General features: G+C 37.9%; 1 long non-coding RNA gene across 1 annotated transcript; it reads left to right on the top strand.

The window, feature by feature from the left end:
- The first annotated feature begins 10,466 nt into the window (after positions 1-10,466).
- Positions 10,467-30,531, top strand: LOC149782516 (uncharacterized). Its single transcript, XR_016414606.1, has 3 exons — positions 10,467-10,549; positions 27,725-27,868; positions 28,833-30,531. It is a non-coding gene; the product is annotated as an uncharacterized LOC149782516 (long non-coding RNA).
- Positions 30,532-72,089: the final 41,558 nt, after the last annotated feature.

Genomic DNA, 72,089 nt, shown 5'->3' on the forward strand with positions numbered 1-72,089 from the left:
AAGTAGTTCATGGGGTCATATTATATGAAACTTTGTGCACCAGTGTAGCCTTTCTCAAAACTATTAGTTCATTTTTGAATTTTAATATCATTCATTGTATTTGGATGTTTTTAGCATTATCTAAGATGAGTCTGCAATCTCTTTTTTGCAAGCAGAATAATTTGTAAATATTTTTGTCAGATGTGTTTCCCCAGCTAACATTACGGTAGTACAGGTAGTGTTGTATATAGCATTTGTAACATATGTTTAGTATCTTGCTAAATAACCGCAGACATGAATTGACTTTATGATGTGAGAATTAAATATGTTCATTCCATTGCAAATTGTCGACAATCACCTCGGGGATATTGTCATGGGTATCCATTTGTAGGCACATCTCATTTGAGATTCAAATTATTTCTCAAATTTCCATCTTTTGTTGGGTATTGATCATTAATACTTTAGTCTTGTATGTGTTTACTTTCATGCCATTTTCCCAGGAGTCTAAGTAAGGCTGTCAGAAGGAGAGTTTTAGGTCTGATTTTAGCTGTTTGAAATCTATAGTATGACATCATCTATACGTAAGTTAGGTAGATGAAATATAATTGCCTATTTTCAGTGGCAGATCACTTATGAAATAAGATAAGTGTGCCTCAGTGGCAGATCACTTATGAAATAAGATAAGTGTGCCTCTGATCAATCCTTGTGGTACTTCACATGTAATTGGTCCTTGTTTATAAAAGAAAACTACCATTTATTTTGACATTATGTTTTCTTATTGGTAGATATGACTGATGTAAACCAATCAATCGTTGAATTGTCACATTGATTAATGCTCATTTTGTTGATAAGAACATTATGATCAACAAGGTAAAAAGCTTTTCTAAAATACTTGTATGGATCCAACTAATTTTCTTTGATCTAAGGCAGTAATCCATCTGTCTATCATGGACACCAAGGCTGTTCTCTGAATCCTGATTGGTTTTTATGAATTAAGTTATAGTTTGATAAGTATATCAAAGGATTGTCATGAACATATTTTTAAAGTAGTTGGACAGAGTTGGTAAGATAGGTACGGGTCTGTAGTTAATGAGGTCTTTGATGCCAGAACTGTCAATGGGGGTAAATTTGGTCGATTTCCATGATAGGTACGGGTCTGTAGTTAATGAGGTCTTTGATGCCAGAACTGTCAATGGGGGTAAATGTGGTCGATTTCCATGATAGGCACGGGTCTGTACTTAATGAGGTCTTTGATGCCAGAACTGTCAATGGGGGTAAATTTGGTCGATTTCCATGATAGGTACGGATCTGTAGTTAATGAGGTCTTTGATGCCAGAACTGTCAATGGGGGTAAATTTGGTCGATTTCCATGATAGGTACGGGTCTGTAGTTAATGAGGTCTTTGATACCAGAACTGTCAATGGGGGTAAATTTGGTCGATTTCCATGATAGGTACGGGTCTGTAGTTAATGAGGTCTTTGATGCCAGAACTGTCAATGGGGGTAAATGTGGTCGATTTCCATGATAGGTACGGGTCTGTAGTTAATGAGGTCTTTGATACCAGAACTGTCAATGGGGGTAAATTTGGTCGATTTCCATGATAGGTACGGGTCTGTAGTTAATGAGGTCTTCGATGCCAGAACTGTCAATGGGGGTAAATTTGGTCGATTTCCATGATAGGTACGGGTCTGTAGTTAATGAGGTCTTTGATGCCAGAACTGTCAATGGGGGTAAATTTGGTCGATTTCCATGATAGGTACGGGTCTGTAGTTAATGAGGTCTTTGATGCCAGAACTGTCAATGGGGGTAAATTTGGTCGATTTCCATGTCTGGGGAAACAATGAGGTGAATATGCATAGAACACATTATATGCAAGCTGTGCTGTCAGATATTATATCTGCAGCAGCCCTCAATAGACTTTGTCCACTGTTATCTAGACCTGTTGATTTCCTTGTAATAGTTTGCACACAAAAAAATTGACTTCTTAATTTGATATTGCAGAGATTTTACATTTTTTTATCAGATGTTATTTTTCTAAACAGAAAATATCTTAGTTGATTGTGATCAGAGTCCACAGTGTGTTCCATTATTATGGAGGTTATGCTGAGAAAAAAGTTTAGACTTTTCAACATCCTTATCAACAATCTGGGCTTCCTGGCTTAGTTGTTGGATTTTGGATGACTTTGTGGAATGCTTACCTAGTTTGTTAAAAATGTTCTGCATATAATTCTTATTGCAATTATTTTCAAAAGCAGACTGGAAGTAATTTTTGCCCTATTGATTATTTTGGTTATTTTATTTCTCCATGTTGATTGATCATTTGGTTACTTTATTTCTCCATGTTTTGTAAGGTGCTTGTTTGACAAACAAATCTGAAGTAATCGCTGGTTTTCATGGCCGCTAGAATGCCCAGAGTCAACCAATCGGGATGGAAGTAAAGTTTTACTCTTTGTTTTCAAAGGTCAATGTCCATCAATTACCTGTATAAAAAGCTGGGTCCATATATCAGGAACATCACCCACATTATCAAACAGATACTATACTCCAAGAAAATCACAGAGACCTTCCAGAAATTGTCCTTCATCATAATGTTTACGTGACCTATGTTTTGGTTTATGAGACTTGGTGAAATGTTCTTATCTGTGTAACATCTCTACAAGAGTTTCTTGATTTTACAATATGCATAAATTCATACTAATTAAGGGTTGTTAAATACAGGTAAACCACAGATTTTCCGGCAACGGATGGTCCGACACCTCGTTTAATCCGGACAAAATTATGAGAGGGCACTTGAAATTCCCGACACCGCCAAATTAGTTGTTGGTGGTGATACTTATATTTTTGCGATTCTTAGCTTATTTTACTTAACATTTAACCCTAGCTATGGCTTCTAAGAAAGATGCAAGTGGCATTGTTGGTATCAAGCGTAAACACCAGTCAATATCAATACAAGATAAAGTAGAACTGTTGAAAAAACTGGACCGTGGTGTTTCCGTGCAAAAGCTGTCTGACACATATGGTATTGGTTCATCAACTGTTTACGATATAAAGAAGCAGAGGGACAAAATATTGACATTCTATTCAGACAGTGATTCCAAGAAGCGAATGAACATTAGAAAAAACTATGAAAGATGGTAAGAGTACTGAGCATGACCGAGTGATGATGGAATGGTTTCAACAACGTTGGATTGACAGAGTGAACTTGTAGGGCAGGATGGTAATGAACCAGGCTAAGTTGTTTCATAAAGAACTTAAAGTAGAACATGAGTGTGACTATAGTGAAGGATGGCTTCAAAGGTTCAAGAAGCGTCATGGAATTTCCATGTATAAAGTGTGTGGAGAAAAACGATCTGCAGACCACGAAGGAGCTGCCGAGTATGTGGACAAATTTCAGAAGCTTGTAGTTGATGAGCACCTCATTCCTGAGCAAGTGTACAATGCAGATAACTGTATTATTTTGACGATGCGTGACCTCAGTTGATCCAGCAAAACTGTTAATCCGGCAAGGCGTTGGAACCAAGGGTGTCGGAAAATTTGTGGTTTATTTGTATTATTTAAGGTTGTCATTATTTTAAACATCTCTATGTGGAAAACAGAAGATGTAACTTTTTTATATTGAGCTTTATTTTGGCACGTGTTGATATGCAAGTACCAGTTGGAACTACTGCATTATAATAAACCCAGCCAGCCATACTTATTTTTTTTTACAAAGGGATTGGCTTATCTCCAAACTAAGCTTTCTTAGATAAACACTTTTGTTTATACAGTGCGACCCATCTATAACGCGAATTTGGGTATAATGCGGACGTGGCGTGGCTCCCGAAATTTCATATATTCATTCGCACATGAAAAAATAATTTTTGTTCAAAACGCATGAAATAGTGTATAAAAATGTATTATCATTTTCAGGAAGAGATCGCATATGAATTCGAATAAAATATGAACGTGGCGTGGCTCCTGAAATTTTAAATACATGTACATGTATTTTTCTCGTACCTGGATTTTTTTTTTTTAAAGTACGAGAAATAGTGTGAAAAACATTTATTATCATTTTGGGGAAGTGTTCACATATGATTTTGAATATAATATGATTGTGGCGTGGCTTCTGAAATTTAACAATTTCACCAGGTTATTGAAGTAGTATGCCAAAATAAACATTATCGGAAATGTTACTTATTACTGATCCATGAGTAAAGCCAGTAAGTCATCTTTGTGATTGTCTTCAATTGATTATGTATACAATCGTTGCTCATATAATAGCAGACACGTGTTTCTTCTTTAACATAAAGGATTTGTTAAAGAAGCATTCTACAGTCATTCTGTTCAAGTTATTCATAAAGGTTACTTTGAGCCACTGTCATTTTCAAGGGATGAAACGTAAAGCAAAAGGTCAAAAAGGACAGTAGAAAAGAAGTTTTGGTTTTGTTGGGCTTAGCACAGTTTTGCAGTGCATGATAGTTTATGCAAGGTTGCCTGTATATTTAGTGGAGGAACAACCACTGACCCATGGGAAGCTATGGCAAGCTTTCTCACATACCCACATTGGTTGAGTCAAGACTCAAACTTGTGCAGATAGGTGATATGTGTGCGGATCTGTAAAGGTGAACGCCTTAGACCACTAAACCACCTTGGCCTGCTTAGAAAAGAAACAATCCATGGTTTTGTTGACAAGGATTCTCATGATTGCTTATATTATTTACCTGTGTCATATAATTAAGCCCGTTATGTGCTTACATGTACTGATGATCCTCAAATGGTTACATCACTTTAGTAATTTCATCTTCGTATATTTCACTAAAATTACAGTGCATGTTGTTTTTTGTTGTATATTTTGTATAGAACTTGTCAGCAACAGTCTGAGAATTTAGAAAATGTTTGTTTCAGACAATATATATTTTTCATCTGAGTTAATTCATTCACTTAAGATCAATTCAAACCTGATAAGTCTGAGTCAGGAAGCAGCTCAGTTTTTCTGATTTGACATCAGTAAAATCACTTTCCTAATACAATCCACATCAAAGGTAACTACACGTGATTAGTCTTGATTAGGGGTGAAACAACACCTCTGCCTCATATTGATATGATACATCATACAAAACATTATTATTACACACCAGCTTAATGATATTTTCAGTTTTCGTACGTCTGTCATTGTTAGGATCGTGCTTTTTTATTTGTGGACATATTGGTTTATTTCCAGTATGCAGATTACAGACAGACATAGACTTGTATCTGTTCATATCTTATTTTCATCCACTACAAGGGGAAAACTACAGAATGTCTGTTTTCTGTGTTTTTATTTCAATCTTTGTGTTCTTCCTCAACCAAATATTGTTTGTGTTTGTGATCTGGATTTTTAACATTAGCTTTAACAATTTTTCAGTCATATCGCAGACATGTAGCATGATGTCCCACTCAGTCACATTATCCTGACACCAGGCCGACCAGTCCTAACACTAACCTCTTAATGCTGATCGCTAAGCGAGGCAGTTGTTAGTACCATTTTTGTAAGTCTTTGGTATGACTCGACCAGGAATCGAACCCACGACGTCCCGCATCCGAGGCGGACGCTCTAACCACTAGGCCACCGGAGCTGTCCTTCAACCAGATATCCTTGTTGCCATGTGTAGCATATCTTGTGCTGAAAAAAATGGCATTGAACCCATCTATAGCAAGAACATTTCTCTATTAAGAAACAACGGTCTGACCTTTTTTGATCTGCTTTTAAAGCACTCATCAACCAACTATTATGGGCACTTTGCACCTGCTACTTCATTTCTTAATATAACCCCTTAATATTCTTTAGAAATTTAGGTGGTCATCTTCTATATCAACAATTTATCTGAGATGGCCCACACATTCCTTTGTTAATGTCAGTTGCAATTTGATTAAAATCAGATCTCTGCTGTCCTACATGAAGATCTGATGACGTCCGCTTAAGGGTCATGTTCTGGTGACCTTTAAATTAGCCAATGGAAATGCACCTTTCAGAAATCTGAAAGTGAATCAGATCGTTCAGTACACATTCATGCTTTCCATCCACACTGCTCCGTTTCCAAATCCGAAGATACAAGACTTCATCTGACTTGCTGATGAAATTAGCGATTATGGTAATAACATAGGTTGCCGGAACACGACCCTTAAGCAATCGCTGTCTGATCTTCATGTATAACAGTGGATATGTGATTTTAATCAGATTGATGTCGGGTTTTTTTTTCTCCCTCCCTCCACTCTTGTGCAGAATACAGTTAAAATTCATTGTGTTTCGCATAGCAGTAAAAACAGAATCTTTACATTCACTAGTTTCATACTGATATTGCTTTTCTGAAGATATACATTGACTGACAGATGCTTGGGGAACAGGATATAAAAACTTAACATATAGTTGGCATTTACATGCAGACAAGTGCTTAGCTGTTATTATGGACTACACTTGTCATGTACCTATTACATTCAGTCGGAGAAAGATGCTGTAAATGCTCTGATAGAACCATTTCCAGCCTGGCTGTTAGATTTTCATAACTCTTATTGTTAGACTGGGTCGTGTTGATGTCTCCTTATGCATGGTTTAAGTTTTTTTTAAGGATTTCATTGATTTCAGATAACCCTTTAGTAGTAGTAGTGATACAAGAACTTTACAAGTATATCACAATAACAACATAAAGCAAGGTACAGTTTTCTTGTCAAGTTGCAAGCTTTTTGCCCCCATATGAATTGAGCCAAAAGATTTGTTATGAAATGTAAATTTTCTTTTTTAAAATAAGTTTGCAGTTTCTTTCAGCATCCCCAGGTTGCACTAAGAGACACTAAGTTGTGTCACCTTATGAAGCATGTAAATCGATTACTGGAATTTTTTATATATAATTCTGTGCACATTTTGGAATTGAAAATTTCTTGTCTCAGGATCAGTAAGATCTTTTCAACAATATGAGGTATTGTTTTGTTTTTGTTGGCATCACTGCAGGGCTAGAAATTAACTTTCTGACTTCCAGATTTTTGGAAAATCCGTAGTATTTATTACCTGAATGTACACTGTGATCCAGGAAGTTTGTAATAATTTTGTTAGTTTCTGTTTTATGGCACAGCAATAAGTAGGCAATTTTGTACGGTAGCCAATCCAAGCAGAGTTGATGATAGGGTTCAAACTTGCTGTTCAGCACACTTGGAATAAGAACTGTGATATTTTTAAAAGTTTCAGTTGTCAGTTTATAAATAAATACATTTATTCTTGAATTGATTTTCTTCTTGATAATTGAACATTTATTTATAAGCTAGTTTGTGTTTTTGGACCCTGAAAGATTCAAAACAAACAACTTTGCCAGATTGGGCATATTAGAGATGGCTGTTTAGTTTATTAGGGATGGCTGTTTAGTTTATTAGAGATGACTTTAGTTTATTGGGGATGGCTGTTTAGTTTATTAGGGATGGCTGCTTAGTTTATTAGAGATGACTTTAGTTTATAAGGGATGGCTGTTTAGTTTATTAGGGATGGCTGCTTAGTTTATTAGAGATGACTGTTTAGTTTATTAGGGATGGCTGTTTAGTTTATTAGAGATGACTTTAGTTTATTGGGGATGGCTGTTTAGTTTATTGGGGATGGCTGTTTAGTTTATTAGGTATAGCTTATTAGGGATGTCTGTTTAGTTTATTAGGGATAATAATAATAATAATAATGAGGACTTTGTATAGCGCTATACAACATTAGACAACGCCTATAAGATCAAAAACATATAATAATATTATTACAAAAACAAACACCATGAAATTAGAAAAACATTAAAAAAATGAAAAACATGCTGAGAATTTTTCAGGTAGAAAACATTATTAGGTCTTTAAGTTTGTTCTTGCAGTCGAAATAAGTGAGTTTTGAGAGCCCTCTTGAATGTGATCACTGTGTCTTTGTGTCTAAGTTCAGTGGGCAATTCATTCCACGTTTCTGGGCCCTGCTATGCGAAAGAAAGCTGTCCATATGACTTTGTTATCATAGTGGGAATAATGAGTTTACGATTTTCAGAAGAGGAGCGTAAGTATCTAAGTATCGTACTGGTGTGTACACATGGGTGAGGTCGGATAGGTATGTTGGACTAGAGTCCGACAGTGAAACGTAGCACAGAGAACAAATTTTGTGTTTGATTCTGGATCGAATGGATAGCCAGTATAGGGTACAGAGCAGTGGGGAGGTGTGCTCTGATCGTGGTACTCTAAGTATGATTCGAGCAGCTGTGTTTTGAACTTTTTGAAGTTTCTGGAGTAGATATTGAGATGAACCAGACAGAACTGAGTTACAATAGTCCAGTCTTGAAAGTACTAATGAACACACAAGTTGTTTTAGTGGCATCAACTGAAAGATATTTGCGAATTGAGCTGATGCGTCTCAGCTCAAGATATGCAGCCTTGCATATGTTCATGACATGTTGGTGCCATGTGAGAGTACTGTCCAAAGTAACACCTAGGTTTCGTACTGATTGTGTGAATTTAATGTTGGCGTTGCTGATATTTATTGTTTGAGGTAAAGGATATGAATGAGAAAGTCTTTGTGTTGTGATCAGAATAGCCTCAATTTTATCATCATTCATCTGCAGCTTGTTACATGTCATCCATGAATTCACATCAGAAATGCACCTCTCTACACCTTGGATGGTAGCATCAACTTCAGTTGGGTGGCTAGATTTGTATATTTGGGTGTCATCAGCGTACAATTGGTGAGACACTGGATGATGATCTATGACACTTGAGAGCGACTGAGTGTACACAATGAAGAGAACAGGTCCAAGAACAGACCCCTGTGGAACACCACAACATAGATCAACTAGGCTGGAGTGTATTCCATTTGCAGATACAATTTGTGTCCTGTTGACCAAGTAGGACTTGAACCACAGTAAGGCTGTATCATGAATGCCAAGTACATGCTGGAGACGGTGAAGTAATATATCATGGTCTATTGTGTCAAATGCTGCAGACAAATCAAAGAGGGTGAGGACTGTAATCTTTCCGCTATCCAACGCAGAGAGAATGTCATTAACTACTTTTAGAAGAGTAGTTTCAGTACTGTGGCAAGGGCGATATGCAGATTGTACATTGCTAAAAAGACTGTTTGAATTTAGATGAGATACAAGCTGGGATAGAACAACCTTTTCTAAGATTTTTTATATGAATGGGAGATTCGAAACTGGGCGGTAGTTCTTTAAATCGTTATGGTCTAGTGTTGCTTTCTTCAGCACAGGCTTTACAATGGCAGTTTTGAAAAATGATGGGAATTTCCCAGATGAGAGAGAGGTATTAATAACATCAGTTAGTGAAGGCAATACTGGATCTAAGCACTCAAGCAGCAGTGATGTTGTAATTGGATCACGTTCACATGACTTTGGGATGGCTGTTTAGTTTAAGGGAATAAGCTGGGTAATATGCAGTTTTGAATATTGGTACCTGTTTTCAACCTTTCTACTACAAAAAAGTATTTTGTAAAAGTGGAGACATAGAAACAGATTATATCTATCGAAAACTGATAATGCAAAGAAATATTTCCATATTTGTAAATAGAATGATTGGGTGCAAAGGAGATACTCCTTGAATACCATATCTAATGGTTGTGTCCCAGTCCATTGTGTACATATATTACAAGTACAGTGTTAAGTATATGTATGGCCACAGTATTATACGCTACATAAACACCCCTCACAGGAAAGAGTATCAGTAACAAGAAGAACTTGGTTTTACATTCAGTATTATTCATACATATCTTGCTGAAATGTACTCTAAGGACTTGTACAAATGGTTTATTATCTAAATTAAATTGGAAAATATGTACTCACAAAAGGATGCAAAAGCTTGAAATCTCAACTTGCATTTTCCACAGCTGTATGTTTCGAGTATGTGAGCCTGAAACTTGATCCCTGTCATTGGAGAATTGTTTGAGGATCATTCCGAAAATGAGAACTTTAGAGATTAGCATATTTTGTATCATGTAAGATATCTTCCCTCACCCCCACCCACAGTGCTTGCATATTGACTGAGTATGGTCATATTGATTTTACATAATTCCATTCAGCATAGCTGGACATAGAACACAATTTTACTATATATTCTCAGCATTTGTTTCTCAGTACCAGAGCTTCCCTCAACAACAACAACAACGCAGGGAGCAAACAAATCAGGGAACCAGTCTATGCCTATGCTCGAAGTATACAAGATGCCATGCCTCATCCAAAGCATATAGTGCGTCGAGGACGTACAACGGATAAAATTGACGCACACATTTTGTTGCCGTGCACCTTTGTTTACGCAAAGATTCGCATAATGCGATCAGGATTTAATTTAATATCCAATGCTTTGGATGAGGCATGGCATCTTGTATACTTCGAGCATAGGCATAGACTGGTTCCCTGATTTGTTTGCTCCCTGCGTTGTTGTTGTTGTTGAGTTTAATTATAGTGGCGTGCGCACAATTGTGCATGTGGCACTTTTTTTCTGACTGCACCGCAGCCTGTTAGTTGTTCCTGGGAAAGGGAATGGTGCCACCTCCCCCAGGCTTTTATGGGTTCAGCGAACCCTGATAGTTGGGCCTCAATCTGTGAGTCCATAAAGGTCCCTTACAGTTGAATGGTTGGCTGTCATTAGTGAGAGGGAGAGCTCGGGAACGGTCCTGGTTGCTTTTCACATCGGTGGTTTCTTGTTGCATTTGCCTGGTGGTTTTTTTTTTTTGTTTTGTTTTTATTTTAAATGTTCTAAAAAGGGTGTGTGTGTTCTATGCTGTTTATAGAGGTTGTTAGTACAAATCATGTATGAAGAGAGATTTTCAAGGTTATTATGGTATTACTAGTCGAGGTGTTTAGTGTGTGCTTTCTACGTTATGTTATTTATAAGTTTTTAGATATTGCCTCTTTAAGTTATTTATTTATTAATGTTTTTAGAGATCGAATGTTATTTATACTTTATTTAGCAAGAGACCAGAGTCCTAGCCGATTACACGGTTCGTTAAGGACATCTATGTCCGGAGTCCTAGCAGATTACTCGGTTCGTTAAGGACATCTAGGACAGCCGATTTTGAGATTTCCTTAGTTTTTGATAGGTGCTTCGTAAGTGAATTATTTATTATTTTTTTATAAAATTGAATGATATGTTATGGGTTTTTATGTGGGGGCTTCTAAATTTATTTAGGTAGTTAATGGATCTTTTGGTTTTGTGGGGATAATAATTATATTTTGTTCCTAAGTCCCGCTGAGTCTATGAATTTATTTATATTTTTATATGCTGATTGTTTATTTTTATTAGAGTCCATAAGTAACTCTGGGTATGTGTGTGGTGATCCAATCTCTTTTTGGTTTTTGATAAATATTTTCCTAGCGGGTTGATATTTTGGGCATATATTGAATACGTGGTGTAGATCTTCGGTGGTGTGGCAGTAAAAGCAGTTAATGGTTGCTGGTTTGGGTCCTATAAACCTTCCAAAACTGCTTGCTAGTTTAGTTTTTCCAGTTATTATCCTGTTTATGGTTTTCTGTTCTAAATAGGTACCCTTAGGTAGCTGTATGTTCCTATCTACGGTTTTTTGGGTTTCATGGTGCTTTTTACCTTTTGTGGAGGAGTTCCAAATATCTTGCCATTTTTGGTCTATATATGTTTGTGCGAAGCTTGGTGCTTCTGTAGAGCTATAGTTAAGCTTGATAGAGTTTTGATCTCCTAGTTTGGTTTGTGCAACTTTGTCTGCTGTTTCGTTGCCAGAGATTCCAATGTACGACGGTATCCACATGAGCTCGACTAATTGATGTGATGTGGTGATATCGTCGATTAATTGGCATGCTCTGTCGAGGAATTGTTCCCTAGCGTGTGTATTGCGATTTTGGATCGATTTGATAATGCTTAGGGAATCGCTTATACTGACTGCTTTAGGTATTTGGTTGTCTTTGATCCATTGTATTGAGTCAAGTATAGCCCAGAATTCAGTGGTGTAAATGAAACAATAGTCAGCTAATATGGATGCTGTTTGTATATGGAATTCAGGAATGAATATTGCTGCTGCTGTTCTTGGTGGGCTGTTTGTTTTTGATCCATCGGTATATATTTTAACATAATCCGGGTATTTTTGGTTGATTTCGTTTACCAGCACAGGTTTTAGTAAGTTTTCTTGACCTTCTTTATTGCCTAATTTGGTAGCTTCAGTGTTAATCCTTGGTGGTTTTTGTAACCATGGTGATTTGTTCTGGTCTGTATTGTTTGTTACCTGTTTTTTTAGTAGAGGTATCTTTTCTCTTAGTTCAAGGATTACTTTGCCACTTGGTGTGATAGGTATGATTTTGGGTTTGAAGACAACTTTACACTTGTTTATAGCTATTTTGGTGGGATGGTTGTCTGGGTGTGTATCTAATCGAACGGAGTATTGGAGGAGCAGTTCTTGCCTACGTAACTGTAAGGGTAGTTCTACTGTTAGTGTTTGTAGTACTTCCAGTGATGTTGAGGGGAGTGTTCCTGTGTATAATAGTAAGGCTTTTCTCTGGATAGTGTCAAGTTTTCGTAGTACAGGTTGCTTAGCCGAGTTATATGCTTGGCAACCGTAATCCAGTTTTGATCTAATTAGGGTTTTATATATCGTGAGGACGGTTTCCTGGTTGGATCCCCAGTCAGTCCCTGTGATGTTCCTGAGTAAATTGAGATCTTTATTACAATTCTGAGTGAGTTGTTCAATGTGCTGTTTCCATGTGAGGTGGTTGTCAAAGAACATTCCTAGGAATTTTACTACTGTTACGTATTTGATTAATTTATTTTGTATATAGAAGTTTAGATAGATTAGGTTGTTATTTCGTTTGGGGGTGAATATGATTGCCACAGTTTTTTCATGAGATATTTTGAAACCCCATTTGTCCGCCCATCTCCCTATGTTGTCTAGGCTCTGCTGGATTTCTTTAACTATTGTTTTATTGGCAAAATTTCCATTCCTCCATATGCCACTATCATCTGCAAATTGTGACAAATTTATTTTCGTGGAGGCTGCATTGAGGTCAAGATCGTTTATCATTAGGTTAAATAGTAAGGGACTTATTACACTGCTTTGCGGTGTTCCATTTTCAAGTGAAAATTCTTCCGAATGGGTGTTGCCTATTCTTGCGGTAATTTTCCGGCCTGTGAGGAAATCGCCAATCCAGTTGAGCAAGCGTCCAGTTATTCCAAACTGGTTTAATTTGACCATTAGTCCATTTGTCCATACTAGGTCGAACGCATTTTCTAGGTCTAGAAAAATTGCTATGAGGTTGCTATCGGTTTTCCTATGTGCGTTAAAAGCGAGTTTGATGTCTGTTTCCAATCTGAGAAGTTGGTCAGTGGTGGACCGTTTGTTCCGAAAGCCACATTGATTTATGGAGAGTAGGTTATTGGTTTCTAGGTGGTGTTTTAACCTATTTGCAATTATTGTCTCCATTATTTTGCAAATATTGTTTGTAAGGGAGATGGGTCGGTACGAATTTATGTTGTTGGGATCTTTACCTAGCTTGGGGATTGGTATTACTGTGGCCTGTTTCCATTTGGTGGGTAGTTGGCCTTTATCCCATATCCTATTAAAGAGTTTGATTATGGCTATTGTTATATTGATAGGTAGTTTTTTTTTCTAGATAATGTAACCTAACTGATCCTTACCAGGGGATGTTTCGTTTTTGGATCGTAGGGCTATCTCCCATTCATGTACTGTGATGTCGCTATTTAGGTGAGATTCTTTTGTTCCTTGGTCTTGAAACATTTGAGGCTGGGTTTCCTCCATTTGTTTTTTGTGTTCTTGAAAGTTTCTGGTGTGGTTATTGTCGCTACTCATGTTCGAAAAATGCTTCGCTAGGAGGTCTGCCTTATCTTTATTTGTTATGGCATTTTTAATTTTTGGGGCTGAGGTAGTTGCTTTCCCTTTTATGGCTATTATCTTGTCCCATATTTTTTTTTAGTTTGATTTTAGACTCAGTTTAGAGCAAAAGGTTTGCCATAGATTAATTTGAGCAGTTTTTATATTTATTTAAGGCCCTTTTTTGTCTTTATGTGCTATAGTGCACAGTTTAGTCCACCATGGTACAGGGTTTTTATTTTGGATATTAGTTGTCTTTGGGATGCATCGGTTAGCTGCCTCTATAATTGTATCTGTTAAGTTATCATAATACCTGTCAATATTTGGGATTTCTAAGTTATCTGGATTTTCTGTAGCTAGTAATAATTGGAACTGGTCTCAGTCTGCCTGTTGGTACCTCCATTTAGGTGGGGTTTCGTTTGGAATGTGTTGAGTTTTTGTTTGAATATTGATTGTGATGGGGAAATGTTCACTTCCTAACGTATCTTCTTGATCCACCCACCAATTTGTGATTTGAGCCAATTTTGGGGCAGTGATGGTTAGGTCTATGGCTGAGAGAGTGCCATCTTCAGGGTTTAATCTAGTGTTCGACCCGTCATTTAAGATGACCAGAGTGTTCTCAGTTATCCATTTTTCAACCATTTTCCCTCTTTGATCTTTCTTTTTACCTCCCCTTAATTCACTGTGTGCGTTGAAGTCGCCACAGATAATTAGATTGTTGTTGTTGTTATTAGTGATTGCCCTTAGTGAGATTAGTTTGGTAGGGTTGAAGGTACCCCCTGGGTCGTATGCATTTATTATTTGAATGTTTGTGGTTCCTATATATATCATTACTGACATTATTTCGATGTTATTATTGATGTTTAGGTTAGGGGGTACTTATGTTATTTCATAGTAGATTAATGTATCTATCAAAACAATTGTTAGTCTACCCCCTTTCTGCCCCTTGGGTCTGTTTTTAAAGATTCCCTGGGTATAGCCTTGTAGTTTGGGTAGGCGTTTGTGTTCTTGTGTTATGAGGGTTTCCTGTAGGCAGATTACGTCTGGTTTTACGGCCGTAAGATTTAGTTTGTTCTGCAGTTCTGATAGGTTTTTAAAGATTCCTCTGCAGTTCCATTGCCAGATGGTGATTTTATTATTTTTTAGTCTTGTGGTCCAATCAGCTAGTATGGTGAAAATGGTTTTGAGGGTTCTCATTATGCTATTGAGATCTTGTATTAGGGTTCCTGTTGTTAGGTTCTTTACTTCCTGTATTAATTCTGTGTTGGGGTGTGTGTTAGGTTTGGGGATGTTTGGGGTGACAGTTTTGTTTGTATCTGGAGTGTTATCAGGGTGGTCTTGGTTTGTTACAATGTGGGTTGTAGTTTGTGGTTCTTTTGTTTCCTGATTCGAGGGTATGTTTTGTGGTGCAATGTTTTCCCTTCTGATTCTGTATGGAGAGTTTTGGTGCTCATTGATTGTTTCAGAGGTAGATTTTGGTGTGTTGGGGTTGTTTTTACAGATAATGTTTTTGGCAGAATGGTAGGTGAGGTGTTTTTCGTTCATTAAGTCCACTATTTGTTTCTCTTTTATTGCAAATCTGCATTCTGCCATCTAGGATAATGGTTTTCTTTACAGGTAGCACATTTTTGTTTAGTTGTGTGGCATTCTCCTTTGTGTGGACTTCTGTAGTACTTACATCTTGGCTTGAATCTACATCTGAGGGCATAGTGTCCCCAGTGCAGGCATTTGGTGCAAAATCTTGGCCTATTTATGTAGTTTTCCAGCTTATGATACACTCCTGACTGTCCTAATTTTATTATTGAGGGTATTGGCTCGGTAGCCTCTATAACTGCTTTGTTTATTTCTTGTCCCTTGTGATTTTTAAGACGATAGACTTTCGTGGTTTGTGTTCCATTTGCTGTGAATTTATGAAGTAGGAGTTCATTGCTTATGTCCTTGTTGTATCCGTTTAGTGCTATTACTTTTTTAAAGATAGTGGTTTTAGTGGGTTCAGCCAGATTAGTTGTGGTTTCACTGTGTTTGGGTCTCGAAGTGACTCGTGTTTTCCTTTGAGTGCTATGGTGTCTACTTTGATCTTTATTGGGCCTATAGTTTCAATTTGGATGAATTTTTCCACATGTTGAATTGTGCTGCATTGGACAGTCAGGTAGTTTCGCCTTGGTCTTATCAGTTTGAATTGTCCAGTGTGAATTTTGGCCAGTGCTGTCATAATACTATTGGTACTTAGACTAGTAATTATGTTGCACCTGCTGCTTTTGTATATGGTGTGTTCGATGGAATGATAATTGTGAATTTTGTTTTGGGGGTTCTGTTGTTGTTTTATTTCCTGTTTTTAGTTAACCTTACTTGTGGGGGGTTGGTTGGTTGTTTTTGGGTTTTAGCGGGCCCTTGCCTTTACCTAGGTATGTGTTTTTGGGGTTTGGGGTTGTTTGGGGTCACCTTATTAGTGATGCTGCTGGGTAGTTTGGTAGTGTCTAATTCATTGGATTTGTTCCCATAGGTTGGTGGTTCCCTTGGTGTTATTATCCCAGATGGTCCAGGAGTTTGGCTTGAGTGTCTAGTTTCTTTCCTAATGTTTTGATTTATTGCTTTTTGCTTGATTTCCTGTTGTTGGGTTGTTTGCATGTTTCTAGGATTGACTATTTCATTTTTGGTGAATTTTGGGGTTATGGTTATGCGGTCTAATTGTGGGATGTTTAAGGTAAGTAGGTTACTGTCAAATTCATTTGTTAGGTTTGGAATAGTGGTGACTATATCTTCATTTGTGTGTGGTTTTTTCCGCTTCCTTGAAGAGGATTGGCGATAGTATTGGCATTGTATTTATATTGTTCCCTGGAGTGTAGTTTTTTATTTCTAGTAGTTTCTGTTGGTGGGGTGGGTGGTGTTAGTTATGTCTGCTGGTTTGTGGTTTGTTTGGTCTGTGTTTGTGACCAGAATTTGGGGTCCCAATGTGATGTTGGTTGAATTGGAGTTTGCTGTGGTTGGTACGACTTGCGTTAATCTTGCTTGTTTTACATGCTTTATTGGTGCTGTTTGGAGTTGTGATACATCCATTATTTTAACTGATTTGTTGATAGGGTTGTTTGGTGGCTTGTGTGTTTGCGTGTTTGGATTTAATAGAGCCATTTGTTTGGACCTAGTCTGCATTCTTCTACTTAAATTGCGTTTAGCATTGAATGATGACTTATCTTTTGTTTTTGTCCTAACGCCCAGTCTGCTCCTCCGCTCCAAGTCTCACCTTTGTTCCTTTGTTTTCTGTTACGTGTTCCTATCGTTCCTTTGTTTGAGAGTTCCTTTGTTTTGTGCACTTCCTTTGTTCACGGCTTGGCGGGTTGCAAATCGTTTCCTCTTCTTAGTATTATTTCCATCGAATTCAGTAAGATGTCTTATTATATGCTCCTTCTTTTCCCCGTTAACTTTACATTGTCAGAGTCGTTCAGTATTCTCCAATACTGAACGCGCGCGACAATACACATATAGCATTCACGTGAATAAAGGAGCTACTTTCTTTTGTAAACAAACAATGACGCAGACGCCAGCACTTTTGATTTGTAAACAAATCATATACACTCACGTAAGAGGCTCTTTACGTTGAGGTTGTTTAAATTTGTTCTGAATGAACTAAAACATGTTTCGTGGACTGCAAAAAACCCCAGCTGTTTTGGCACATTCCGTGTTGATACAATGTTACGGATTTAGGCTAGCTACATTATATAAAAGACGGAAGATTAGGTCCTTACAAATAACATACAAGTGACAAGGCATATACTGTCTTCTTTAGCTGGTGATATGAATGGCAAAATAAAATATACTTAACAGTTTTACATCCTGAATTTCCTCAAAATGTTTTTTCTTAATTCTGCAAATCCGAATTACATGAGCCATGTCATAGGTTTTTAATCTGGATTACACATTTCGAAATTGTGCTGTAATTTCGATGATAAGTGCAATTGCATCCTCCTTACTGCACTCAAAATGAAATAAGCATTAAATTCCATAGCGTCTTTTTGATAATTGCAATTGAAAGACTTCATATTTTCCCCACGTTATGATTTCAAACATTCAATGGCAGAAACATAACACATTTGCAGACGTAAACACGCTTCTCCCGCGCCACTTCAATCCGATGTATTTCAGGTATAATTTGCACAGATGAATCCAGTCCAAAATCACAAACTTTCGTCGAATCGAAACAAAATACCAAAATATATTCATTCCAGATCAAATGGAAAAGTTGTTGCAATGCGCATTCATTCACATTATGACTGCAAATTTCAATTTTAACTAGACACGCCATTTTCTTTCGAAAGTTATATCAAGCGCGCGACTAAGTTCAAATTTATCTGGGCTGAGTTATGTGCGCATTAATAATGATGTCATTGTGTAATGACAAATCTGCGCTTGTGTATTTAGTTTAGAATACGGCATTCATTCATTTACGTTGTTTCTTGTAGTGTATTTTGTTTATGTAATTAAACCTTAGGTAGAATTAAAAAAAAATGAGCGTATAATAAAAAGGTTACTGCATTTGTATGGGAAAATATGAACTCGTTTTGTCGGAAGGATATACTGCACTCATAAGTTCGTGCAGTATTCCATCCCAAAACTCGTTCATACTTTCCCATACAGATGCAGTAACCTATAACACTAGATGTTTAATCTCAATGCTTGTTGCATTAGAAAGTGATCTCCACATTAAAACGGCGTGCACTAAGAAACAATAAAAAAGAACGTGAAAGAAGCAGAACACAAAAGAGTAACTGTGGATCTAACTTTACTGAAAAATGGAGGAAGTAATTCCCTTGACTGGAATATGGCACATCCATTAGGATTACTGGTGTCACTTCTGATCGTGTGATTGGGAAGGCTGAAAAAGCGAATAATCCTTTCATGACAGGGTTTTTTAAAAAGTCTGGCCTCATTCACCACAAGATATCTGGAGAACACATTATAACCCAAGACAATCTTTTACAACAAGAAAATCTGTGAACTTGCCGAGACAAATGCGTTATTTGGATTACAAATTAAGGGGGTAATTGCAGATTGGTTTTTAACTTTGCTGCAATAGTTTTTAACTTTGCTGCAATAAAAGAAAGATCTTAAAGTTCAAGTGTAACTTATTAGAAAGGTGAATCATCAGCCTCCTTATTTTGGGATAAATGTGTTCTAGGATGAAGTACAATGAAACTGATGATAGTTCACATTTTATGACAGGCAGTAAATTAACTGCCATTTGGTTAAAAAGATTTTTTGGCTTTTTGTATTGGCTTATATGTAATGTGTTGGTCTATAATACGGCTTCAAAAAGATTATAAGGAGACTGTTAAAAGTACAGCTTTAAAAGAAAAATGAACTAATAAAATTATTCTTTGAACGGACAATGCATTTGTTTGTTAATTGTGCATGTGGGTATATTTGTATGTAGAGAGAGAGAGAGAGAGAGAGAGAGAGAATGTTGTGCAAGTTGCAATATCATATTTCAAGGTGAAAAAGTATGGGTCAGATGAAAATTTGTCAGTACATTTTTAACCCCAACATTTTTTTATTTGACTCCCCAGTTCTGCCAACTAAGTTTTTTTGTTTTACCCTTAATTTTACACCGCCGGGGGATACACTGCTTAGTACTGAGTTTTCCATTGTGTGACAAATCAATACAAATCATATGTTAATCTAAAATACATTTAAAGATGACTTCATGGTGAAGTTCTTGCCAAAGGTTCACCGGCATTTTTTTGAAAGGCTGGACTGTAAACAAACCAGTGTGCAATGGAACACAGATTTCACTTCTGGATCATCACTAAGACCTTATTACTCACTGTACACTGTCGCCGAAACAAACAAAGACAACCACACCAAAAACTCATATTCTAAAGAATAAACAATTGCCTTTAAATCCAAGAATGCCTAAATCTAACTCTTGTATCACCACCAAAATGAAACAGGAAAAAATGCTCTAAAAATAGAATTGGACTACATTCGTGGGTACTGAACCGGAACTATTAATTGTGATCTGTTTCCAGCTGCATTGATTCAGCCCTTCCCTTCATGGAATACAGCCATTTTGAAGACCTAAATCACACTGCCAGCTCAGTCAAGTGCTCCAGTTCATGTAGTGCTTTGTGCTGTTTAGCTGGGGTTTGAGATGTCTCCTTTAGGAAGCTTTTGAAGTCCCTGTGGCTGCATTGATTGGATTCTCTGGCTGAATGCCTCTTTTATTTCATATCTTTGCATGTTATTAAATTGCAACATAAATTGTTCCTAAAATAAATAGTCCCAAGCACTTGTGTCAGCCTGCATCTGAACAATACACCATACTGGGTGTACCAGCCACGAAATCAATACAGACAAAGAATTCCGTTGTGTTACGTGTTTAGGCTCGAATAAACAGTAACACAGAAAGAGTGAAAACAACAAGATTTTTAAAATTTAACAAATAAATTATTTTCCTGGAAAATTCTGTAAAAATGAAAAAAAAAGAAGAATTTACGGTTTCAAGAATCAAATAAAAAAATAATCTAAGAATAAAACACGAATTAAATTACAAAAGTCCTGGTAATAAAAGTTCTAATAATTTTAAATTCGAATCCTGATGTAAAATCCAAGATGGATGACGATGACATATGCTGTAGTCAGTACTGTGCTTATCTACAGTTCCTTGTAGAAATTCAAATAATGGCACACCTTTATTGGAAATCCAAATTAAACTTGTAAACAATTCTTTCCAAAAGCTGTGTAAGCACTCTTGAAATATTTTCAGAGAATAAAGAATTAATCCTTTTGAAATTCAAATGATCTGAAGATAATTAACTCAAAATATGGCAACAACAAAGAAAACAATTTTGATACCAAGTGTAAAAGCCCAAAAACTGTGAAATCTCTCTAAAAACTAAGGTTATATTGTATAAGACGCAGTTTCGAAATTCCCCCAAGTTGCGAAATCAGAAAGTGGTCACGTGATCATGTTTGTATCACGTACACAGAATATGGCCTTGATTAGACCAATAATTTTCTCTAAAATAAAAAAAAATAAAAAAACGTTGTTTACATCTTAAACCATGCAGGCCCATCATGACCTTGGAAACAACCAATCATTTTAAAATAAAATAGAACTTTGTTTACTAATTTTGAATCAAGGTCAGAATTTAGATAAACACCTGGTGTTTATAAACTAACAGTCAAGGTGAAACAATTTTCTGAAAAAGTATCATCTCTAGTGAAAACATTTACATTATAGTAGAATACAATTTTTAAAACTGACAAACAATTAAATTAAAATTAAATATTATTAAATCAGATATACATTACAGTTGCTCATCAGACACTTAATGCACTGAGAACTGGGACTGTCGCCCCTTGAGAGTTAAATGGAATTATATTATTACAATACAGTTACAGCCTTCTTTCCACAATCTGAAGAAAAAGGAAGCTTGGATTGGCATTACCAGGAATTGGATTCAAATCAATAATTACATTAAAACCCAGTATTAGGTTAATGGCAATGTAGAATGCAGAGATTTTTGTTTAAGTAACTTGTGTAATGCTATTCAGTTTCCATGGGAACAAAGACTTTAAAGCATATTCAGTTTTGCTGTTGAGAAAATAAATGGCCAGAAGTGATGCCTGTTTTGTTATTATGTTACTGCAATTTCCAACATCAGCAGACTGTTGCAAAGCCTTCAATATGTGTAAGGGTAATTCAACGCTAAATTTAAATCTTTTGGACTTTCTTATCCTGAAAATAAGTTATAAATACGTACAGGACGTCGTTTTCTTTTAACCAATGAGAGGACAGTATTCCAGGGCCATGTCGAGCGGTACAGTGGGAAAATGCTTTGGCATTCCTTAAGCGTATGATATTAAGTCAAACTTTTTATTAAGCTACGCAAAGCGTAGCTTGAAATATCAGCGTTTATTCTTAAATAGTTCGTGGTTTGCCTTACATCCGAGACCAAAAAGTCTAAAATCCAGACACAAAATCTGATTCCGACCACGGGCGAATTTTGGGTAAAAAAAATTCTGGTCCAAAAAATGAGGTTTTTCTATCTGTATTTTATAGTGCAACTAGATATTCCAGATTATTTGGTATCATTGTAGAGCTACATCTGTCTACCTTTCTATAATACCACCCACTTTAGTGTATCATGCATGATCATGACGCTACAGAGCTCGGCAGTAGGCTACTACCTCCTGCCCCGTAAAGTCGTCGCTAGGGGTTAATGTGTTAATTAAATGAAAATGACTAACCCTCACTATGACCACTGTGAAAATATTGTTATTTCTACTCCCAAATGAGCGGCTATATCAACATTGGGTGATACTGATGAGATACAATTGATTTTAGACCCAACTGTTGCTGTTACCATCTCATGTAGCTTGTAGAGAAAACAAAACCTAACAAAAGGCTGTAACTACAATCAAGTTAAATTCAGGACAGGAATGATACTTATTTTCTAGTTTATGCTGATTTAAATCCAGGCCAAAAAAAAAAAATGTTTGTACTGACATACTTACCCCCTTTGTTTTTTTATTCTTATGTAACCATAGCCACATACTTTGTTTTATTGGCCTTATGAGTATAAACATGTTCCCAACAACAATAAATCAATATATTTTTAAAGCATGAATGCGGTATAAGTTTTAATAGCAGAGAGTATAACAGTTTTATAAGAGAAGAAATCAAATTGTACATATGAAGGGAAGGGGCAGATGCAGAAAGAAAACAAAATGGGCTGCATGTGACCTGCTGACACATTTTTGTGGCCCACATCCTATGTCCATACTTAGCACATATGTATTTAAGATTTTATTATAGTTGCAAAATCTTTTTAGTGTCGCTGCCTTATTTCCAGTCCCGGCCCATGTCAGTGTTTATTTGTGCATTCTGGAAGGTCTGGAATGATTGAGGATGGTTCCAATGCTAATCAACATTTTTCCTCGACTGTACATGATTTATGGCCCCCAGTCATATTCTATAACCAGGTCAAATGAAACCCTAACATTAATATTATCACCAGCTGCTGTGTCATACAAAAATCTACTGTATATACTCACTTATAGTACAACTGCAAACTGCAGATCCAGATCTGCCATTACATAATGTGCCAGCAGATCTGGGTCTGAAGTTTGTTAGGAGTGATTGGTAGAAAAAACAACAGATCTATTTTGGTCTGCATTATGCTATGGCTGATCGAGATCTTTGCAGTTTGACTTGATTTAAAAGGTACTTCATGTGCAATATACTTCATAGGTGTAGGAGGGAATGGCACTTTGTGACAGGGGCCTCATATGAGAATATTAGAGTTATTGTTATTTGAATTTTTATTCTTTTTGTTAAGACTTAGTTTTCAGATATTTTGTTGAACAGGTCAAATATGTGCTGATGCTGCCATACAAAAAAATCACATGTGAGTGACTGATGTGTGTGTGTGTGTGACTTGGATTTTTAAGGTAGCTTTAGGACACACGGTACTAATTATATGGAAGAACTGTGAACCAATCTAGAAATGGGTGAACAAATAATAGAGTATTTACAGGTTTGGTGGTCCATAATTGGTTAATAATGAAAATTAAAATTTTAGTAAAAATATCTTTTGAGATCTTATCCTATATGTAATTTTAAACAAATATAGACAAATTTCTACTGATGCAATTTTAGTATTTTTACAGGCTTGACTCAGGAGTACTCAGTAATGAAAGTTGCACCTAATTCATTTGGTGTAGAATCAATAACATGTGTTTCATGCACATGTAGATAAACAAAATGCCGTGGCTCATGTGGTGTTCTCCACACATAAGCTTGCACCAAGGTTAGATGTGCATGGAGAATTATAGGTCTCATCATCAGCACCCAGAAATTTTAAGTTAATGAATTTTGAATATGATAGTGTTTCCATATGTTTACTATTGGAGTTGAATTAATACCGTTGAGTCCTATATGCAACCTATACCATAAAAGGAGGTTATTGTTTCCATGGTTACCATGTGCATCAAGAGTATCATTTTGGTGGTTTTTGCATATGACAATCATATTGGAGTCTTTTTTTTTCATGGTTTGCATGTGATTTTGAGAAAAAATCTATACAAAAGACAGATCGGAATGGTTTTATACACTGGACAGTGGCAGTAGATAGCTCAGGCCATGGGGAAAAGAGCATAGTATGGCCTGATGGCAGAATTTCATATGATGGTGCCCACAGATTGGCCTATATGGTTAAATACCATTTAACACATGCAACAATTCCCCAGAAGGGGGTGGGGAAGGATTTTAAATGTAAGCCATTTATGTCACAATCACTTATGTATCAATACTGATTATTTAACTTTAGAGACACGTTCAGCAGATCAAAGTTGAGAACATTGTAAAACTCAAGGACTGTGCACAAAACTGCACATGCTACATTGCCTCAACCTGTAAATTGCATTATTATATGTCGAGTCACATTGAATATCAATTATATCTGTCTTATTTCTTATCATAGAATTAAACTCCTTGACACCTTTTCAATGTTCAGTATGTTTCTCATATTGGTACATTCAAATTTTTGGCAAACAGTATTGGAACTTTTCTGCATTCCTTTTGTTGAGGAGCAGGGAGGGACATTTTCACTTAAAAGAATAGTTTTCAACCCTTCGTTCCCAATATAAGTCTGCAGAAGTCCTATCTGTATTGCATTATTTACACAGGCAGTTTTTCTTCCCCAACCTCTCTTTGGCATCTCTTCATACAGTTGAAACATTCTTGATGTATAACTGCATGGTGAACATATTGCTCTCTCCCACCACACCAGACCTCTTTTCTCTTCATGTACCAAGTTCCATGATAGAACACCTTTATAGTCAGGGTGTTGGAACTGGTGCTCTCAGAACACATTATTCCACATCTTAGCATTTGTTCCTGTGTGCACTAAGTGATATGTGTTTTGTTCACCAGATCTGTTGTTGTGAATAGATGGAAAAAAGCTTCATGTCAGAAATATGGTTTCATATTTGAAACAAAAGCTATTTATAAAGCCTACATTGCTCTGCACTTACTATCAAGTAATAGTAAGGAATCATTTAGCTGTAAATTTGAGCTTGCTACTTGGTTTGCCAAATCAAGGTGTATTCCCTCCCCTTTGACTGTAATTGAGTGATTGCTAGGTTTGCTTTGTTTCTCTTTTTTTCAATAATTTTTGCATTTTATTCAGCTTTATATTAAAAAGTAGGTAATTTAACACTGCTTATAGTGGAAAGTCGCCACAGTAATGATTTTGACTTTTTCTTAACTTTTTATGAGTTTTGGGTAAACGTAGGTATAGATTTATGTATTAGACAACTTTAATATGCAATTCAATTCTATTACTTAAATTTAACAAGTAGTTTATGCAGTGATAAGTTTTATCAGCGTCTGAATATTGCATAGAAACATGGACTTGTCTTGGCATCGCAATGTTTTTCACATATTTCTCCACTCCAGCTTACTTATTAGCTTAAGCCACAGCAGTTTGTATATAGGCTTTCTGTCTCCAACATCAATGTCAGCATTATAGGAACTTTGGATAGCTTTTTCAAATTTGTCTCTTGTTGTCCTTATGTAACAGACCTCAAGTGGCTGTGTCTTTTGGGTTGATGCACATTTTTCCCCTTGTTGTGAGGAACATTAACAGGCTTGAAGAAATTACTCTATTCTTTGCTTCCTCACCCTTCCCCATAGTTTTATACTAAAAAGTAGCACCCTGTTATTTAATTCTTCAGTATAATAAAGCTTATGGAACTTTTCTTTGGCTTTTATACCTTTTTATTAAGATTTGGGGGTGATGAATCAAATAAGTTTGGAATGTCAGCATCTCTTGATGCTTCATGGGTGTGTGTATTTGTTTTAGTCACAAAAGGGCAATGGCCTTTTATCATTTTGACCTATCGTGTGGCACACTTATTTGTTTTGTTTGATTGATATGAATAGGGATGCACTGCATCTTATTTCTGTGAGAGTCAGCAAGAAAAGAAATGCAATTTTGAAATTTAAAACATTTAAAACTTGTCTTATAGCCAGCGAGAGATGAAAATACAATGTGTCATGTAATTTGATACCCTGTGATGTCATACTTGCTGTTATCAGCATGCTTGTGTTTCATTTGTGTAGCATGCATGCCATAGAAAGATAACATGAAGATACAAAGGCAGAAAACAATTATTTTAATAACAAGAAAAAACCATTAATAAGTACAATACAACACAGCAACATGTAATGCGGATGCAATTTAGCTATAGACATTGGTATCACATAAAATGCTTTTGCACTATTATCCATGCACAAGCATGGCCAATTCTTTCTTACAATTATGCTCCAATATCAATGAGTAAAATACAACTTTTTCTAAAAAATTTAAATCTGGTTATAGGACACACGGTACTAGTTATATGGAAGAACTGTGAACCAGTCTAGAAATGGGTGAACAAATAATATGTTTACTACTGGAGTTGAATTAGTACCGTGAGTCCTATAACAATTTTTCAGTTGTATCGCTACGATGTCTGCAATGTGACGGTTTATAGTGATGTCTAGGACTGGGGCACCATACTGCAGACATGTAGCATGATTGTCCAATCACCCAGTCACATTATCCTGACACCAGGCCAACCAGTCCTAACACTAACCTCTTAATTTTGAGTGCCAAGCGAGGCAGCTGTTAGTACCATTTTTGTAAGTCTTTGGTATGACTCGGCTGGGGATCGAACCCATGACCTCTCGCATCCAAGGCAGATGCTCTAACCACTAGGCCACCGGAGCGGTCAGTGACTGATGTAATGTATATGATGCAGTCCCTTGGGCAAGGAACTGTTAGCAGTGTCTATCGTACATACCCTTGGTCAAGGAATTGTTTGTAATGTCTGTGGCACAGACCATCAGTCAACGAAAAATTTGCAATGTCTGTGGTAAAGACTCTCAGTCAAGGAATTGTTTTGTAATGTCTGTGGTACACACCCTAGGGCAGTGGTTCCCAAATTTGTTGGGCCACCGCCCCCTTTGTTACTCTCAGCAACTCCTACCTAACCCTGTAAAAAGCATTATTCAGCATTAGCATGCCTCCCCCTTCAGTAATCCCATCACCTCCCAGGGGTGGTAGGTACCGCCCACTTTGGGAACCACTGCCTTAGGGCAAGGAACTGTTTGTAATTCATGTTGGTATAGACCCTGGAGCATAGGAATTTTGTGATGCCTAATAGCCATTATTTCAGTTACATGGTCATCACAGTTCTGGAAGATAATGATCTCAGACCTAAGTAATCTTGTGCTTTATGGGTGTAAGTGTTTACTCAATTAGGAAAAGATCAAGCCAAATAATTTCTTTGGAGATTTGTTGACACATAATGTCAGTATCAAATATTCTGTTAGGAAATAGCAGTTTTAGCTTACATGTGGGCAAATGACTCAATTTTGGGACCTCCATCAGCATCCTGCCAAGGGTTGCTGCCATAAACACCTTCAGAAGGATAGTAAGCGTCAGACTTAAAGTAAATGAACATAGGTCACACTTTATGATGTACATGCCGATTTTCTTTGAAAGGTCCAAAGATTTACTTTCTCTTGCTTAGGTGTGTAAATATACACATATAGCTCAAAGCATATTCATACATGCATTGATAAACACCATCTTTCAGGCTGTTTTCCAGTAACCTTTTACACTGTAACCACTGGACCATAGTAAATTCCGTGATGTATGTAATGGAGAATAAAATATGCTCTCAAGGATTATCAATCACCATGTCAGTGAAACAGATTTTTCCTCCATTTTGAGATATGAAAAAATAGTGTTTCTACTGTGGATTTCATGACTAATCTATTTATGGAGGTGATGTCCTGGGAATAATGAGTATGATGTAATAGACATGGATCCAAGCTGCCATGCAAACTGGTTTTATCAAACTGCTTTCTGTTTTCAGAGAAAGATGGAAAAAGAAAAAGCTGAAAGGGAAAGAGCAGAGCAAGAGAGAATAGAAAATGCAGAAAAGGAAAGGTTGGAAACTGACACAATGGCTGCATTGGACAATCGTTTCTCAGAATCATTGAGACTTTCCAGTCAAAGGGTATGGTTTTTTTGTCCTTGGGGGAGGGGTATGTTGCATATCAAAAAACATTTTTGTTTTTTGGAGCATAACTTTACAACTGTTATAGATGGAATTGTTTGGGGACTCCAAATATAATTTAGCGATACTTTTCAAAAAGCATTAAAAGCCAATGCATTTCTTGTACTTTGCGCAAAATCTTCAATGGTTCTGTGCCAAGGAAGAATGAGTTTACCATCTTTTTTTGGTTCCAGGCCAAAATAATACCATTAAATTACTGTATATTTTGGAAAGATCCTCAAGGCTGTCTGAGAGGAAATCAAAGCCTTGTTCTTAAGTTATCCATCTTTGGTCAAACTATGTAATTTTATTGCACTGATACCTACAATGCCTGACTGAGATTTCAGGTATCTTCCTTTCCTGTCTGAGACTGTAACCAAACTGGCATCATTGTTAACTGTACATCAACCTTTTTAACATATATTTTTCTCCTTCTTTGATTTCATGAGACACTGTCCTATGTGTTTAATCTACAAGTTCTTTGCAAAAACAAATCCAGTTGTAGCATGTAATTGCAAGACAGTATATGTCTGAAGAGTGAAAGAAATGCAGTACAAAAACAATATCATTAAAAGCACATTAAAAAAAACTTAATTATTTATGATGTACAAATTGATCTTGTAAAATAATTAAAACAATTTAGGGTAATTCAAACTGAAGACAGTACATTTCAATAACCTGCAATTGTTTTGACAGTTAAATGGAAAACTAATGATAATGCCCTCCCATACTGACACTTAACATGTTAACTGAGAGTAGAGAATCAGGTTGTTATTAGTTTTCCCTTTTTACTGGTAGAAACAAGTGCATGTGAGTTCAGTACATGTAACCAAAGTCCAAAAGCACAATGTCTAAATATGACAATATTGCCATATTTATAAATGCAAAGAGTGTGATATAGCATAATTTTTTTTTTCATTTTCAGTGCTACTCCAGATTTTTTCATCTATGCCCTGAGAAAACCAATCAAACCATTCAACACACAAATCACACTGGATCTACAACTATGCCCTGAGAAAACCAATCAAACCATTCAACACACAAATCACACTGGATCTACAACTATGCCCTGAGAAAACCAATCAAACCATTCAACACACAAATCACACTGGATCTACAACTATGCACTGAGAAAACCAATCAAACCATTCAACACACAAATCACACTGGATCTACAACTAAGCCCTGAAAAAGCCAATCAAACCATTCAACACACAAATCAAACTGGATCCACAACTCAACCTTCTACACACTTAAGTTGACATACAGAGCAAACTGAATTATCAGTGTTACTGGTGGACTGCAAATGAACAAGATGGGCAGGGTGCACATGAAGTGGAACATTATATGGATAATTTCTACAGCTCTGAATCATTGAAGGACTGTAATTGTATTGAATTCATGGAATATAGAACTCTATAAAGCTGATATCCTCTCACAGAGAACAGCATTGACATTTTTCATTAGTTGTACTTATTTTATCTCTGAACTACAACTTTGTTCAGGCAGAATGCCATATCTTGCTATTTGTAAAATCTACCTTTAACTATATCTAACACATCCTTGCCTAAGGATGATTTCTCTGTTTTAATTTCAGATGACTTTTGTATCATGATGTGTATGCATGTTTGTCATTCTTGGCGAATAGGTTTTGTGGGTGGTGGAATGCAGAAATAGATTCAGGCCTGTATCCATTTTGAGTTTGCACAGGCCCCATGCAGAGTTGATGACCTGCTTGGTTCCAATGTTATGGCAGTCTCAGCTCCCAAATGGATTGGTTTTGGTTTGATGGTTAAAAAATTTACATTCTGGTCTGGGTAGGTTGATAAAGCCTAGTCGGCTGACAATTTTTCAGAGGTAGAAATTACCGCAGAATTTCAACCAAGTTGTTTTATCATGTACTCTAGAAAAGTCATTTTGTAAACAACTTTATGCATTTTATATCATATTATCATAATATTGTTTTCAATACAATTGTCACCTGTGTGGCCTGCATCAACAAATCATTTTTCAGCATTATTCCTTACTTTACCCCTAGCTGTCCTCCTAATTTTTACCAAATATTTATTTTATAATCTTGTTGCTTACATACATTGTACCTAGATTTCTTATCATCTCATACACACTTCAACATAATTGTAGCTTATTATCAGTGCTTTTTTATTGTGTAAAAAACAGTTCATGTACTCTATATGTAAATTTGCAAATAATAGTGGGCCACAAGTAGGATTAATTCCATGCAACTGCGTCACTGTTTTAAAAAAGTTCCTATCATTATTATTAGTATTATAAAGGACATTACCATAAGTTAGACAATTTACAATGGAAATAACATTTTGTCAAGTGCTTACAGCCAAATATGTGCCTCACAGAGAAACTATAGGTACAAATATATTCTATAGCATCAACAAAAAGTGAAGCTCTCATCCCCACAAATTGTAAACAAAGACATTTGTACATGTGGAACATTTCTGGTGTAATTTTAGAGTGTCAGTTAATAATTATTATTAGTGATTTATAATGCTTATTGTAGAATGTGACATCAGCTAATGGCACCATGCCACACTTGGACAATCAATATACCAAAATGAACAATAAAAAGGAATGCATTTTGTGTCAGATTCATTTAATTTTGCTGTTTTGTGACACCCAAGTTCTTAAGAGCAAGGGAAAGTACATTTTATCCCACTGACCTATATTCCTTGTCACATTTTTCATTCTCTGACTGTTTAAAATGGCTTAGTAGACAGCCTGAGTAGGTTGTACTATGGATTTTTAATCTCCATCCTCTCTTATAATGTAAGGCACATAAAACAGTGTGTGTTTCCTATTGCACTGGTTTTAAGTTTAGGGTAGGTAGGTTTTGGGGTTTTCTTATACATAAAACATATTCAGATGATTAGTATATACAGTGTATGTAGACGTATGCAAACACTTCAAAGTACTAGGCAAAACTGGCTGAATTAGCTGCACAAATCAATTTTGGAAAGTTTTCTTATTTTGTTTTATATCGGGGGTGGGGGGAATTGCTGGATTCGGCAATGAAAAACAAGCACAGTAATGGACAACAGGAAACACGCATATTTTTTTTGTTTTTTGACTAACTATATTTATAAAAGATTACTGAAAGCGATACTAGCTGATCTCAGTTACTCATATACCACTCCATCATAAATACATAAATTAACTGCTTCCACATATAATAAATAAGCCATACTAGCTGATCTCAGTTACTCATATACCACTCCATCATAAATACATAAATTAACTGCTTCCACATATAATAAATAAGCCATACTAGCTGATCTCAGTTACTCATATACCGCTCCATCATAAATACATAAATTAACTGCTTCCACGTCTAATAAATAAGCCATACTAGCTGATCTCAATTACTCATATACCACTCCATCATAAATACATAAATTAACTGCTTCCACGTCTAATAAATAAGCGATACTAGCTGATCTCAATTACTCATATACCACTCCATCATAAATACATAAATTAACTGCTTCCACATATAATAAATAGGCCATACTAGCTGATCTCAATTACTCATATACCACTCCATCATAAATACATAAATTAACTGCTTCCACGTATAATAAATAAGCCATACTAGCTGATCTCAGTTACTCATATACCACTCCATCATAAATACATAAATTAACTGCTTCCACGTATAATAAATAAGCCATACTAGCTGATCTCAATTACTCATATACCACTCGATCATAAATACATAAATTAACTGCTTCCACGTATAATAAATAAGCGATACTAGCTGATCTCAATTACTCATATACCACTCCATCATAAATACATAAATTAACTGCTTCCACGTATAATAAATAAGCCATACTAGCTGATCTCAGTTACTCATATACCACTCCATCATAAATACATAAATTAACTGCTTCCACGTATAATAAATAAGCCATACTAGCTGATCTCAGTTACTCATATACCACTCCATCATAAATACATAAATTAACTGCTTCCACGTATAATAAATAAGCCATACTAGCTGATCTCAATTACTCATATACCACTCCATCATAAATACATAAATTAACTGCTTCCACGTATAATAAATAAGCCATACTAGCTGATCTCAGTTACTCATATGCCACTCCATCATAAATGCATAAATTAACTGCTTCCACGTATAATAAATAAGCCATACTAGCTGATCTCAGTTACTCATATACCACTCCATCATAAATACATAAATTAACTGCTTCCACGTATAATAAATAAGCCATACTAGCTGATCTCAGTTACTCATATACCACTCCATCATAAATACATAAATTAACTGCTTCCACATATAATAAATAAGCCATACTAGCTGATCTCAATTACTCATATACCACTCCATCATAAATACATAAATTAACTGCTTCCACGTATAATAAATAAGCCATACTAGCTGATCTCAGTTACTCATATACCACTCCATCATAAATACATAAATTAACTGCTTCCACATATAATAAATAAGCCATACTAGCTGATCTCAATTACTCATATACCACTCCATCATAAATACATAAATTAACTGCTTCCACGTATAATAAATAAGCCATACTAGCTGATCTCAGTTACTCATATACCACTCCATCATAAATACATAAATTAACTGCTTCCACGTATAATAAATAAGCCATACTAGCTGATCTCAATTACTCATATGCCACTCCATCATAAATGCATAAATTAACTGCTTCCACGTATAATAAATAAGCCATACTAGCTGATCTCAGTTACTCATATACCACTCCATCATAAATACATAAATTAACTGCTTCCACATATAATAAATAAGCCATACTAGCTGATCTCAATTACTCATATACCACTCCATCATAAATACATAAATTAACTGCTTCCACGTATAATAAATAAGCCATACTAGCTGATCTCAGTTACTCCTATACCACTCCATCATAAATACATAAATTAACTGCTTCCACGTATAATAAATAAGCCATACTAGCTGATCTCAATTACTCCTATACCACTCCATCATAAATACATAAATTAACTGCTTCCACGTATAATAAATAAGCCATACTAGCTGATCTCAATTACTCATATACCACTCCATCATAAATACATAAATTAACTGCTTCCACGTATAATAAATAGCGCAAAGGGCCTAAAGGCACAGAATCAATGAGAAAGATGTCTTCATGTGTTTTGGATAAAGGCCTCATCCTGACTTTGAAAGGTTTTTCTCTGAAAGAATTTCAAAACCAAATGAGCTTCTGATAAAGCTTGCTGTCTCTCATGTCAACTATAACAAAATTGTATGTGGTTCTGGTTACATTGAAAAAAATATTTAGGGTTATTACAGACAAATTTTTAATTTGGTAGGTTTTCGGGGTCAGGATGGATTTAAACGAGGACTAGAAAAAAATATAATTTGCATCCTGGATTTAATAGTTACATCACTTCATTATTTTTGTTTTCTCCAGGAAAATTTGTTTTTTTCAACAAAATTTTTTTTTCACCCCCGAAACAGTATGGTCATCAGTGAAATATAAGTTCAGTTGGGTAACCATAACCACACATACTTTTTTTTGTGGCCTCATCTGCATATTGTCCATCTATCATCATTAAATACTGGCACTTTAGAAGTAACATTTATAATTGAATTTACACGAAACATGCATTTAAAACAAATACGATTCATATTCTGGTGTTTGATAAGGAGTAAGATCAACATGTACTAATTAGATCTTGTTCCATGTGATGGATGAGTTTGCTACCATTATAGAAGCCACTGTTTAGGATGGATTTTTACCAAACTTTAGATACAAATGTAAGCAAAATCTAATAAGAGATGGATGACATCCATGCATATAAATGAGGTTATCTTCTATCTGATTGGCCAAGCTTCACTTTAGTCACAATTTATCTTGGAACTTAACAAAATTAGAGAATATAGGCCAAAATTGATCAATGTGCATTATCTTTGCTTGTTACCATTCTATAAGTAACATCATGATTGAAATTCTACAAAAAGAGCACTTGTATAACCATCATTATTTGGAAATTGCTGAGTTTGCTTACTAGGTTTCGGTTTCTTGAATGAACTAGACAAGATAGGCAAGCTGTATTATGCCCATTTAATAAAAACATATTCTGGAAATTTGACTGACATTATTAGATTTTAAAATGAATCTAGTTTTACCTAATTGTATAGTTTTCTACATCTCAGAAGAAGTAAACAAAATAAACATTTAGTGATCTTGTCCTCATTAAATGTTAAAAGAATTGTAATATTTTTTAATGCCAGATGAATTATATTGAAAATTAGTTTATGCATGTTGGTTTGTTTTCTTTATTTAACTTCTGGCACATCTTTGTTCTTCACTCAACAATAATGAGACAGAGGAATATTAATATGTAGTATTTTGCCAGTGGTTGGGCATGTGTTTTCATTGTTATGTTGCTGCCAATAGTTTTGTTGTCATTCCCTTGTCATTAAAAACGAACCAAGAAGTGCAATAAAATGGACTACTGTCCACGTTTTGTCTTTTTCATGAGTTGTCTTGTCAAGTTTAATCTCAGTAGCTCTATCGATGCCCTTGCTTCGTGTGTACATTTTGTTTTCTTCATATATTCATTGTAACTTATTGTCATTTATATATATGATGTCCTTATTTAACTGTGGAAAGTAATTGTCTGCACCTTATACATTGTGTATTCTTTTGTTTTATATATAGATAGCATCATATATGGAACTGACAGCAGACCAAATTTATTTTTCTTTATTCTCATCTATAAATATTCAAGTGATGTACTTCTATCACTTTTTGCTACACATGAACCCATGTTATTTCACTATTTTAAGGTTTCTTCACAGGCTGACGAGCTTGGTTTTGTGTATTATTAATGCAAACAAAGTGACATAAAGGAAGTAACCAAATAATAACATCTGCATCAAAAGTTACCAAATAAAATGGGCATTTTTGGTATCCTTTACTTTTCACTAGACCTGATGCAAAGGCAACTTTCTATACAATTTTGTGGGGCCCCGAGAGGTCTAAAGCTCTCTCTGTTACAGATCACTGCCATCTCACCTCTGTCTGCATGGGTTCGAGTCTAGGATTCAGTTAACATTGGTATGTGAGAAAGCTCGCCAGTAGCTTCTTATGGGTTGGTGGTTCTTCCCGAGGTTTTCCTGGGTTCATCCTCCACCATTAAAACTGGCTGCCATGCATTACCTATCGTGTGCTGAAATATGGTGTTAAACCCGACAACAACAACTATACAATTTCGTAAAATTTATGGTCTACCCTTTCATAATTGTTAAATGATGTAAACTTTACCCAAAAAGTCAGCGATGAACAGACCATGAAAACAAGGCATGATGCAGACCATGCAAACAAGGCCCTATTTGTTTGGAATATCTTCTTGATTTTGGTCATTGTTGTTGGGAAGGGTGGTGGTGGTAATTTGTTGCCCGAGAACTCTCAGTTCATATCTTTCACAACAATTTCTAGTCACTTAATATACATAATCAAGTTTTATGTGCTGCCAACAAATTTTGCAGCCATTTGAAATGCTGTAATGTTAGTGTTTGGCAAGGAACAATTTGGCAGTTTTATGTGCTCACATGTGAAATATTCAGTTTCAACAATTTTTTAATTTATTGTAATCTTTTCATGCAGTAACATTTAAACCAAAATTTGAAATCATCTCTTTGAGAAAATTGCATTTAAAAGTGCTCATAACAGTATTTGTAATTTTGTTGGCAATAATTATAAAACTTTGAATTTAATTTTTATTATTAGAAAACTTAAAGTTAGAATTTAAGATAGCAAAGTTGACAAGTATCTTTTGAGCATAACAGGTGGCCATTCATGCATAGGTCAGCGTGGGTATTAAATTTATAGTCAGTAGTTCATGACAGCTGCATGCTGAATGCCAGGTAATATGCAGTGAACTCATCAGGTACTGGACTTTGCAATAAACAAATACTGACACTTTCCATCAGGTAGTTGCAAGATATTGGTGATGTACCTAGTTGTGAGGACAGCCAACAGTAAACCATAATAACGTCAGTATGCAAACGGTACCAAATGTATCTGATCAGGCAATGTGTATTACTGCATACATGGATGAATGAGAAGAAAAACAGTTCCAGGGTTGTAATTCTCATTGATATAAGGGTATTACTCTGCAGTGAGGATTCCACCATTGCTTATGCTTCACCAAGCCCAGAACTGTTGCCAGAATGAGAGAAGCTGAGTATTCACTTGTATTCAAGTCCTGATGGACCCTCTGTATCAAAACCAGGCTGTGAATGTGCATTTAAGTTATTTCCAATACTGAATCTTGCACATAGTCAGGGTTTGTGTGGTGAAGGAATAACCATTAACTGGTGGTATTTTACTTTAGTGCAGCTATCTAATTGGATATTTTTTAACCTCACTGTTGTACTATGTTATATTAGACAGTTTAACGTGATATCAGGTTTGTGCATAAAAACAGTTCCTTGCACCCTCATGGCCAACTGGAAGGCGGATTCACAATTAGGAGCGGCATTTAATTTATGGGGGGGGGGGGCTGCGATTGTTTTCGTTTGAACTGGAATATTCAGTAGTTTAGCAGGAAGTTTTGACCACACTTGATCATCCTAGGTTGTTTGGATGTTATTATACCATAGCAGTTATTTTTTGTCTTATATCTCAAGATAATTTAGTTTCAACGGATATGATTGGTGGTATAGCAAGAAATTATAGCACCCACCCAATTCTGTCCCAACTCCCAATAAAGACAATTTGTATGGGAATTTTGGGCCCCATTGGGCCTGGACCCCTCCCCCTTGGCTGCTACACCACTGGATTAAATAGGTTTTACCAGCGGTGCCTACGTAATGGGGGGGGGGGAACATGTAGTGGTCAACTATTAAGTTTTATGGATGTAAGCTAAAACGTGTTTAGATGGCGGACACCCATGGGTTTTTCCTTTGCTATATACCTGAACAAGAATATTTTTTAAAACTCCAGAAATTAAGGAAGCAATCCCCTGCCCACACCCGAAAATGAAATGGTCGATCCCTAAGAAAATTGGCACATGCTGATGAATTCAACATTTTGTGAAGATGGTTACGACTCTAGCATAATTTCAGGCATGGGATGTTACAGTGCTTTTTGTATCATGGATTTATCACAATACATTGAAAGATAAACATTTCGATGGAGCGGGTAATTAATTTGACTAACCGCCAATCTCGACCCGGGAAACGACACTGCACGTGCGACACGGGTGAAAATTGCCCAAATACGTCAATTACCAAAAATGTTAAAGTCTTTCTGAAGTGACAGTATATTCTAGCGGCAGCATATATTTCTAACTCAACGTATGAATTACTAAGGATATTACTTTGTGAAAATAGCCATACAGTCCTGAAACTGCCCGCCTTCATTTTGCTAGTGGCGGAAATGTTTTCATTACTTTAACCTCACATGTACTTGTTTGGGATCTCGATCCAGAAACCACCCAGATACCTCTATTTTTATTGTTTGACAATATTTAAAATTGTCATTGTTAGATAAAATTGATTAAACGTACGAACTGCCGCGTAGCACATTATATTTTGCTGTGTGAAAAAGTACCTCTGAAATCATTTCAAATTTCCAACCAAAACCGGATGGTGTGTACTCATCAATTTTTTCAAAATTGATTTCTTGTTGAATTTCGTCGGCGAACAATGAAAGATTCAGTCGAAGCAAAACACGCTTTGATTTTATTCCAAGATATGGATCAGCAATTTATTCGTCAACGACTTCGTTGTTGTTGTTGTTGTTGTAGGGTTTAACGCACTTTTTCAGCACACGATAGGCTATACATGACGGCCAGTATGAATGGTGGAGTAAGCCCCCGGAAAGAACCACCGACCCACGAGAAGCTACTGGCAAGCTTTCTCACATACCCTCATTGGCTGAATCTGAGACTCGAACCCACAAGACAGAGTTGAGATGGCAGTGATCCGTAACGGAGAGCGCTTTAGACCACTCGGCCACTCGGGGTCCCTCAACGACTTCGTCGTCGGTAAAATGCAACTTTGAAAATATTATGTGATACTGAACAAGAACGTTTACTGCCTTGTGCAGATCAAGTTCTTTTTTAATTGTCGGTTACAACAAATAAAACAAATTTGTTGACGTAAAATTTTCCAGTGCTCGCAGATTATTAAATCGGTAGCTGTTGTTAAATCCAGTAAAAGCTGTAGCAATTTTAAAAGGTGCTCGGTTAGGCTTTTTTCCCGCAATATCATGCAACTTTAACATTGTATATATAATGATTTTACAATTGTTCAATTAATTTGTCAAAATAAGTTCAAATAAATAAATGGATTAACTTTATGACGACGACAGAAAATTTACGATTGAGCGCTAACGAGATGGAGTATTATCACGTACATCCCAAGCACAATTGTTATGCGGGAAATATGTTGGGTTCGGTGATCCACATCAAAAGCAAGGTACCATTTGGTAAGGTAACACCAGCGGGATTTAAGATCAGTGTTAAATCGGAAGGTGGAAGATCGTGTTGAAATATTTCGAAAGGATTTTATTTACACATTATTCTGCGGAGGCATACCAGATGGAATGAGAGTTTACAGAGTTAATGGTTCACTTACAGATGATAACATTGCAAATCTTAGTTTACAAGATGAAAATCAGCGTCATCCTGTTGATAATATTTATGATGCGGGATTGATAAGACATATTAAAATAATCAAAATGTTGGTTAGTAGTAAGGTGGACCACCATAGCCTCAATGGGAATTAGCATTACAGAGACCCCTGGGCAAATATAGCCTCAATGGAAATTTAACATGGAGAAAAATCGTGGGCCACTATAGCCTCAAGGGGAATTTAACATGGGAAATAGTCTTGGGCTACTCTAGCCTCAAGGGGAATTGAACATGGAGAAAAAGTCTTGGGCCACTCTAGCCTCAAGGGGAATTGAATATGAGATTTTTTTTTTAAATTTTTTTTAAAATTTAAATTTAAATTTAAATTTAAAAAAAGGGTAGGCAATTGAAAAGTCATTCTCTTTTCGAGAAATATGGCTGGCCCTGAAAAGGGCCTTTGGGTTTCTTCTAACACTTCCACTTCTTCAACCATCTTCTCACTTTTGTCACTATTCCTGTCTTCTTTTTCTTCTTTTCTGGCATCCAGACAGGATGACCTAGAGCTCTAAACTTTTCCTGAACTTTTATCCAATTCTGATTCAACCTCTCAAACTCTGCCTGTTTCTTTTTGTTTTCCACATCTTTTCTTTCTTCCCTCCATTTCTCTTTAATCTTCTCTACTTCTTCCTCCATTACTTTTCTCATCATATCTTCCCCTTTCTTCACCTTTTCCAATCCCCATTTTACATTTCTCCACTCTGTCCAGTACAATATTTTTTCTAGGAAGCACCGGACTTTGATGACATTATCCAGTGCTTCCTTCAAACTTCCCACTCTGAAGTAAGGTGGGTTAATGAAGCCTCTTGACTTATTGACTTCTTCTTCAATCATCCCTGCTATGATATCTCTTGCTGTCTTTAGGCCTTGAACTTGACTCGTTACAAAGTGTTTTATATCTCCATGCCTCCATTCTTCTTCTATTCTTCCTAAAACATATTCTACATCCATTATCCAGAAATAGATGTCTCTCAATAGATTAAATAGAACTGATACTTGAGTCATTTTGTCTCAGTTATTCCTTAGAATGGTTCCAACATCAAACTTTGTGGGTTCTTATAGTCAAAGCGCGGACGTGATGGAAAACATCCCCCTAAAAACATTAAATTGATCTTACCTAGTTAGTTAGTTAGTTGGATTATAGTGGTTTTCGTTCTTTTGAACATGTACCACTTTTTTATTCACGCACTGCGTGATTTTTAATTACTCCTGGGGGAAGGAAAAGGAGCCTCATCCCCCAGGCTTTTATGTACTCAAAGAGTACTTTTTAATTTAGCCACTCAGGTGTAGGACTAACTAGTCCTTAACAACCTGACTGAAAGGCTAATAGACATGAGTGGGAATAGTCACACCACACACTCGTGTTTCTTAGTTGGATTGAAATGCCCCAGGTGTCAAACCAAGCAGTATGTGACTCCCGCCACGATTGGTCGGCAGCGATGACGTCACATTAGGACACCCGGTCTTGTGGCATTGACGAAGTGGCCCGCTTTTTTGATATCATCAATTGCCTTTCCCAGTCCGATATTCCGGTAGACAGAGCCTTCCTTTTTTCCACTCTGTTTAGGTGGTACAGGTTCATCAGCTTCATCGCCGCTGGATGATGATACTTCCAGGGCCGCTGCCAGCGTGGAAGTTTCAAATTCTTCAGTGTCGTCTGCCAACATTGCCTGGATTTGGCTGAGTATGTTAGTAGAAATAGCTGTGGAAGCTTGATTTAAAAGTTCAGCCAGATGTTGTTTAAGAGACAAGAAGACGGTTAGGAGTATTTTTTTTTTTTTTTTTTTTTTTTCGTTTTCTTTTTTTTTTTAATTCATGAATTCCTTATTTATTTTGATTCCCTATCTTATTGGTTTGGAATGAAAACTTGTTTTATGGTTGTTTGTATGTTATTATGGAGTCCTGTTTTAATTAATTCCTATTTTCCTATTTTAATTTTTTGTGGCCTTAATTGGTTTTTATTATTCGGGGTATGAACGGCTGTGTCAGTTTGTGAACCTACGAGACCTAGCAGGCCGTCATAATTCCCAAACAGTGATTTTGTAATATTCGTCCTTAACTGGTTTTTATTATTCGGGCTATGAACGGCTGTGTCAGTCTGTGAACCCACGAGACCGAGCCGGCCGTCATAATTCCCAAACAGTGATTTGTTATATTTTTAACTGGTCTTTGATTTACTTTCTTAGATTTTTTTGAGTAGATTGGATTCGTGTATAAAACTTATGATATTTTTGAATGTTAGATTAATATTGGGGTTTGTGTTCATCAAGAATTCTGGGTATGTTGTAGGGGATCCAATTTTCTGCTGTTTAACTTTAAACTTAGCCCTTTCTTTTTCAAGTGTATGGCAGTTGTTAAAAATATGCTCTATGTCTTCTGGGACCCTGCAGTGGTAGCAGTTAGGGTTATGCGGTTGTGGTCCTATGTACTGTCCGAAGCTGTTAGCCAGCTTGGTTTTGCCCGTGAGTATTCTATTTATGAATTTTTGTTCACTGCCTTTTGTTTTGGGTGGTTTCCTATTTCTACATACTTCTTTAATGATGGTTTTTAGTTTCCTGCCTTGAGTGCTTGTGTTCCATAATTCCTGCCATTTATTATCAATGAGCGTTTTAGATATGCTATTGAGTTCGCATATGCTATAATCTAGGTTGATGTGAGTGGTTTCGTTTAGTTTTTGTTTAGCTGTTATATCTGCCATACCGTTACCTGGTATGTTAATATGGGATGGTATCCACATAAATTCTACTTGTAAGTTATTATTGTTCAGTATTTTTAACAATAAATTGGTTTGCCTAAGATAGTTTTCTCTTGATTTTGGTGTTGTTATTAAGTATTGAGTTTATGACGCTTAGCGAGTCACTTATTATTACCGCTTGGGGTATTTTGTTCTCTTTGATCCATTTGAGTGCTTCAAGTATGGCCCAGAATTCAGCTGTGTATATAGAGCAGAGGTTAGGTAGTCTTCGTCCTACTTTAATGTTAAGTTCGGGGATTACGTAAGCTGCTGCTGTTCTGGGTGGTTCTGTAATTTTGGATCCATCAGTGTAAATCTTAATTTAGTTGCAATATTTTGAGTTGATTTCTTCTGTACAGATTGTGTTTAGTTTGAGTTCCTGTTCGTTTTTATTGCCATATTTCGTAATGAGGGTGTTAACTGTGGGGTTGATATTTATCCATGGTTCTTTGTCATAGTGATTTGCAATTTCTGCTTGGAATTTGTCTATAGGAAGTTGTTCAACTAATTGATGGACTAATTTCCCTGCTGGTATGTTTTGTGATAATTTAGTTCTAAAAGGTATGTTGCATTTATTTATAGCTAGCCGGGTTGTGTGTGTGTCGGGGTGTGTTGTTAGCCTGGCTGCATATCTGAGGGTGAGTTCTTGTCTTCTAAGGTGGAGCGGCAGTTCTCCAGTTAAGATTTGAAGTTCCACTAGTGATGTGGATGGTAGTGCACCAGTGCAAATAATTAGGGCCTTTCTTTGTATGCTATCTAGTTTTTTGAGGTTATTTTGCGGTGCCGAGTTGTAAATTTGGCATCCATAATCTAGTTTAGATCTAATTAACGATTTATATAAAGCTAGTAAGGTTTCTTGATTGGATCCCCAGGTGGTTCCTTTAAGGGTTGTAAGGAGGTTAAGGTCTTTATTGCACCTTTTGACTAGTTCGTTTATGTGGTGTCCCCAGTTTAGCTTGGAGTCATAATGCATTCCTAAAAATCGTGCTACATTTACGAATTTAATTTCTTGATTTTGGATGGTGAGTTTGGGAAACTGATTTTGTAATTTACGTTTGGTGGTGAATAATACTGCTATGGTTTTTTCATGGGATATTTTGAAACCCCATTTATCAGCCCATTTCCCTATTTTGTTTAAACTTGTTTGAATATCGCTGATTACTTTGTGGTTGGAGGGGTTTCCTGCTCTCCATAATCCACTATCATCAGCAAATTGTGAGAGTTCAATTAGTTTTGATGTTAAGTTGGTGTCCAAGTCATTAATCATGATGTTGAAAAGGGTTGGGCTGAGTACGCTCCCTTATAGTGTACCGTTTTCAAGTGTGTTTGGTTCAGAGTAGGTTTCGCCGACTCTGGTTGATATTTTACGGTCAGCGAGGAAGTTTTCAATGAATTTAAACATTCGACCTGTGTTTGCGTAGTGGTTGAGTTTGGCTAATAATCCTTTGGTCCATACAAGGTCGAATGCCTTTTCGAGGTCAATAAATACTGCAATTAAATTCCTATCAGCTTTGCGTTTGGAGTTGAACGCCAATTTAATTGCGGTTTCTAATCGTATTAGTTGATCCGTGGTGGATCTTTTGTTTCTAAATCCGCATTGATTATCGGAGATTAAATTATTGCTCTCTAGGTGGTGTTTGAGTCGGTTGGTGACTATGGTTTCCATGATCTTACAAATGTTGTTTGTTAGGGAAATGGGTCTGTAGGAGCTAATATCGTTAGGGTCTTTTCCTTGCTTGGGTATTGGAATTACTATTGCGTGTTTCCATTTATCGGGTAGTTTGCCTGAGGTCCATATTTGGTTTAGTAATTTAATAATTGTTTGTTTAATGTTATTTGGGATATTTTTGTATATTGTGTATCCTATTTGATCTTCCCCTGGGCTAGTTTCGTTTTTGGTTTTCAATGCTAGGTCCCATTCGTAAGTTGTAATGTCTTTATTTAGGTTCGAGACTTTGGGACCGAGGTCTTTAAAGAGATTACTATGGGTTCTTTCTACTTTGTCCCTATGTAATTGAAATGCTGGAGTGTGGTTGGTGTTGCTACTCATATCTGAGAAATGCTGAGCTAGTCGGTCAGCCTTTTCTTTATTAGTAATGGCTCCAAATATTTTTCAAGTGGTGTTAGTTGTCTTTCCTCTAATTGATCTAATCTTATCCCAGACTTGTTTGGTACTAGTTGTGATATTGATATTCGTGCAGTAATTATGCCAAGTTGATTCCTTTGCCTGTTTAATTATGTTTTTAAGGTTTTTCTCCTTTTGTTTATATATAGTGAAATCAATAGAGTTTTTAGTGCGTTTGAATTTATTGAGGGCTTTTTTCTTATCAGTGATGGCTTGTTTGCATTCATCATTCCACCATGGGACTCCTTGTTTATGTGGGTTACCACTGGTTTTGGGTATGTTAGTGGTGGCTGCCTTTAGTATGGTATCAATCAGGTCTTCGTAATATTTATTAATATTATCATTTTCTATGTTTTGGTGTCTATTTTGCTTAGTGTTTCATTAAATGAGGTCCAATCTGCTTTTGAATATATCCATCTAGGGGTTATTTTTAGCGAGTTGTATTGGACCGTCATCTGCAGGGTGACTATTACTGGAAAGTGGTCACTGCCCAAGGGGTCAGTTTGATCCACTCTCCAGTCCGCCACCTGGGTTATTGATGGCGAGCAAATGGTGAGGTCGATGGCGGACATGAGACCGTTTTCTGGGTTAAGGCGTGTTTTTGTACCGTCATTTAAAATGGCTAAGTTAGATTCTGCGGTCCATCTTACCTAGATCATGACCAAACAACGCGGACGTGAAGGAAAACATCCCCACTTTTCTCATTTCATATAATAAAACCCAAACTATACTCTCCACATACGCTAAGAAACCCATAATCTACTATTCACACAAACATACCAGAGCTCATACAAACACTAACACACAAACACATACCCTCACATTTTTTTAAAAAAGAGTCAGTGTTTATATTCACACTACTCTACCTACACACACTGGCAAATCGATGGTTATTTCTTTTCTAGAGTATTGGGTAGCCCTGAAAAGGGCTGGTTTATTTTTTTGAACTTCATGGACACCTGGTTAATAGTGGCACCTTCCAGGCCTGGCGCCACATACACATCTTGTCCCCCAGTTACTTTTTACCTTTTGGGGGGAGAGAGCAGAGGCAGGATATGTGGCTTCAGAATCCCAATTTTCGCTCTCTGGGATTCTGAAATTTCTTCTTCTTCTTCTCTCCTTTTCCTCCTCCTCTTCTTTGTTTCTTCTCTCCTCCTCCTCTTCTTTGTATTTTCTCTCCTCCTCTTCTTTATTTCTTCTTTCCTCCTCTTCTCTCATCCTTCCGTCTTCCACAATGGCTTCCGCGGCCAGTTCATTCAACAGGCGCCTGGCATATTCCAGATGCACATGAAGTTCCAACAGTTTCGCCAGTCTCGTGTTCATTTTTGGTGTTGATCAATCAACAAGGGTAGCTAGACTGCCCAGCGAGTTTCAATTTATAGTGAAAGCGCGGACGTGAAGGAAAACATCCCCCTAAAAACATAAAATTGATCTTACCTAGATCATGACCAAAGAAACAACGCGCGGACCTAAAAGAAACACTCACTCACTTTTTATGCTACCCATCACTATTTTAAATTTTTTTTCATAAATCACTTCAATAGACTATCCACATACGCAAAGCAATCCAATCTAACCCCAAATATACACCTCAAACACCAAAAAGGACATTATTTTAATCTACTATCCATACCAACTTACTTGAGCACTTACAAACACAAACACATACCCTCACATTTTTTAAAAAAGAGTTAGTGTTTATATTCACACTACTCTACCTACACACATTGGCAAATTTATCGTTATTTCTTTTCTAGAGTATTGGGTAGCCCTGAAAAGGGCTGTTTTTTTTTTTTGTTTGCTATGGCAATCTTGTTTTAGTTTCTAAGAATGCGATGTCCTCTGAGGATAGACTTTCTGGCGATAGGTCTGCTTCTTCGGAAAGAGAAGAAGAACTCTTTGGTGTCGATACGGCAATCGACAAAGCCTCTGTCAGGTTCAGGTTGCTGCTTCTGTTGCTGTTGTTGCTGCTGTTGCTGCTGTTGTTGCTGTCTCTGAAGTCTGTACTTCTCTGTCCATTCTTCTTTCTCCCTGTTCACTTCTTCTCTGAAGAGCTCTTCTATCAGGTCTTCAGTGACTTTTAGCATTCTCACATTCTCTATTTCTTCTGGCTTCGGTATCAGACTGTGTCTGACCCTATGCAAATTCACGTAGGCTTCGTTGAGCTTAGCTAGTTTGGAGCACATCTTCGTAGGAGGATGAGTCGACAATGGATGGTTAGACTGGAAACAACCCGGTTCTTAAAGTCAAAGCGCGGACGTGAAGGAAAACATCCCCACACGGTTTTCGAGTCGCAACGTTCAATGAGTGTCATGAGAGGGATAGTAAGAAATTAAAGAGCATCAATCCAACATTCTTATAGCTAAACAAACCACAAAGGCATTTTTTTCCAAAACACAACATTTTTTATTCAAAAATCACTTAACACTAAACAACAATTCTAACATATTTTAAACAATAATCCAACATGATAACATTAAACATTTTTTCTTCAAATACAGTCTACTTTAAACAGGGCTGACAACGTTGTGAATGAAATTGTGATTTCCACTGTTGGAAATCATTAGGCCATTGATGGACACTACGTTTCCTAGCTTGAGACAAAAGATAAGCATAATGGTCACAAAACCATCGATCTACTTTCACATCGTTTCTAGAAGAAGAACGAGGATCAAAATGAGTCACTAAATGTTCTAAGGAATAGCCCAGGCTGCGATGATGCAGAAAATACACACAGTACTGTCCACACACCAAGGAATCTGTGCCTTGTAATTTTACATTATTGAATCGGGTGGTCTGAGCATTTCTTCTCATAAAGTCGATGATATCGTCTTCCAAAGGGGGCAATCCGTACGAATCGAAATATTCCACACATCCTTCTTGAGGAAAGTAGACAGTTACCCATTGGGTTTCTGGGAGATGACTGTCGTCCGTGTTGATCACGTAAGCTAGATGTTCTTGAGGTTTGCGATGAGGGAGTTCATCTTTAGCACAGACGACAGGATTCCAAGAAGCCGTATACGAACTGTGGTTCAAAAGGTAATAAAGTTCCCAGGTATCCATTGTTTTGTGTGTTTTTTTTTCTTCTTCACAGGTAATAATACGTTGTCAATTCGATCCTGACCTTTTGCTTGAAAATGTCTGACAAATAACCGTTTCTTCGTTTCGTCTCCTCACTCTGATTCAGGAGAGCTTCGATACGATGGATCTCTTGAGTGGTTAATGGTGGACAAGAATGTTCACGCAAGTCTTTATACCACTGGTGCAACACGTCTTTGTCCGAGATGAGACTCCAAGCCTCGTCCAGATACTCGTCCAATTTTTCTTCTTGACTCAACATCAGGCATTTATCGTGTTGAATTTGAGTGGGATGAGCGTTTTGACATCCATAGCAATTTTTCTTGATCAATTCCGTCATTTTTTTGACTAAGTGTTTGGCAAAACAGGAGACTAAATGGGCTTCTTGTTCTGGCCATCTTGACTTCATCATGAACACTTCTTCTTTTTCCACGGTCTCCTCACATTTCATGTCCAAAGTTTCTCCACTAGGTAAAGAGGGATAACAGTCTTCCATGGCTTCTAGTAATCTAGAATAACTTCTCTCAAACTGTTGATTTCTATCGTATTATCGAATTCTGCATACAGGATGACGTTCACCGTTTCATCAGGGTCTCGGTCTTTAAACTGAATTTCCACACGAATCTGGCCGGATTTTATAGGGTGGAAATGTCCCTCGTCGCTGCCTTGGTCAGGAGTGAAATCGAAAGCCCACAAAGTATAGCCTCCTGCATAATCCTCGTACATAATACCGTGACATGTATTGGTTCCTAACTGTCCGGTGGCTTCGTACAAGGACAAGTACGATCTCAAGTAATTCTTCTTGGTAAAGTCAGGTTCAAACGGTCGGGTACACAAGGTTTTGCCATCCCGACTGACTTCGATTTTGGACACGCAAAAGTGTTGAAAGTAGAAAGGATTTTTTTCGGCAGCTCCGTTGAAGGCTGTATTCTCGACGATACCAACGATCAAACGTTTGGGTAACTGTCCTTGGAACAGATGATCTTCGATCATGGATAGCTGTCCCTTAGGAATGGTGAAGGTTTTCACTTCCACGCGTCGTATGGGATACTTGGCGGTCGTTCTGCTCAACGTCTGACTGATGTCGTTTCCCACTTTAGGTAACACTTCCACACGGCGTACGTAGAGTCTGGCTTCTTGGATTTTGGTTTTGTAACCGTCACTATCAGCCATTAAATGGAAAGCGGTACTGCTACGATTCAGTCTCAGGCGGACATCCACCCCGTTCAGCAAATACTTTTCTTGCAACCACATGTCCAAATGCAAACGATCCATCAGTTCTAAACTTGTGTCGACTCCCGTGATTCTCTTTCTTCGTTCTACAAATCCATCATTGTTGTCTTTCTTTTCATCAGTTTCCAATATTTCAAACTTGGTAGGTTCGTCAGCTTCCCATACCACACAGGCATTGAGATGAGTGTTCTTGGTATCTATTCCGTACGTCAAGAGATTTTCCAGGTAGGCACGATAAGGGTAAGTATCCATGCTGCTACTGACCAATTTGTTATTCAAGTACAAGTCCACTCCACTGAACAAGGAATGCATGAAATTGTTGACGGGAGCTACTGCTTCATCGTCTATAGGACCTCCAGTCTTATCTAGAACTTTGACTTTCAGGTACAAGTAACTGCTATTCAGATCGATGTAATCTTCGGGCTGTCCTTTGATTTCAAACTCGATGGGAGCGGAATCCGTCAAAGAGGAGACGGGGTGAAATTCCACCCACTGGGATTCTTGCATGGTCATCATGGTGGGGGGGCATGGCAAACAGATCCAGTTCCGACTTGGAACAAGCGCAAGACTCTCGGTGCATCATTTTTTTGTTCTTTCTCAATAATCGAAAACGTCTAAGTCTCGAACGGTTCTTCTTTTCTTGGCCTTTCTAGCTTGAAGTCTGGTGAAAGGGTATTTTCTTCGTCGTCTCTTTCTGCCTTGTCCTTGCTGAATGCCTGACTCGGTAGCGTGTAGGGCATTTATAGGTGTGTCTCGTCGGCCTAAAATGTCTTTGCCCGTTTGCAGCAAGACATTTTTGCCTGTCCTCATGAAGACTTCTTTAGGGTTTTGTTTGTCGATGATGACATTTTGGAGAAATTCTTTGCCTTGCGTCAGTGCCGCATCTTTCAAGGCGTGCAATCCGCGTGTCACCATCGGTTTCAACACCGGGGCCACCGAACGAAAGGTCAATTTTAACATATCTCCTAAACCGTGTCCTCGCTGTCAAGCAACCCCTCGGTACACTGGATACATGACTTAAGAGTCGTGAGAAAACCGTTTTCGAAAATGGAGTTTCGTTTTGACTTTTCCTTTGGTGAATGGAATATTTTGTCCCAAATCTCCTTTTATAGCAATGTTGACCGTGTCCAAATACGACTTGCTGACCGGCAAATAGTGAGGATGGACAAATTCGCGGTGGACGTGGTAAGTGTTTCCACCTTCCTCGTCAGCGTTCGTGGCAGAATCTACTTTGAAAGGAATGACACGCAGTAACGGTACGGAGGTGTGTCCCACCACGTTGTACTCCACCACATCGGAATACACAAACATCAAATTCAGTCCTTGGTTCAGTTCTACCGGGGCACGAAATAACTTGCTAAAAGACTCGTTGTCGTAAACGATGGGTAATTCGTTTTTCTTGATCATGGCCTTTCTCATGTCCATGTCTCCGCCCAACGTGTCAAACAATTCAGGACAAAATAAAATGGACATGATTTTACTTCGTTCAAATTTCATCAAGAAGCGACGAGCTGCTTTGTGGTACTCGATGGTGACACTTTTGTTGACATGCTCCAAAGCTTTCAGAAACACGACATTAAACCTGGAGGTTATGCTGCTGACCAAATGTTGACCACTAAAATAATAGCCTGGGGGAATGAACAAGTGATAGGTGGTGTACTTTTGATTTTGTGTACGGGTTTTCTTGTCATATTTGACATTGCTATCCATCCACTGTTGCATTTGCTCGTCATGAACTTCCACATCAAAAAAATTTTGATTGGGAAGGACATTGAGGACTTGGGTCGGGTGAATCATTTCTACTAAAGCCACTTCCCAATGGGCTTCGTGATCTAACTGGATGGCTTGAGGTAATTTGGCCGTGTAACAGCACAACGTGTTGTGGGGAAACACCTCCATGGAACTGTCACTGGGTAAAGTTAAGTAAAATTGGTTTTGGTGACTCATAATTCCAGAGTTCTGTGGCTGTCCGAGGGGTTACTGGACGTCAGAGGCGTGTCTCCGCCCAAAATGGGGTTCTGGTTGTGGTTGGAGTGGTGACTGGCACTGGCACTGGACACAAGGTTCCCGTGGTTCCCGTTCGAGGTGAATTTCAGGGAGGGATTAGGAAGCAGGTAACCGATGCAACTGCTCAATAAAATGGTCCACAATTGTTTGTCTCCTTGTTGCAAACTCAAATTGGCGATGGCTGCCCAGATGACACAATACACTAGGAAGATTTGGCAGAAAAAGACGATTTGCGTTTTAGGCACACGTTCTCCACACAACACCCACAAGGGTTGTTTTTGTAAATCTTGCACAGAAGAACTAGGTGAAGGAGGAGTGGTCGACGTAGCTGCGTCTGTGTGAAAAGGCATGATAGTCACTTCTTTTTATAGTCGATGACTTGCGAAGCGTCGATCCAAGAATCAAAACTGGGTGGATATCCTTTCCAACGTACTTTGACTTCTTTGACACATCGTTTGCCCACTTTACGGGTTCTGCGTTCGAGAATGCTTTCGATGTCGTACACGTCGTCTTCTTTTTTTGGTGACACGTTGTAACTCGGGCAAATAAAACGTTCCTTTGAGCACTTCTCCATTCATGTTTTCCAATTTATAGACGGCAGGATGACGGCCATGCACTCGTCCAGTGACGCGAAACAATTCGGTCGTCCAGTTAGGTAAGTAACCTTTGTCAAAAGTGCGTTTGGTTTTGCCAATGCGCACCCAATCTCCTATCGGTTCTTGTTTCACTTCTGGCTTCACTTCTGTCTTCACTTTCTTTTTCTCTTGTGATGAAGAAGGGGTGGCCATCATCTTTTTAATCCATCCAATTCTGGAGGTAGGTGGTGTTGTTAACTTGCGTACTTTTTCGGGTGGAGTTTGAAACCCTTCTTCTTCTTCTTTTTCTGTCTTGGTCACTGGTAGTGGTGGTACTGGTACTGATACTGGTGATGGTGCTGGACTTTTCATCAAGCTCTTAAAATCTTTCAGAGTGGGTAGAGCTGTTTCGTCTAAAGCTTTCTGGTGAAAGAGTTGCAGTCGTTGCAAAAGTTGACCGTACTTTTGCGATTTTTCTGTTTCGGACAAATCTTGGCGATCCATCAAGGACTGCAATTCGTGTTGTAACTGGGACATCTCGCTCAAATTGGGATTGGGAGGTAAATGCGGGGTGCGTTGTTCTTGCCACCGATGGTATTCCATCCATCGTTTGTAAGGCACTAAAGCTAGTTTTCGTCCTTCCATGGGGTTGTCAGCGGTCGATTCTGAGATCTTGGGACTTCCGAGGGCCTTTTTATCTTGCTCCCACCAGTCCTCCCAACATGGTTCCCAAGACTCCTTTCAGTATGGGGCCTAACAAGAGAGGCAACATGCCTCCACGTTGGACCAACATCTTCTTTTTTTGACGAATGGGAATTTTCTTTTGAACCATTTGGCGAAGAACGTGACGATGTTTGCCTAAGCATTGTTTCTGGTGTTTGGACAAAGGGATCGTGCCTTTCAAAACGTTCAAACAACATTCGCACACGGTATCGATGACCTCTTTGGAGGCCGTTTGAATGAGTTTTTTTCGTAGGGGTGGAGAAGCTTTGGACAGGACAGATAACATGTCCCCATGTTTAGCTAAACGTGGTGGCAGTCCTTTCCTTTTCTTTCCTTGGGGTTTTCTGGAGTGTGACATCTTTGAGTCTTCAGGAGCACAAAAAAAAAAACACTGATACCCTACTCGGTCACAGGCCTTTTTTATACTGGAACGCGTCGCCACTGATTGTCTTTACGTCGTATTAGTTTGAGGACAGGCATGACACGTCGTGCAGGGGTACGTAACGGACTAAATCGAGCCAGTTCTTGCTTGGACAAATCCAGTAAACTTTGTAACATGCCCGATCTTTCTTGGACTTTGATTTTGGGAGAAGGTACTTTGTGAGCAGCAGCCACGGCCACTAAATTGGAGGGTCCTGCCACTGGGGAAGTTCTTTTTGGGGTCATCAACGGAGAAGTTCTTGGTGTAATCAACGTCTCCAAGTACTCTTCAGTTCTTGGTGTCATCAACGGAGAAGTGGATGAACGTGAGGCTGCCGGAGACGCAGTCATTGCCGTGGCAGGTCGTGGTTTGCGAGTGTAAAGTTGCGTCCTGGCTGAAGTGCCTCTCTTGCGACTAGTTTTCTTCTGTGGACTTTTCTTTTTCTGGGGACTTTTTCTCTGTTTCTTTTTCTGCGGGCTTCTTTTCTTTTTCCGGGGTGGTGTCTGGTCAGAGGAGGGTCCCGCCACTGGAGAAGTTCTTTTTGGGGACCTGGTCTTTTTCTTTTTCTTCTTGGGGCTTCGTTGGACTTTTGTCTTGGGGATAACTTTGGGGGCATTAGGATCCCATCTTAAGAGCGAGCGAATGATGACCCCTCCTAGAGTACCGCTCCCTCCAGGTTTCAAAATGATTTGTTTTTTGGTTTGAGTGTCGATGCGGGGATCGGCCAGTTGGACCAAAGCGACTTTGTTTCGATCGAAAAAGCGTTTGGTTTGATGAGGAATCTGAATGACTCCTTGGAGTAATTGACGTGCCGTCACCGTGAACCATCGTAAGACTTCTTTGAGACTAGCTTCTAAGACAGGAGCTCGTATTTGTGGATTTTTTTCTCGACTGATGCCATACAAGGCACGAATCAATTTGACGGGAAGATGCGATTGAAGGGACGTCATGTTCACTCTTTGTGAGACAGACGAAAAAGGGTCTGAGGTTTTTATAGATTTTTTTATGTGGAGTGAAATGAAGTCGAGGACGGAGACGTGTACAGGACAGGCCCTCCGTCTTGGCACCAGTGGTGAAACAAGTGAGTACGAAATCGCAAATCCTCGGGGGTCGTAGGTTTCAAATCAACGAGTAAATAGGCGTGTGGCGTTTGAGTGGCATCGTCGTACGCATGAGTCAGCCAAGGCGTTCCTAACTGTTTGGCTAAGACTTGCACTTGCGATTTATCTCGAGGGCTTTTAAACAAGATCACGTAATGCGCATTGAGACTGATAGTGCGATGGGCTTTACTTTGTTGAAACAAATTTTGGGTGATGTAAACGAAACTGGCATTACGGTGATGCCCTTTGCGCGTGAACCACAGTTTAATTTCTTCTTCGTCTTCTCCTAACATGTCGTCGAAAATGACCAAATGGGTTTGACGGGAGTCAGACAAGATTCCGTCGTCTTCTTTAGGAATGCCTTCCACAAACACGATGGAATCGCCTTGACTTTTTCGCAAGAGGCTGTACGCCGATTGCCACTCTTTGTAACACCACACGATCCGTTGAGGTGACCGATCGATCAAATGATGTTTATGTTCGATCAAACGTTTGACGAATTCGGTTTTGCCTGAACCGCTAGGTCCAGCAATGAGCATGTTAAAGGGATGGCGAAGATACAAAGCCTCCCAACTGGCACGATCTAAGTGTTCGTCGATGACTTTGACAGTGGAGGAAGAGGGAGCAAAGACAGCAGAGGTAGTCATTGTGTGAGAAATGTCACTTGTGACACGAAAACAAACAAGACAAGAGTTTATATACTTTTTTCAGAACACGTTTATTGAATGTTTCAAACATGAATACGAAAGACAAAGATACATAAAAGCCAAAGGCTTAAGTACAAGGATAAAAGGCACATAATAACCATTAACGTGGAATAAAAACAAGTGTCTGTACAACATGTTTTGGGTAATGTTCTAACCAGTTCTATAGTAGGGGGTAAGGTCACACAAGTGTCCTCCCGAAAGGGTCTTTCAGGCCTGTCCACGACAGTCCTGTCCTGGGTAACGGGTTCTTCTGGCACCGTCACTAACACGGGTTGAAAAGTAACTTTTTTCCTTGAACAACTCTCGTGCATACTGGGCCACTTCTTGGGTCCAAGCCTCAAAATCCCATTCTTTCCAGGCACGGACATCTGTCCAATGGGGATGTAAGTCACAAGCTACACACACATCGTCATACACGTCTTGGGTAGCTAAAAGTTGACGAATCTTTTTTTCCCATAGAGGTCGAGAAGTATCCAGATGAAACCGCAAGGCTTTGAGCAAAAGGAGTTTTTCGTGACCATTTAAGGCCATTGAGGTGGTAAGTACTGATCGTAAAGAGTCCACAAGGAATCGGCTGGTAAACGAAATCCCAGAAAACAAGTCACTAAGACACACACCACTTGTTGTCCCAAATTGAATGGATACAGTTCTTGTAATAATCGATGGTAATGATCCACGGTTTGAATATGGTCATTGAGTTCCTTCCACGGAATCTGTTCAATCACTTGTGACATAAGCCGTGGCATGGCAGCCTAATTTTATAGTCTGTTTGTTTCAGAAGCAATACAGCTCTCGGTAAATCCTTTCTCTCAACTCCTCAGGCAAGCCCAAAATGTTCTCTTGTAAAGTATCCATAAGTATATACACTGTTTTTGGAATGTTGGGTGGTGGCCAATAGCCTCGTTTAACTTTGTGCCTAATGTAATATCCACTCATAATCAGTCTTCTTGTACTTTGGAACAAAGCATAATTTAAAAACGGTTGAATAACTTTGCGTTTGCGTTTCACTTGTATTTTGATCAGTTCTCGGTAAATGCGTTCTCTCAACTCCACAGGCAAAGCACGAATGTTCTCTAGCAAAGTATCCATGAATGGGTCATATTAAATCCTCTTTGGTCTGACACAAGAAATGTACTCTTTACACAAACATGGTTTTACTTCAGTGTCGAATTTAAATCGTTTAGTCACTAATCTACACATTACAATTCGTTCAGAAGTTTCCTCTTTCACTAAGTTGACATTGTGTTCAAGATGTTGGTAATTCGTTAACTCTTCCTCTGGAATTCGATGCAGTAAGTTTACAATGATGTAGTAGATAGAATCGTCCATAACAAACCAATCCTTTTTAAAACCAGGGGATCGTTGATCAATGTCTGTCCAATGGAACACTTTCAATTGAATCAGTCCTTGTATAGCCTTCAGGTACCAGTGGTTGAAACACCGGTGACGTAACGGATGCAATTGTTCTTTACGTTTCACTTGTATTTTCACCAGTTCTCGGTAAATGCGTTCTCTCAACTCCACAGGCAAAGCACGAATGTTCTCTTGTAAAGTATCCATGAACAGATTATGGTAAGTTACTTCAATGTCTCGGTCCTACTAAGGGTAAGTAATGACAATTCGGTGACCATCGAGCATGTTCTACGTAGGCCGAATCTTGCGGTTCCCAGTGGTGAAGTGACACACCGCAACTGAAGCACTTGACTTTATCTCCTTTGCCCAAGTAGAAAAATCCGGCTCTGCTAATTCTTCGGGGGTCGGTCCTCCCAGATACTTAGGCCATTTTCCTTTGAACGATTGAAGACGATTTTCAAAGTCGCAGTATTCCGACAAACGCACAGGAAACGAATATTCGTCTTTCACAGGTTTGTTTCGATGAGGGTTGGGTGACATGAACAGGAGTTTGCTCAGGGCTGGATGACATCCGTAGGGGGGTAGACGTGAAGGTGAACATTCCCCTTTAAAACGAAACTTAGTAAAATGTCCAAGAGGACGAGCAGCATCACTTTCGCATCCCTCAGGTTTGACACGCACAGCATCACTTTCCATGATAGGGGTAGTGACACTAAAGTTCCCATGATGCTTTACGGCATCGCTAAGGTCACAACGTACAGCATCGTACCCATCGCAAGGCTCACAATCGCATTCCACTTCCGAAGCCTCACACTTGAATTGTGCCTTTCTAAACAACTTGTTCTGTGTTTCTCTGAAAGTATTCATCTTGTTCGCTCAGTCTTGGTAGTCACAATGAACTATCGATCTTGCCTAGGGTTCCCTTTTATATACAGACCAATACCGACGTGTACATACGGTAAGGTGAAATGATTGGGAAGTCGCACTCGCTTCTGGTATACGATTTGATAGACTTTTTCCAAGGGCCGACTGACGATGTGGTGAGTGGGTAAACGTACGATCTTGTTCGGTTGATAGGTGGTCACTTTAAAGTTTCCATCCTCTCCGGATTGCAAGGCTTCTTTCAATACCCCAAAGTTGACCACACGACTGGTACGATAATTCAGAGTCAGTCCTTTCACTTTGCACGTCGTGTGCACTTCTCCTTGTTTGTCCCGGTATTCGTAGCCGTAATTTTTGGGACCGCCACTGACGAAACTTAGAATCTTGTCGTCGGGATGCTCGTCTGTCCAGGCTCCTAAACGGTCTCCTTCGATGTCAGGGTGATGTTGAATCGGGTGATGGATGTAAATGCAACTGTCCGTGTCAAAGTACAGGACGCGTTCCCCTAACAGTTCTAAAGCTTCGTACAATTTTAAGCGAGCATGGGCTGACATTTCCAAAAGGGTCGTCTTGTACAAAGTCCAGATCTTCTTCGTAATTGACCAAGATCAAATCCTCTCGAACGACGTCCACGTGTTTCATGTATTTGGTTTTGTCGTGAATCATCTGGAAGTAGCGGGAAGGTTCTGTCAAATATTCCGTCTTGGGTAAACACGGTCGTTGTGCCATTTTACCCCACAAGCAATTTAACATCACTTTGGCAAACGATCGCCTGCCTTCGTTTTTCTCGATGTGGTCTAAAGAGATGCCTTCTTGTTCATAGTATTTCTCTTTGAATTGTATTTGGTCTTCTGGAGTGTGACACCAGGACGGATAGCCGCTGGCTTCTTGTTTCAGTTTCAAAAGGCATCCACGTAGTCAGCGAAAATGCCTTTCTGACTGGGATCACCCTTGTGGTACTGTTGTGTCTTGGGAAAGTGGCAAATTTCGTACACTTCTAACAGTTGGTATCCCATGTCCAGAGCTTTGAACAATTCTGCGCTGACCCAGGTTCCCGTCAAGGCACGTTCTTCCTGGCTGTGATGGCAAGGCTGGTCCTGGTTGCACGTTTCGGCACAAGTACGGCACAAGGGAAACATCAGTTTGCCTTGACAATGGTGAGGTAAGACGGGATGGTATAGGTTCGTGGGAGGCAAAACTTTACACTTGATCAAGCCTTCGTAATGTCGAATGTTTTTCAGGTCGATGTGTTCCGTCAGCAATTGCGGGTGCCCTACAGGAAAGCGACAGTATTTGCACACGTAGGGATACAGCGAACACACGTCCAAGTATTTGATTTCTTCTCCTTTCTCTTCGTCGGCTTGGTACAGCAAACAGGTGGCATTGGTCCTTCCTCCGTACAAACTATCCCTCGGGTTCAGCGGGTCCATGAACTGGTAACTTTCCACGAGGCGTTTAAACTCGGGATCGGTTTTCATACGGTGATCGTACTCGTGTTCCCACATTTCCACCACTTGGTATCCTTGCTGTTCTAACTTTAGGCGTCGCTGACAAGTGTCCTGGTACAAGTCTTCCATGGTTCGTTGCAAAAACTGATTTTTAGTGCCACGGTCAGGGTAACAGACGGGACATCCGTGAAATAAGCAACCGTTAAACTCGTACACGATCTTGGGGTTTTCTAAGTCCCAGCCATCGACCGAATACGTTCCGATGGTCTTTTCGCCCCCTCCGTTGCGAGCATGCTGAATCCAGTTGTCTTCCTTGTCGCACAAGTAATATAACCAGCGTAGGGCTTTGACCGAGTATTGACGCTTGACAAAGTGGGTCGTTTGAGGGCTGATGACAGCCACGGTGTTTTCAGGCATGAATCGTTGTCGATACACTAAGGAACACGCTTTGGCAATGGTGCAAGCTTCTTTCAAAGGATCGACCCCTCCGTGTTCCATGAACAGTTCTCGAAATTTTCCACAGCAACGCCGTAAAATGTCCACGTCGGAACGACAATACTTTAACATTTCTTCCTGAAAGTCGAAAGGGTCCGAGGCGTGAGCCTGGTACCAAGCGTAGAAAGCTTCTCGTTGTTCGGTACGCATGTTGTCGGGGTCGTAATAGTGAGCCTCAGGCAAATGGGGTAGAACGGCGTGTTGATTGGCTTCCCTATTGAAAAAGTGAGGAAAGTACCCTTTAGCCATTTCTGTCATTCCAAACGTTTTAGGCATTCGGCTCAAAGGCATGGCCAAGTAGCTCATCGAATCTTTAAACTGTACTTGTCCCACATGCATGAAAATGATTTTGGCTCCGTTCAAAGTCACTTTAGGACGCTCGGTGCCTTGTTCCGTATAGTACCTCAAAAGAAACTGTCCATCGTATCCGGAGAAATTGTGAGCCATCACCGTGGCATGACGATGACAATCTCCGTAACGTTCGATGTCCTCTTGGCTCCACGTCTTGTCGATGGGGTCTAAGACCCATTGGGCAAAATCGGCTAACGTCTTCGGTCCCCGAAAGATTTTTTCACGTCCTCCAGGAATCTTGCTGCAGTGAGGGCAATGACTGAAGATAGGTTCTTGAATGCACTTCTCGCACGCTCGATGAGCCACGCAGAAATTAGGAATGTGAATGCCAGTCTCTTGCATGCATTCGAAATCGAAAAAGATGAAATTGCCTTTCTTCTTGTGACCGTCCTCTTTCTCTGGTGGGGGTTGGTATTTTTGCACGTAGCATTGGTGTTCCAAGTCCACGATGTGGTGACAAATGTGACATTTTTTCTTTCCTCGACATACGTGTGCCTTGGCATTATTGGTAAGTATGCCTTGTCCACAGGTAGGGCACAATCTCAGGAGTTGACAAGCACATTTCTTCTGTGAACCTTGCGTCTTCAGATGTTGTTGGTAACAGGTAGGGCTGACAAACGTGCGCAGACAAGTTGAACAAGGCACTGGTTCTTCGCTCAGACAGGGTGGAGAGGCCAAACATCCTGGGCATTTCCATCCACAATGCTTGTGTTGCTCTCGATTGTTATAACCATAATCACATTTCTCACCGTAATATCTGTATCCCAGGAATCCGGTGATAGTGGTAATGGTATCGAAATGGTCATCGTGATAATAAACATGAATGTATTTTCCGTCCTTAAAATCTTGACCTCGAAACAACAGAGGTCCGCGCATTTCTTGAGGGTGCACTTTCAAGGTGTAGCGTGGAGCTAGGGCATCTTGCAATTTCTGCATCTCAGGAATGCCACAGGGTGTGTCTTTGGACAGGCCAGCTTGTTGCAACAGGAGTTCTGCTTCGTTTCGTTGTTTGGCTCGGTCCGATTGTCGAATAGTTTTCCAGGCTCTTTTCCATTCTACCGTGTCGTTCTTGTTGGCATAGGTTCGTCCCACCACGATGGCTCGAGCTAAACACATCTGGTCTTGAGGGTTGTGAATTTGGACGAGACTCTTTTTGGTGCTGCGAAGACCGTCCACCAATAACATCTTTTTGCGTCCAGTCCCTTGAGGAGGAGAGACGTGGGCCATTTTCAGTGTGGCTTTACCATCGGTGATGTCAAACTGATCATTAGATTGTTGTACGTGTTGAATCTTGTCCATGACTTTGGAAGGGGTTAATTCTGCGGGTCTGCTAAACTCGATCCAAACAGGGGATTTCAAGCTGTCGTGATTTATGGATAGTGTCAAGCGATCGTCTTCTTTGGGTTGACATTGTCGCTTGAGTGCGGTGAGCAAAGAATCCCACATCTCGGTGATAAACCCTTCTGCTTTCTCCAATGGTACGTCGGCTTTTAAATCTTTAAACTTCACTGTGTAGGTGTAAGCCGAGGTTCTAAATTTTCTAGAGGAGCGCTTTTCCGTCTCTCGAATCGAATAGTATTTTTCAGGGTTGACTAAGGGTGGTGAACTTAGTTTAGAGGTTTCAAATTCTGGTTCACTCATGTCCTCTTCAAAATCACTGGCATGAATTTGTGCCAAGATTTCAGCCCTGGTACGAGGCGATATATCACGTTTCTGCCTCTTACTTTCTTCTTCTTTCTTCTCGAATGAATATTATCGTTTCATCTTGAGTGAAAAACGTCAAATGACTCAAGTTTAAACACCATAGACTAATTTATAGTCATGGCAGACCAGCGTATATAAAAGGGTGTGTGTCTTGTCCTTTCACTATTCATTTCACTCTCAAGCTGAGCACAACGATGGAAGAGACTAAACAAATCGAACGTTTCATCAGAGCTTTGCGAGGGGTCATTAGAAAATTCTCTTCAGACCAGCCCACGGACTACTCTCCTTCCTTTCGAGATAAAAGTCAAGATACTTGCTATATCTGTCAGAAGAAAGGGCATTGGTCTTCAGAGTGTCCAGACCGTCAAAAAAGAAAAAAAAACAGGGGCTAAAAAAGACAAAAGTAAAGATACCTGTTATTATTGTAAAGAAAAAGGACATTGGTCTCCAGACTGCCCAAAAAAGAAACAAGAGGAATCAGAAAAAAAGAGGAATTCTTCAGAAGAAGAGAGGGATTCTTCAGAGGAAGAGAAGGATTCTTCAGAGGAAGAAGAGGAAGAAAGAAGACAATTCTATTTACAAGAGGAAAGAAACAGGAGAAGAAAAGAAGAAGTTAAGAAAATGAGGAGAAAGAAGAGGAAAAGACGGTGAAGAAATTCAAAAAACAGAGAGACTAAACAAGGAGAAAGAAGAAGTCAATGAACTTTTTATTAAAGTGTTGTGTTGTGAATTGTGAATTGGATTGTAAAAAATGGATAAAAGAATAAATTAATGATATAAGGTAAGTGTCTTTGAGTTTTGATTTTAAAATAAGAACGTACACTCACGCACTCATACACAGAAACGTACTATAAGGGTAAAATGGGTGGGGTTTTTTTTGAGTTATTGGCAAATTGAAATTGTATTTCTTTTCGAGAAATGTGGGTGGCCCTGAAAAGGGCCTTTTTTTCTTTATGGTGTAGGGGTGAGTTTAAGCAATCAACTTTAATTGCCTTAAGCCTTTGCCACGGCCAAGGCCTACTTCTGGACTGCGTAATGATGATGATTGGGTTGAAATCACTAAGGGTGGTACGGTAGGCTTAGTCACAGGGTTGACGTGTTTAGCTCGGGAAGGTCGTATTCTCTTCGGTCGTGATAAAGAAGTCTGATACATTTGTTTCAGACTTCTTAACTCCGCTAAAATGTCCAACAGTACCGTGACCGTTTGATTTTCACCCTCTTGTTTCTTTTCTGCTACTTCTTCTTGCTTTTGTTTTTTTCTTACCTCTTCTTCTTGCTGCTGCTGCTGCTGTAGGAGAAAAGCTTGTTCCGCTTCCTTTTGTCGTTGTATAAATTTCTCCAATTCTTCTTTCTGTCTCTGTCTAAAATTCTCCACTTGCGGTAATGAAGAAGGTAACGAAGGTTCTGGAACAAATTCTTGCGAGGAGAGAAAATCCACAAAATCCCAATTCACCTCTTCTGAAAGTAAGTCCGGGATCCCTTGGGCAGTCTCCCATGTTGGTGCACCCCAATGGATCGTTTTCTGAGTTTCCGTCATGTTGAATCACTGTCGCATAGATTGACTGCACACAAGCGCTAGCGAATCTATATAGACCAACTGACGTCACAGACTACTCTCTTCGGATTGGATGCGGGCTGACTGAATTTTGTAACGCGTGTTCGGATTGGTGAATGAACTCAATCCGTTTCAATCCTACCTCTATCTATAAATAAGCGCAGTTCACTGCATTGATTCACCTGTTCTCGTCGCTTCAAGATGTGGACCGATGTGCAATCTTCTACGCTTGTGTCTTCCATGATGTTCAGGACGGACATGCTCATGTATGTCCGATCCAAGTGGACCGTTGTCCACAGGACAAACACTAGTCTGTGGATACGTAGGATCTACGTCGAAAGACAAGGATGCCTGAAAAGAGTGCTGATTTACGGGCCAACAGTGAGACGCAGCCTAAGGACAAGAAGAAGACCAATGCGGTGCCCTTTATGTTAATGAACAGATTAACATAAACCCAAAGGCCCTTTTCAGGGCCAGCCATATTTCTCGAAAAGAGAATGACTTTTCAATTGCCTACCCTTTTTTAAAATTTAAATTTATATTTAAATTTAAAAAAAAAATTTTAAAAAAAAAATCCCATATTCAATTCCCGTTGAGGCTAGAGTGGCCCAAGACTTTTTCTCCATGTTCAATTCCCCTTGAGGCTAGAGTAGCCCAAGACTATTTCCCATGTTAAATTCCCCTTGAGGCTATATTGACCCACGATTTTTCTCCATGTTAAATTTCCATTGAGGCTATATTTGCCCAGGGGTCTCTGTAATGTTAATTCCCATTGAGGCTATGGTGGCCCACCTTACTACTTTGGTTTTATGATTAGTCGCGGTTATTTGCAAGCTATAGTTTGTGGAAGACAGACTAATCGAGTTCATTATAAATCAAATCGTTTTGTATTTGAGGTTTTTAATGGATCAATTCCGCCCGGGTTGGTAATCGACCACAAAAACAGTATTAAAACCTGACAATTTTTTGGAGAATCTGAATCTTGTTACGGCAAGGAAAAATAGTAGACGAGGTAATACAGGTATATGTTATTTCAGTAAAGTTAAACATGTAATATCAATAAATTTTAAAAAAAACGGAGAAAAAATTAAATTTAGTCAATAAATCAAGCTGCTTGACATTTTAAAATGAATTCAGCAACTATTAAAAGAGTTGCAGATGATGTTACAAGATGCGCAACTTCACAATCGAGTTTTGAAAGAATAAGTTTTAGATACAACAATTAAATATTTTGCAAAATTAGTGCTAATTCCTTTCTTGTAATACAATTATGGCACCATATCACTATTTTCTCATAATTATACGTCATGCAAGAAGTAATTTCATTTTACAGTTTTTTTCTTCTGTTGCTGTCATTAGCACATTGTCACTTGTTTCTTTTACCAAAACAGGATTAATTGAAACACTTTTTTCTTCGCCGAGGAAACATTTCACCGCGATTAACAATTGTTACTTTTTCGTGATATTTTATTTCTTCCATGTTATTTTATTTATTAGACAAAAATAAATTATAATATGAATTTGATGGAACGATTGGCGAGTATTTACAGTGACACGAATGATGAAGTTTATAATAATAAACTTGACAACGACGAAGCAGTCGAGGATCCAATTTTGTTTGACAACAACGACGACAGCGATGATGAGTTTGTTTCAGTCGGCGATTTTATTAATGCCGATAACAGATGTTGATACAAAAACATTACGACCGACCAGCAGCTGGACGATATGATGTCAGATATCACATCGCTAAAAATAACAAAATTGTTTTGGCAATTGATACGGTCTTTTCTAAACATCAAATCAATAATATTATCGCTACAACGACAAAATAGTATCAAGTTCGATTTTGTGTTTGCCAAGATCTATAATTTAATGTGCAGCAGCGAAACTATAACAGTAGAAAGAAAGATATCACTGTGCAGGCCGGTAAAATGCAGGTCTGTTTTGCTCAAGTACGAACAAATTTACAACGACGTAGTCTCCAGAAATATTTTTGTAATACTCGTAGACGGAGTCGCTCGCGATGGTACCCAGCTATTAAACTTATCGCTGTAACCGCGACAATTGACTAAACGTATTTTGTCTTGCCGTTCAATAACCTTTGCAATAACAAATATATCTTCATCTGTTTTTGTACTTTTTGTTCGTAAAAGCCGCCAACTACTGGCTCATCTGACAAATCTTTTAGTGAGTACGTTACAGGAATTGTCATTAAAATTTTATCAATAACAAATACTTCATCCGTCTAGTTTGGAGTATATCCCTTTTCAAATACTTTTTTTCTGACCTACAAATTCTTACCTTGTCGCCGAGCTTAAATTTATGTCTTCGGTAATATTTTCTTATGCTAACATCGGATATTTAATTGCGTCATTTGGTGACATCTTCCTTTCACTGGATGAAAGGGTCTTGTGTTTTGTGCTGTTGTAATCAGACACAGTTTGCGGAAGATCGTCAATATTCTTGTGTGTATTTTTTAGTGTCAAATATTTATACATTTTTCGTTTAGTGCCACATATTTTTTTTCAAACATTAAAAAAAATAATGAGCCAAAATTATTTTTACAACAAACCACTAGTGACGACAAGATCTGGAAGTTATTGTTTGCCGCCACCGGGTATGAAAATAAAATTTGTGTATCGCGACAACGAAACAGTTCCTGTTGTTGACGAAGATGTACTTGGCGCAGATACAATTATAAAACTAGATTTAAAATTGTACAACGATTATCGCTATGAATTTGGCAGGCGAATCAAGCAAATTAAAAAAAATAAAAACAGTCCAATTTAAGATTTTTCAGGAGTCAAATCCCCAGCAATTCTCTAATTGATTTTGGCATTTTTTGGTAAATATCTGATTTTTTGAACAAATTTTTATCATTTGTTGACTATTTTGTTTACTGATATTTTTCACAATGTTCTTGATTTTTGTTTATATTTTTGGTCAGGAAAATCAGAAATTTATATTAAAAAATGTCAAAATCAATTAGAGAATCGCTGGGGTTTAGACCTGACGAAAAACAGAATTCGGACCGCCAAGCAATGATTTTTGACCCTAACAAACGCCAAAATTGGTTTTAAAAAACAGGTCAAAAACAAGATTTTTGATAAAATTTACAAAAATGAGAATTTCCTTATAATTCTTTTAATACACAAATTTAATCATTGACCAGAATAACTTTATCGTTGATTGGTATTATATGTACTCCGGATCTACTTTGTGAAATCGCCAACTGCGTTGGATTTGAAAAACATACTTTTCTTTCTGCCGCAGATTGCACAAATCCTTTTCTCGTCATTCTATTATTTTTTGTGTTTTCTGTTATTTTAGATCCATTTTGTGTTTCTGATTTAGTTTTACATTTGAGACAGTATGTTGTCATTGATGGCTCTGCCCATGTCTATTTGTATTTGTCACACAAAATTAATGTTCAAAGAACATCAATGCAAGAGCATCATTGTCTGCACTTGGACGTTTATCAAATTGCAAAATAAATTTGAGAAAATCAGGTGCCGAGGAAATCTGCTTGACAAACATCGCACGATAATATCCACAAGCAGAAGTTCCAACTGGTTGTAGTTGATTGGAAGAATAATTTAATTTTTGTTGTATTTTTTGAAACGCTAGCGTTTCACAAATGTATTTCTGAGTAACATCACTCGGCGGAAGTCCAAATGAGTCAAAATAATTATTGTAAACTGCTGCCCAATGCGTTCCTGATCCGTCGTTGAAATCCTGTATATTGATTACAAATGATCCTCCAGCAGCAGGTGCATTTGTTAACTCATCTTTCGAATAAAGTACATGATTATTAATCTTGATTTGTCAAGTATATCGAAATTGCTTAACGCGGCGCTCTTCCAGCTCATCTCCTAGTTCCTGGCAACGTTAAACCGCGACCTATCCCCAACAGATTTGAAAGTAGACTGCTCGCTATTCCGGTCAGAAAAGGGCCTGTAAATCCACCCTGTTGAATTTTTCGCGACGCTCTTGTGTTTTTTTATGGTATCTTTTTTTTTTCTTCTATGTCGCCTTTCGTTGTGGCATTTTTATTTGTTTATGTAACACAAACATTTCCTAGAGGATTTGTGTAACACCACCTCCGACTGCTTTCTTAGGTGCACCTGATATTGCAGCCGATGCTGAGGCAATTCAATGTTCCAAGTACCGGTAGCAGCTTTGGTAATACTGTCCTGGCTATCGTTGCAAGTGCTGGTTCAATGAAACCGCCTTGTTTTGCCATTGCTGCTACCTGTGCCGCTGAAAGATTGAGAACAAACGGTTTGCCCATGCTAAGTTTTGTTATTTATTGTTGCGTCAACATTATTTTCATTTGTATACCAGTAGCGGAGCCGTTGGCGCCGTGATTAATTTTTAAAGAAACTGCACGTCGTTGCAAGTTTGATAATTTGTCCTTGCGTTAGATACATTTTCGTTTGTAATATATTTTGTCGCTGACTTTGTCATTTCCATTGTTCGTTTATTTTGTTAGACTAATCTTGCACAGTCATTGTGCCTTTAATTGCGTCAATTGTAACAAATCTAGCACTGACAACTTGCACAAATACATTATAATATTCATTTATCAGCTTCCGGTAAAGGTGTCAATAAACCGCCAAGTTAATTCATTATTAGCTATTGATCCAATAGCTCGTTCGCTATGCTTACTAACGTCAGAGTAAAAGATTGATTATAAAGTTCGAAATTCCTTAATTGATATTTGTCGTAGTCCTGATATTTTTGCATAGCTTCCATCAGGTATATTTATGCTCGCGATACATTTCTGTTAGCGTCAGCGGCAAAGTTGCATTCGATATCACGCTCAGGATGTTGCTTTGAGTTTTTTTCTGACAAATATTCTTCTACCATTAGCGTGATCAACTACAGATATATTTCCAATTAATTTTCCACCCATGTCTATTGAGCCGGTTATTGTTCCGCCATAAAAATGCAAATACGGAGTTAGTGCTCCTTTTAGCCGAGCGTACCTAATTTCATCAGTATCACCAGCCGCATGTCAGTTTGTTGACAGTACAGTTACTTTTGCATTGGTTGTAAACATTTAATTGCTGGTCATTGTATATCCACCTTTCTTTTTACAGCAGTGTCATAAACAGAATACACTTGATTGTAACTTGCTGCTTGGCCCATGTTAACATCCACTGGAGGAACAATAACCGGTTCAATAGACATGGGCGGAAAATTAATTTACCCACACACAACTTGACAATACAACTCTGGCCAATGCTGATTGGCTGACTAATGTCAGATTTGTTAAAACCAACTTTGTAAAACTGTCTGGCGATACAATGACTGTCACTCTTAGCATGGGCGCTGACGAAGTAAAACCTTCTACTGCACCCAAAGCTGATAACGAACTAACAGATAAAAAATATGTCGACGACATCAAGATGGCAACAAATACAACAGTATCTGCTGAAGTTTATTCTGATGATTTAGCGCCTATTGGTGGAGTAATGAGAGGACCAATCACAATGAACGGCAGCAAAATAACAACAAATTATACTCCAGTTGATCCTGATGATCTTACAAATAAATCTTATGTTAATTATGTTTCCAGTGGTGGTTTCAAACGTACTAAATACAAATTGGGCATTATTCCCAGTCTTCCAGAGGCAGATACTAACCGAGTTAGTTTTCTTGCAAGTTCATCATCATAATATCTATAAAAAAAAATAATCCCAATCAAGCTTTTTTGTTTAATACTGGTGTGACTTTGTCAGGAAATTCAGAACGGACAACAAATGGGGAAACGTCAAACTTTTGGTTACAATTACAATATTCATTTTGTATTAGGAAGTTTCAATTACGCGGTAGACTAAACTCTGATACTGGTCGTATTTATAACTGGCGTTTGGAAAGTTCTAGCGATAATGTTACTTGGACAGTGTTATACAGTACAACAACCACATATGTTTCAACCTCGCGATATTGCTTAATTCCAAACGTAAATATAATTGTTAACGGTCTTTACGTAAAAATATTGTATTTTCGTATTTACCTTATTACTTCTGAAAGTCCTTTGCCGGGATTGACTTCATTTCAAATATATACACTTGATGATCAGATTTAAATTAAAATTGCTAAGCAAAAATTATAAAGTGTTATAGAAATAATGAATGAACCAGCAATTATAACGATTGAAAAAAGTATTTTATAATAATATTTTTTATCCAGACAAGGATGTCGGTGTGGCAGGTTTTCCCGCCGACGAAACATTTATAACGTCAAACGGAATTAATGATATGAAAATATTGGATCTAGATCTTACAAATATTGCTCTCGCAGACCCCCAGAGTAATTTTGTTAGAGTTGCTTACGTGCGCGGACCGCAGCTGAAAAACTCATTAAGAGATTACAGTCTGATAAGTCAATACTGTCATCCTGATGACTGTCAAGAAGAACAAAGTTGAAAGTATACTAAAAAAATATTATCTGAGCTCAACAACGAAAATATCGTCACTATTTTAAATCTGAACTGATACTTGCAAAAGCACATGGTGGAAAACAAGATGAACGACGAATAAAATATACACATAAAAGACTTAATAAACTGGCAGAATATAAAAACATAATATTAAACAGAAACAAAAAGTTGAATGATAGTTTCTCAAAACGAAAAATATTTGAGCATCTCGGAATGTATCTCCATGATAAGGAAATATGGTTTAAAGTTGATGCTATTGACCACACATCAGAAGACGCAGAGTTAATGATAAAAGCGTAAGCAAACGCGATTTTACCTATCATATACAGCAAATTTCAAAATTTTCATCCGATTATTGTTAACATATCACTAAAAATAATTAAAACTTTTAACGCAAAAGTTGATCATTTTGAACCAGCAAATTTTCCAGCTGTTGATTCGAGATCGTACTATTATGATATCATTGAAGCAGATGATGTTCCACTTCCATCACCCGAAAGCTCTAGGCAATTATCGGTACTGAACTATTATACCGAATTTGAGAAAATATTTATACAACCTTTTGAATTTTGTTTTTAAAAAAATTCCAAAATATGTTTCCGGTTACACTATAGACAAAATATCAGTTATCTTACAATTGTTTTCAGAATTTGTGACAGCATATGCAATTGTTTGGTTATATCTTGTTTACAAAAATTTTACTTTAGACGAAATAGCATTTTTGTTCTGGGATTTCTTGATGAAAACTAAAAAATATATAAAAATCTTATAAGAGAAGAAATCTGCAATCTGATGATATAAATCTGCAGGACATATTCAATTCGCGCAGTAGGTTCATGAAAAATGAAGTACTAACAGATAGGCGGTATAAGGATACAGCTTCTACTGTTTATGACAAGTTTAGAGATTTCTTGCTGATCCTGCTAATGCTCCTTTTAACAAGTTTGTTTTTTTCAACTGTTGGCAGAATAACTATTACAATTATGTTAAAAAAAGTCAAATAATGAAAAACACAAATAACTGACTTAAATTATGTCCCGGTATATATTCCAAAATCTGAACGTGATGGGCTAATGCAATATTTGTAGGTTGCTGCATTTTATGGGAAAATATGAACGAGATTTTCGGATGGAAATACCGCACGACCTTGGGAGTGCAGTATATCCATCCGACAAAAAGAGTTCATATTTTCCCATACAAATGCAGTAACCTTTTTATTATATGCCCATTTTCTTATTCTACCGAAGGCTTATTTATATAAACAAAATACAGTACAAGAAACAAAGTACCTGAATGTATGCCGTATTCCAAACTAAATACACTAGCGCAGATTCATTATTACACAACAACATTATTAATGCGCACATAACTCCACCCAAATAAATTTGAACTTAGTCGCGCACTAAGCATAACTTTCGAATAAAATGCCGTTTTGGTCTACTTAAAATTGGAATTTGGAGTTATATTGTGAATGAATACAACAACTTTTCCATTTCATCTGGAATGAATAGATTTTGGTATTGTTGTCGATTCTTCGAAAGTTCGTCATTATGGACTGCATTTATCTGTGCCAATTCTACATGAATTACATCGGATTGAAGCAGCGAGGAAGAAGCGTGTTGACATCCGCAGGTGTGTTTCTGTTCTGTCATTGAATGTTTGAAATCATAACGTAGGGAAAATATGAAGTCTTTCAATTGCAATTATAAAAAAGACGCTACGGAATTTAATGTTAATTTCATTTTGAGTGCAGTAAGGAGGATGTAATTGCACTTGGAACAGAGTCGAAATTACAGTACAATTTCGAAATGTGTAATGAAGCTTGAGAACCTATGCCATAGCTCATGTAATTCGGACTTGCAGAACTAAGAAAATACGTTTATAGGAAATTCAGGTTGTAAAACTGAAAGTATGTTTTGCCATTCTTATCACAAGCTAAAGAAGACAGTCTATGCCTTGTCATTAGCATGTAATTTGCAGATACCCAGCAATTTTATGAAAACTGGGTCTATCGCCCGCCTAATTCCGAAATATTGTTTCAAAAAAGTTAACGCGGAATGTAGCAAAGCAGCTGGTACGTGGCACTCCACGAAACATCTGCTTTAGTTCATTCAGAAACAAATTTAATCAACCAAAACGTAAATCGCCTACTACGTGAGTGTACATGCTTTGCTTACAAATCAAAAGTGCTTGCGACTACGTCCATTGTTTGTTTACAATATAAATAGTTCCTTTATGAGTACAATATAAAGTCAAATACTGAACGATTCTGACAATGGAAATTTAACGGGAAAAAAATGAACAATTAATAATACAAGTTTGATCACAAACAAACTTTGTTGTTTAAATTTTGTGTCGGTATTTTAGAAATATTTGTCGCAGAATAGAAACCGAGTGGGTTTTGGATTAAATGAATTACACAAACACAATGTGTGAAAGATGGAAATTTATGAAATGAATTAATGAAGAAAAATATATGGTGTATAAATACAATGATTCTCTCACGCTCTCAAGATACGATTGATCCAATCACTTTAAACAAACATTCACACATTGAAAATAAACCAAAAATATGAATTCAATATGAAATACAGATTCAAGAAACCTGTAAGAGAGATTCACATAATCTCACGTATGGACTACGATTAAGATTCAAATAATCTCAAGGTATTCAAATGTGTTTCAAATAATGTTATGCACTGTGAGATTCACATAATCTCCTGGAATACAACTAAGATTCAAAATAACCTCATGTAAATGAAAATGTACCCAAGTGAAACAACAATTGGAACAAACATATGCTTCTTGACCCTTGTTGATAAACTGACGAGCTGCACAGTTTCACAGAGTCCTTGGGTTGGCCTACACTTTTATCGGCCGCTCCCACCCTTCACGGATCCACCACATGTATACGTATACACACGTACAGACAGCATACAGCACCCTTGAATTAGCTACGTCTACTTTCGTGGCTCCACCTCGTGTACAGACATACGTACATAGATACATACGTATCGACAGCACGCAGCCCTAAATACTCTGGAAACTCCAGACAGCTCTAAACAGCTTTAGACAGCTTCAGACAGCTCTAGTCAGCTACAGCAAAACCAAAATGGTCATAATAATGGGTTCTGAAAAATCTCTCGATATATGTTAATACATTAAACTCTAATAGCAACTTGTAATTCAAAGTTCACAACGTTTCAAATCTGCGTTGTAATAAATGCATCATTACACGATATGACATTACAAAACTGAATACGCTTCGCATATCAAATGAAATATAAATTTAACGCTTACCCTTATGGCTGGAAAACACAGTGGAGAGCGTACACTCCTTGACAAGATCCAAAACGACCAGTGTGTCGGTTAGAAATTGATCTTCCTTAAATCCATTGGAGAGTAAGTTATTGTCAGGGTAAAATACCCGTGCATATCATGTTTTTAAGGTCCCTCGTCGCAAGTAATTTCCGGTCAGGTACATGTTAGTACAGTCGCTTACCTGGAAAAACACTTATTCACCCTAGATAACGTTGTACGCATGTACAACGAAAAATAGTCAAATAGTTCAAAGGCAACACCAAGTTATGATAAACGATACTCTCCCAACGAGGATTAGGAACTATGAAAATCGTTATCAAAATAATTACCATGTCGAATGTATCAGTTTTAGTCAGTCTGACAATTTAAATTTTGTCTAATCTTTAAAATAGTCAAGTTTAAATTTTGTCTAAACTTTGTAAATAATCTGACAAATACAATTTCGTCTAGCAATAAAGATATCAGTTATATGGTGTTTCTAGACCAGAGACCCAATCCTTGTCCAAACAAGTACATGTCGTACGAGGTCACAAACTTTGTCAAAAAAATCTTTAAATATATTTTCTGACCTCTGTCGTTGGGGTGACCTAAAAACCGATTTTTCTACTTGTTTGGACCTTTTTAGGGTACTTGTTTCAGAAACCCCAGTATCTCTTACTACTATGGATACTTGGCGATGGAAATGAAATCAGTTTTGGTCACACTGTTCACCTTTCTATAGTGTGTGCACATGTGGACAGTATTATATGGTTTCGGTAGAAGTATACATGGTGAACTCCAGTTACTTTTACTCGGTTCTGTGAAATTATTCGCCAGTAAATATTAAATTTCTTGTTTCAAACACGCCTGTGTTAGAGGGTTGATCATGTAAGGATGCTATTTCACAGGCGAGGAATAGACAATTTCAGCATCATGGTAGATTTTATGTGATTTTGTAGGAACATCTGGAGACAAATGCTTATATTCAAGTACCAGCTGTTTTAGTTCGTTCTTTTCGTGTAGCTGCAGATATGAAAGTTTCTGGTCGAGATTATTTATAATTTCTGAATTCGGAAGATTCCTTACTCCTCGGTCATTAAAGTCCGATTGCATTCCATCGCTTAAATCTTCACTGTATGGGACAGGTACAACTAAATTGATTGCATGGATAATTAGTCTATCTCTATCAACATAAAGATAGACTGGTTAACCATGCAATGTAAG

This window comes from Sinohyriopsis cumingii, chromosome 15, assembly GCF_028554795.1.
Source record: "Sinohyriopsis cumingii isolate HCF-2022 chromosome 15, ASM2855479v2, whole genome shotgun sequence".
Lineage (NCBI taxonomy): Eukaryota > Metazoa > Mollusca > Bivalvia > Unionida > Unionidae > Sinohyriopsis > Sinohyriopsis cumingii.